Source organism: Ixodes scapularis, unplaced genomic scaffold (genome assembly GCF_016920785.2).
Source record: "Ixodes scapularis isolate PalLabHiFi unplaced genomic scaffold, ASM1692078v2 PGA_scaffold44__24_contigs__length_19508400, whole genome shotgun sequence".
In the NCBI taxonomy this organism is placed as follows: domain Eukaryota; kingdom Metazoa; phylum Arthropoda; class Arachnida; order Ixodida; family Ixodidae; genus Ixodes; species Ixodes scapularis.
In genome coordinates, this window is record NW_024609873.1 from 15628986 (window position 1) to 15701074 (window position 72089).

The following is a 72089-nucleotide window of genomic DNA, read 5'->3' on the forward strand; positions in this document are numbered from 1 at the left end:
ACCACTGTCCGATTCGTCGTTGTCGGTGAGTTTTACAGCGATGGTTGCTATGGGCTCTCCCCACCACTGGAAATGACGTGACTTGTTGATGTGTTTGTGGATGTGGTTAGTTGATGAGGTAAGGCGTCCGTCCTCGGTGCTGCCAAATCCTTCAAAGAGATCTCCCGCCGTCCGCGAGATTTAACCCTGGGTCTGCTGCGTGCCGCGCGGAGTCGCTTCCACAAAGCTACACCACAGTATTAGTAACCCTCTTTGTACTTAGGGTTTGTGTAGTACCCAAAACTCGTGGACACGCTCTCTGAAAAAAAAAAGAAGAAAAAACCGATAACAAATTGACGTTGCAGCACTGTCAATAGAGAGTTTTAGCGAACCGTTACCGTGTTCCACATACCGCACTACCGGATTTTTGAAAGCATGCTTTTAAGCGCGCGCCCCGTGGTCATGGTGTGAATCGGGGCGCCCTCGAAAGCATGCTTCAAAGTCTCCGGTAGTGCGGTACGTAGGACGGTAGAGGGTTGCTGAAAGTTCTGAATGCCGAAGGGTCGCACCAAAAAACACGCTTTCACGCGTTCCAAAAAAAAAGAAAGAAAAGACAAAAGCTTTTAGCGTTTGGAGAGAAATGGTCAGATGTTTATTTTGTTCTGAACGCTTTTATTCAGGCATCCCTCGGTGCGTAAACGCGAGCCCGATGCCCAACGACTTTGTCGAGACGTGTGGCAGCTAACGCTGTGACTGCACTGTGGATATACACAGCTCTTCCTATTGGTTTATTTTTCTTTTTATTCCGCAACATTGCTTTGGTTTTTTGCACAGCGAAGGTTTGTGTTGTGATCGCGCTGCTGTCACTTTTCATTGCGACATCACCTCTGAGCGAACCCTTCGCATTTGCACGTCCTTGTCTCGTTTTGTTAGCAAGAAGAGTTCTGTTCAAGCGCATGCCTTCCTCACACCTCGGTCAAAGCCCGAACTATGATTCGTGTACGGAAAGCAGGCGCGCTGTCTGTCTGGTATCAAAAACAAAACAAAACTTATTTGGAATATTTTGACAAACCCGCGGAACACGGAACGTGCGAAACGCATAATACATCCGTTTGGCCCATGTATTATGGGCCCCCTATGATTTGTTATGTTTGTTTTCAAGGAAGTTTTGGGTTGATAATGATGCTTCGCACAGACAACACATTCCTGCTATCTCCGGGTTTATCAGAATAATCAGAGTTTAAATTTCTTCTACAGGGGTAGAGTGCGTTAGGAACATGTTTTAATAAGTTTTCCCCGGCTTTTGCGTCTATGGTGGCTGCGTGTTGTGGCCTTGAATGCTTCGTGCTCTTGAATTGGGTGAATTTTGGTAACTCAAGTAATCGCGAGAGAAGTTGGTTTATCGCGCCCTTTACTCAATTAATCGAGTTTTGTCCAAAGTCCTGACGTCATGCACCCCCTGTTCCCTTGGCATGTTATTTTTGATTCACCCCGTGATGCGTGAGTCCACGTGGGCAATTCTTATAAAGGGGCTTTACACGTGGGGAGTTACGCTTTGTCGGTATCCAGCTACACGCACCGACTGTCGCCTGCGGACTTTATTTCGTTTCGCTTTCAGTCCGACTTAAGCCTACGCTACGATTCGATGAGGCCAATTCAAGCTGTGCCAGAAGTGCATGGCCGTGGCACTCGTCATCTTTGCACGTCTGCTATCACCGACTAGACCAATTGCGTGCAATGAGGGTGCCGTGCTGCTTCGCTTTCTTATAACGTGATTTATGTAGCCGGCCATAGAAAACCCACTGAAAAGACGAGCGCCGTGACGATGCACTTTTTGCACTATTTGATTGGCTCTGTCAGAACCTAGCGTAGGCTGCGATCAAATTTAAGTATCATTATTTTGGACAAAGTATGACTAACGGCTGATGGTTTTCTATGGACTAAGTATGCTGTACAAAGTATGACTCGCCCCCGTCCTCGATGTTTTATCCTTTCATGTATTTGTATATTTAATGGAGCTCATTTCGCAGGCCTTTAATCTGGCCGTCTGACTCACGCAAAAGTATTGCTCGGCACCAATGGTCGACTGCGTGCTAAGTATGCTGGAGTAAGCTTCACTAGTCGCGGACATTCGCGTGCAATTGCAGGCAACCGTCGGCGGCAAGTCATATTTTGTCCAGTTGCTTGCACTCTTTGTGAATTCCTACTTGTAACGCCACTATAAAAACAATAAATATAAAATAAAAACTATTTTTGGTGCTACGCAAGGATGTCGGACTGCGGTTCGGGCAGTCTGGTTCGATTGACGCTCAGCTGCTTGAAGAATCTTTCTGGTCTCGTTTTTTTTTTTACTCTTTATTAATATTTATAAATTATTATAACTTATTATGCCTTCCATGTTCGATAGATTCTTATACATTGCATGCTCCGGGCTATGCGTACTGTATTTTGCTTTGGCCTGCGTTAAACGGTTCTTCATCACTGGCTCTCGTTACACTTTTTTATGAAACCCAACCCATAAACATACTCTGCGTTAAACCATCGTTCCAGTGTTTGATTCAAACCCGCAACACCCAGCGCCAAAACGAGACAGAAAGCCGACAAATGAGACTAGTCGGCCACGCCGGATCTTTCTTTTTTATTTCAAGGAAGAGACGAAATTCATTTTAAAAGGCTTTGCAATACTCTGAACAGCATACTAAAACTTGCACATTTCTAGTAGTGTATTTGAAATGAGAGCCCACTCCGGTTCCGTTTTCAGTTCGTCATTTACATATGTTATCAAAACTTGTTTTAGCAGACTGAACAAGAGGTATAGTGCCAAACGTCTGCCGCATCAAGTTCAGCGCGCCGGACCGCTATGCGTGACCTCCAAATGCTACAAAAAATTTAATAACATGGCCATATCGCAAGGGACTTCATTCTTATTAGAAACACATAACAAACGTATTCCGGTTGTGAAAAGGGATAAAGGCAAAATATAAATTCCGTAGTAACAATGCTCGACGGTGGCTTTACAGAGAAGGCGACGTCTACGCCGCAATGTTCCGCACTCAGCACCGTTGTTGCGTGCGCACCCCGCCCCACTTCCCTACCATTGATGCACGACGACGCCTTCGTCATGTTGGCAGATGCTGGGTCCGTCCTGGCGTGCAAAACGGTGTGCCGCCATGGAACTGGTTTTCAAACCCTCTCGTAGAACGCTGTGGACAACGTCGTTGCTGCAGCTTAGGACGCTCGTGGTCCAGTTTTACTTAATACACATGGGGTCTTTTCTACGCCGGTCGTGGGTCAAGAAAACACTCAGCGATATCCATACGTGTTTGTCAACGGGATCGGAAGTCCAGAACTGTGAACACCTGATGCAGCTTACCTGTTGCGTGGGCTCCGCTGTAGACGACATAATGGAAGATTCATTGGTGAATACTTAGGGAATGCGTTAGCAAGACCCCCAGGAACCGCCACACACGGTCCCCTTTGGGAAACGCTTAATTTGATGCGTTCCCTTTTCTGGTGTTTGTGGAGACTAACATAGAGGACGAAAACAGGACGACACGTTTCTCCAACTGGCAGCATACATTTATTTTGACGCCCGTCACCGAACGCGACAGTCACCGCGCGGAGTTGGAAGGGTTGAGGAGGACAGAGAAGGAAGGGAGGGTGGGGGTGGAGAGAGGATGGAGATGGAGGGAAAGAGAAACATGTTTTTAGCCGGCAGCGCACGCCGAAGTCAAAAAAGGGGGGGGGGGGGGTAATAAGGGAAGTGACCTTGAGGAGGGAAGGGCGACCCTACTTCAAAGGCGCCTACGTTTGTCGCAACTCCGGACGCAGAAAGGAAACGTCGGCGTCGGAGAGACAAAGCGATGGGGACCCGATGTTTTGCGGTGAATGGCGCATAGCGAAGGCTTCGATAATCTCGCGGCCGTATCTTGACCTGTGTGTGCCCACTGTCGTGGTGGCCGGAAACTCTGGTTCGCAGGAGGGGCACGAACCGACGTGCTGGGCAATTGGGTGCAGGGAATGGAGGGATGGGTTGGAAGCCGCCTGCTGTACCTCGTTGGCGTGCTCCCTTAGGCGGTCGTTTAGACATCGGCCTGTCTGGCCGATGTATTGCGCGCCGCACCCGAGCGGGATCGAGTAGACGCTGGCCTGTCTGCAAGGAACGAACTTGGTGGCGTGTTTTTTGGAGCACGGCTTTGGGGCGGTTGGGTTGTTGACCTTCCTGCAGAGCGAGGAGAGCCTGAGGCGACATGAAAAGAACACCTGCGTGTCATGTCGGAGTGCTAACGATTTGATTCTGTGGGAGACGTTGTGCACGTATGGAATGCACGCGAAGCGGGATGCGCGTGGCCTGCTCTTAGGTTGTGTGCCGGAGGCCTGGGCTATCATAATGCGTTTTAATCGGGTCTCAAGTAAGTCTTTTGGGTAGCCCGCTTTGACGAGGCGGGTGAGCTGGAAATGGAGCACGCTCGTTTCCACGAGTACTCGTGGAAATGGAGCACGCTCCATTTCCACGAGTATTCCCTTTTCTGTTTTGGCTTTCTGCTTTTGCTTTGTGTTGTGGCTTTCTCTTTTGCGTCCTTTATTTTTCGCTGCTTCTTTTTGGCTTCATTACGGGGTCAGTTTTAGCGTTTTCAAAAGAGGACGTGTGTGGCGTTTCCCAAGGGGCATGCTAACACATTTCCTGAGGATCCACCATAAAATCTTCCCGTATTTTTTTATTTTTTTTATTGGCGAAGCTTGTTTTCCGAGCCCGTTTCTCCCCAGTCTTTGTCACACGCAGACCCGTTTCGGCTTGCCGCATCTTGAGCCGCATATCGGCCGGCCTAGCTAGGAGCTGCTTCCGCTCCTCTGTCTCGTTCTCTCGCCTTGCGCCATAAGCAGCGGCATCCAATGCCTGGCGCTGCTTCTGCTGTTCACTGGTTTCCCGCGCGCGCATTGGCGTCCGCCCCGTGACGTCGCCTCCCACTCGCCTTTGTCTCTCACTACTCTCCTCGCTTCTACCCGCGCACTTCCCTTTTCACTGTTTTGTCCACACACGGACGCCATCAGTTTTTCCCTCTCATGTAGGTACTAATGACAACTCCTTAAAATGTATTGCAAGCCCGAAAGCAGTGAGGAAGATGCCATGGAGCTTTTAGGGGAGCTGAGTATGACACACCGCTGTTAAGTCACTGCGTTATATATGTCCGGCTACACGACAACCCCGGTTTTGATTCAGCTACCGAAAGGAGCGCCAATATAGACTGGTGAAAGAGATAAAAAAAAACGTTCTACCGAAACCAGTTTGCATATCCACCCACGGCAGGTCAATTCCTGAGGTTCAGTGTGGTGTAAACCGACCACTACGAGCACAGCGACTTGAAATCGCTCCCCGCCCCTTCACAGCAAATCGTTCCACTACCCGTCGAACTCTCAATTTCTTTATTGTATATCCCGGCCTTTTTTTATTCTCTCGCTGTTGTGGGAGGTTGAAAAACAAAAGAACCCACAATCCTCGACGGGCTTCCGCAACTACTCGTTTCTACTTCCCCCCAGTGTTTGGTAGGGACGGGTTTCGCAGATTGGCGCGCATTTAATTGTACAGTTATTTTACGAAAAACAGGACAAGTTCCTGTCACAAAGCCCTCCACTTTTTCCACTTATAGAATTGAACGCTGGAGAGGAGAATAGTTGCGAGGAGGCCGATCATATGATTAGTCGGACGACTGGTTTCAGCGAATGTGTTTAATATTAGAGGGACGCTTTAGTAATTTTTCTTTTTTTCTTTTTTGCTTTTTTGGGACAGACTCGCGGATGGCGCTCCAAAGTTCGTCTGAAAGCGCCACCGAAAACACAAATATCTTTTTCGCCTAGCCGTTCAGACGGTTGCCATTGGTTGAAATAATGTAATAATTTGATAGATTATACAAGTAGCGCATGCATGTCCTCTTGTATTCTGCGCACTTCACATCACACGCGGATAATACTATCTTTAATGCAAACAACAACAAACAAAATTATTTCTAAACAGCTCCTCAAAGTAATCAAGTAGCTAATATTCGCCAGCCTAAACATTTCGATCATTCGCACAGACTCGGTTAATAAATTTTTCTTCCCGCATTACCCTGTTCGGATAAAACGCGTGCCCCATCTTGTAGGATTCCTATATTCATCGTCGAATTTCACACTTTAGTCAAAAAGACGTGTCTACACCAACGCACTCAAACGCACTTAAACACAGATATGCACTCTAAATAATTATCCCGGCAGGTCTGTGTGGCCTCCACGCGGGAAGGCTAATTGATAATGCGGAGTTGCAATGGTCCAGGTTAGTAAGAAAATTTTATCGGAAAACGATGCGCTCTTCCCTATGGAACTAGATGTGAACCAAGCCTTTTCTAGCATCGTGTCGGCATGTATACGCTCATTGAATTCCCATTGTAGATGGTACAATGCGCGTCTATAGTATACCACAATGGTCTGGAGGGTCCAATATGAGCTGTAAAAGTTTTACATAGATAATGCAGTCTTCGAAAGTTGGTATATATTGGCAGGATTCGTTCTGCGTGTTAGCGTAACCGCTCCAAGGGAGTTTCCCGGGTTCGTCGCCTTGTATTGTGCGGAGTGTACAGGGAACGCATTACAGTGGTAGCGATTCGTGCCCCATCCAGCCTAATCTTGTGATGTCCGAACGCAAAAACCCATGTGATCGTGATAAGAAAGTACTCTCTTTTTCTTTGCCGTCGTTCCTCGAACAATCACGTGCACTCTCACGAAACGCCCTCTCGCCTCCGACGGGCGGGGTTTTGGAATGTTCTCCGCGCGTCTGCAAGAAAGCTGGTCTGCGTACTCTCGTTTATTAGAAAAGAGAAGCAAGCCCGGAAAACGCTCGTTCAGTACCGTACACAACTGGATAAATCATGGTAGAATCGACTTCTGTCATAGAGGAGGGAATGGTAAGAGCGCCGCGCTGAACACAGTAAATGGTCGTCCGCAGCAGCACGAGAAGGACGAAGAGCACAGGACCCTTAATATCATGCACGAGAGGCAGCGCGTAGACGGAAAAAGCGTCAAGATCCCCATGTTGGCGAGGGAGAGGCGAGGAAATACGACAACGGCCGGCCGCAAACGACGATCCACGGTTGCAGGCGGCGGGCGCTAAGCGGTGCAGACGGCGGAACCTGCACGAGGTACGCCATTCCCCTCGCAGAGGTGACCACCGAATTTCAGAAAGCATTGACTTCGGGTACTCGTGCGACGTCTGCGATCGGTGGTGATTTCTGAAAAGTGCTGACGCCTGCATGATCCTTGCACGTTGCCGTTTTTACTCAAGAGTTCTCTGTCCAATTCGTGTGCATTTCCCAGTGTTGTGCCAACTGCTCAACAAACGTTTTTAAGGCAACATACTAAATACCCATTGAAAAATGTATTTCGAGTAGTATTCAAGTTACTTTAGTACAAAGAATCTTAGAAAATTGCTTTAAAAGTAATTGAATTACATTTGAGGATAGTTGGCAAGTTTCGCAAGCCGGTAATGAATAAAACGTGAGAATGGAGTGCTTTTGTTTTTATGACATCTTTGAAAAGCAAATTTTGTTCCAATATTTATGACCTTCAAGTGGCGTCTTAGCTGCTGCAAGTGGAGTTTACTCTGGAATAATTCCAAGTATGCAACATACTGTGTGCCGAAATATTTTAGGAACAAATCAAACTCGTGTGTCGTAAACATGACACTTGCCGTGCTTCGGTTTGACGGCAGGCTCCTCACTTGACGCATTCCGCAATAAGTTCGTAATATACCGTCCCATGATTCGGGGGACTTGGCGTGTTGTTCGGCATTGCATATCCATAAGAGACGAACTAGAGGTTGATCAGGCAGCCAGACTTGTTGATGAGTACGCGGGTGAACGACACGCATGCACGCTCTGGAGAAACATTGAATTTGAGGACGGCAACCTCTGTCGCTGATAAACAACCAAGAAAGAGTACTTTTTCGCCTAGTCAAAAACGAGAAAAAGCACCTGTACCTTGAAACTTAGAAGAAGAAAAATAAGCCGGAAGGTTAAGAGCGAAACAAAGGAGAGTTTACAAAACGCAGCTTCTGAACCCCTTCCGCTGCACCATTCGGCACCACTGCAAATTCATTCTTGTCGCACTGTGGTCAATATGGTAAATATCCCAGAACCACGATCCACTAGATTATATACGTGTCCATCGGGCTGAAAACTGGTTTCGAATATTTTTTGTATGAAACAATTCGCGCATTGGAAAGAAGATGAAAGAAGCGCTTTTGAACGAGCTTCGGAGCAAAAGTTAAGCCACACTAGGCACACACGAAGATTCGCGGAAGGCCAATCTAGGTCACTAATGCTCAACATAGCCAGCGTGATCTAGCTTCTTTGGCTGAGCGAGTGCCTGTGCTCGCATCAAAACGTGTTCGCGCATTTTCATTCTCGAGCCCCTTGCACCGGCGATTCCCGAAAAAGGTTCGTTGTAATCGAACCGAGCGTTGGCGTCACAGTCATCCGGTGACGGAAACACTCTAGTTCTAGAAAAAGGTGATGTTTGAGTGTAAAATCTGAATGACGTCACCAATACTTTGCGAGTTCCAAGATTGGCGTGCCACGAAGACAAATTGAAAAAAAAAAAGGGGAATGGAGGACAGAGACAGGCGGGCGTATTTTCTAGGGGCTGTCCATTTAGTCTTTTGTTTGCTTTCGAAGACTGAATTATGCTCATGCCTTCTTTCTTGTTTTCTGCTTGGGCGCTTGTCTCCAAGTTTGCAATAGGTTCAGCTTTAGCCTGGAGACTGATGGTCACTAGTTCTAAAGAATGTTGAGGAAAAATGGTTTTCCAGGGTTGTAAATCGTATTTGATATACTCAGCACAATATAGTGATAAGTATAATTAAGATAAAGTTGAAGAATAATTTAGACTTAATGTATTTGCAAAATACAAAAATATTACAAATATATTTGAAATGCCGTATCTTGAGTAGTGTACTTGGGATAAACACAAATCTTGTATTTTCAAAGTCTGCTCGACAGGCTAGTCATATTTGTAAAAGGGCAAACTTCCTAACCTGTCTACTAAAAGCAAATCATTTGAAGCTCAGTGTTTCAACAAAGCAAGGGCTACCACTTTCAATGGCAAAAAAACTATAAATTGGCGTTTGAATTATTTCTTGCTCCATTACTCTGAGTGACTTGAAAACAAATAACAACAACAAAAAGAGAAACATGAAACATTAATTGTTGCGGTTATTCTTCAACATTTAAATCTTGAGCGGAAATTTAACCATAACGAACTTCCTTCCATTTAAGCAGATGTCTTTTCCAGAGGAAGAGAAACAATTTGTTTTATTGATTCTGGTCTAATCACTGAATATTGCGGGTCGAACGTATGTGACATTTCTCCTCCGTTATCGGCTGACTCGTTGTGCCAGACAAATATAGAAGGAGGCACACACACAGGAGATGTAGAGCTCAATTATAGGTGCCGTGAGTTCTTACACCTCAAGCCCTCGGTCCCGTAAGATCCGATCCTTGTTGACCGAAGGATTCGTGCATGGCGGGATGTCGACAGAGCGGTGTTATACTTTCACACTTGAGTAGAAATTCAATCACAGCAATTGAATTACGGTAATTTAATTACTCTTTAATGATTTCTAATTGCTATTCATTACTTTCGGCTAAAAGGAATTGTAACTGCGATTCAATTCCTATCTAGCGTCAGTAATTATACAATTTAAGGACCAATTACAATTATTTATGCAAGACTTTGCGGCGACGACGGAACCTCTCTGAAAGCCTCAGCGCTCGCACAAGCGGCCTAGCATTCGGTGACATACTCGCACACATAGACACGCACGCACACGCACGCACAACAAAAATAGTGTCGCGTTGTTTTTTTTTTTTCCCTTACAATGCGTGTTGAGGGACAATCCCTTTTGGAGCCGACCTCAACGGCGCTGTGTAGCGCCGTCTGCTGTGCGATCAGAAACCAATAGCGTAAACATGCCAAAATATTAAAAGCAAAATTTACCTTCGGTTCTCACTCGAGGTTGGAAACTATAATTGTCTACGATGTTTTTTTTTTAGAGCGCAGCTCTTAAGGGCCCGTTCCCGGCTTGAGCGGCGTCGCCGTCGGCGTAACCAAGGTCATCCCAAGGTCACTTGACCCCCAAGGTCATCCCAAGGTCACGTGACCCCAAGGTCACCCCGAGGTCACGTGACCCCTCCCCAAGGTCATGTGACACCCAAGGTCACGTGACTCCCCAAGGTCACGTGACTCCTCCCCCAGGGTCACGTGACCCCCAAGGTCACGTGACACCCAAAGTCACGTGGCTCCCCGTCACGTGACCCCCGGGGTCATGTGACCCCCGATGACGTCATCAGTGACGTCACTGATGACGTCACAGGCATCTGCATCATCAGCGTCATCATCACTGATGACGTCATCAGTGACGTCACTGATGACGTCACCGGCATCCGCATCGTCATTGTCATCATCACTGATGACGTCACCGGCATCCGCATCGTCATCGTCATCATCACTGATGACCTCACCGGCATCCGCATCGACATTGTCATCATCACTGATGACGTCACCGACATCCGCATCGTCATCGTCATCATCACTGATGATGTCACCGGAATCCGCATCGTCATCGTCATCATCGCTGATGACGTCATCAGTGACGTCACTGATGACGTCACCGGCATCCGTATCGTCATCATCATCATCACTGATGACGTCACCGGCATCCGCATCGTCATCATCACTGATAACGTCATCAGTGACGTCATTGATGAAGTCATCGGTATCCGCATCGTCATCGTTACTGATGACGTCATCGGCATCGTCACGTGACCCCCCTAGGTCACGTGACCCCCACTCAAGGTCACTTGACCCCCCCCCCCAGTCCCTTCCCTCCCCCTCCTCAAGAGCTGCGCTCTAATTCGGCGTTACAGAAAGTTGTTAACGGCTTTCACTTTTTAGAGCGCAGCTCTTAGGGGCCCGTTTCCAGCCTGAGTGGCGTCGGCGTCGCCGTTGGCGTCGCCGTCGGCGTCGCCGTCGGCGTCGGCGTAACCGCGCCCCTCCCTCTCCTCCTCCTCCCCCTCCTCCTCGGGGGAGGGGGTCACATGACCCGTTTCCAGCCTGTGCGGCGTCGGCGTTGGCGTCGGCGTCGCCCCTCCCCCTCCTCCTCCTCCCCCTCCGCTCCTCCTCCTCCCCCCTCCTCCCCCGCCCGGTAAAGGTGGTAAAGGAGAGGGAGGGGGAGCAGGAGGGGAGGAGGACTAGCAGGCATGATCACGAGGGAGGAGGAGGAATATACCCTCCACTCCTCCTCCTCAAGAGCTGCGCTCCAATTCGGCGTTACAGGAAGTTGTAAACGGCTTTCACTTTTTATGTTTCATTTTTACTTTTTTTGCCAGTTGTTTACGTCGTTCTTACAGTACTGTCGCGTATTTCCATCTCTGTATTGTTTTTAAGCTTATTTCCTGTTGGTTTTATTTCGGATATTATTTGTATAAGCATTTTGGAAACTGACATCGCACCTGTGAATATTGTCACCAATGATTCGGGAGCCCCGATTCCGTTCGTAAGTATTTCTTAGGCAATATAATTTCAAATCGATAGATATAAGCTTCCATAGCATGATTTTTGTATGTGAATATGGACGTATTAGCGCGTATGAATATTAGTTTTATAGTAACACGTGTAAAATAATCATATATGTCAACGGTAGTTGTCGCGTTTTTATTTGCCTGGCTAACAGTGGTCGTCTTAACCCAATGTTTTTTTGTTTTTTTTTGCAATCTGGTGTCTCTCAAACTAATTCATTGTTATTTATTAAAAATATAAGAACGTAGTACTTCATTGTCCCAGAGTGTCAAGTCCTATCATGAATTTAGCAAAATTCATAAATTTCATAGTGATGCTTAAGCCTCCTCAAACATTGGGGAAGGGAATGAACAAATCTGTTGCATTCTATACAACTCGTTTCAAGTTATATGGCCCAAGTCGGGTGTCGGGTCACTGTCAGAAATCAGTAATGGTAAAGCTCTTGCATTGCTTTCCAAAGTAGTTTTAATTTTCATGTAGTAGTAATTGTATTTGTAGTTAAACTACTCCTGGAGCAAAGTAATTGTGATTATAATTAAATTACACTTTGGAAGTAATTTACCAATGTGTGTATAGTTCATTTTGCCATATGTCCGAGCGGAGCAAACGCTGCGAGCCCAAACTTCCATGATACTTTTTTTACAAGTAACGACAACCAATACAAATGGCAAAGCACATTCCGCTGGAACAAAATGGCGGCATTCAGTTCCAACCTCTGCTTTGCACCGCCATTCGCTTTCTAAAACCTGCACCGCCACGCAGTCGGCGCTTGAAAGGACATCGGTGCTTGTAGGAAGCCCTTATCTAGGGACTTCATGCGAGCCGATAAGACTAATCAATCAGCGCCGAACGAGCAACGTCACTGCGTTCGTTCGTAACCATGCTTTGCGTGCGTCTTTGCCGGCCCATCTTATGAACGCAACGATTGCACCATGACTTAGCACTTTCTGCTCTGTTTGTATTTGTTTGTGTATACTTGGGGAGGGGGGGGGGGGAGACTTTGACTGTGTTCGGACTTTTTGAGAAAGGGAGTACAGGCAGATAATGCAATCTGTCGTTTCAGCTTCCGCGCTAGTCACTGATGCCATTCGCGTGTTCGGAGCTCGCTCGTTTGTGATATTTAATTTTATATTTAGGATGCTACCACCTCGAAGGACATGGGGCCCGTGCGTGTATCTATGTTTTCTGCATTGGACACGTTTTTTACCCCTAATTTGTACGTGTTTATTGCTATAAAATTTCGCAACATTTTTCCTCATAATGGCGAATGATGAGTGCAGGATGACTGACTGACTTCAAGTCAAGCTGCGGCATAGGTTGTCATTGACAGAAGGTTTGTTTATGAAGCGAACGCGGAATGAATGGCGTACCCTGATCGACGAAAAGAGCTTTTTTTCCCTACCAAAAAGCACTCTTGTGTTTCAGCCTAATGCATTTGCCTGGTTCTTCTTTGCTCTCTAATGACAGAGCGTGACAAGCGTTCTACAGAACGACCTAGAACAACAAGGTCCTAATTTTTTATGATATCCTAAATATAAACTACTGATAAAGTACAAAGATAAAGACGATACAAAAGTTAATAGAGAAGGATAAACGACGTGTTTTGAGAGCGTAGTTAGATTCTTCGTGGGTGTACTGAAATATATTATATTGGTTACTGTGATCAGTAAATAAACTTGTTGATGCAAAACAAAAAGCGGCAGTTGTTATGAACAAGAGGTTAAGTAACGCTTTTTTAGTCACATAATTTGGTCTTATTTGATTTAAATCAGATTTACATAATTTAAATTAGAGTGATTTGATTCAAATTACTGTAGCTAAAATAGTAATTACTTACCACTAGGTGTTTATTTTTTAACATGGCCAATTCAGTGGTCAAGGTTTTGTATCACTGATAACATTGTGGGAGAAATAATTAGTGCAAATTTGAAGCCCTGTTTATTTAACAATATTTTATATCTGTAATTCTTTCGACACTAGAAACCAGAACAACTAGATTTCTTAGTTAAAAACTTTATTTAGTCTTGCTTTCGAGTTCTGACACAATCGAAGAAAATTTTTTTTTATAGTTATCATTTCTATATTTTACGTTCGGATTTTGTTCAATAGGATTGTAGCCGAAGAACAAAGTTGAGAAATCCAGCTCAGCTTTCCTATTTGCTGAAAAGAGCTCTTTTTTGCTCATATTCAGACTTACATGAATCTTTCTTGCTTAATGATTCTTTCATCTAGATATAAATAAAATGCACAAAGACACTATAAAATGACATACATACCGTAACTAAATATTTTCGGGATTATCTGAGTGGTAAATATTTGATTTAAATCATCATAGTAAAACTAGCCTGATTTAAATTTAAATTTTAAATTATGAATAAAATCGCGATATAAATCTGATTGATTCTTATTCTCCACCCTGGTTACAAACATGAACGTCGCCTCTCATGTGTCTCCACTTTCTAAATGTTTAAAAAGCACCAACGCGCTCAAATAGTAAAAGTTCATGAAAGAGTTTTTAAAGATCTAATGAATATTGGGGGAGTACGGCTACCACTACATGACCGTTACAGCTTGATCGTGGATAATTCTACTTGATGCAGTCAGATGGAAGTTGGCGACAAAACCACATTTCCCGCACCTTTGCATTAGTTTCTCGCATATTAGAAGCACAACGAACGCCGCACAGTGCAAGGCATACTTTGAGAGGCCAGCCGCCCAGGCGCACCAGGCCCGAGAAACATTCCAAGAAATTTCCGATTCAAACGGTTCATTTCTGTCGCGACAGTGCGGTGGAAGAGGCATCTTTCAACGAATCAACAGTTTTTTTTATAACATCATTACACTTTTAGCTAACATTAGCGCGCAGATGCTCATGAAAGGCGGGCATTTGAATGGCTCAACTAGCACATAGTTTACAACGCCCTCTCAGCTTTGCGCTAGGTACGCGCTAACATCTGCAGCACGATCTTGGTCGAGGGGAAGGCGAGAATGCATTCAGCTGCTGATTGAGCGTGGCGCAACCGCTTGCACGCGGTAAAACAACAAGACATGTTTTACTTCTTCACGAGTTCAAAAAATGGGCCATATTTTTGGTGTGAACGTCTCCCCAAACATACAAATAGCGAGAGAGGTCCGGCGGCATTCGATGTGCTTGTCTTTAGTACTCCTTCATCCACCGGTCGAATTAAGTTTGTGTATTCTTAAAGGAAGAGATGGTTGTCAGTGGCTTTCAACGTTAAATAGCAGACGATCACACTTTCAGCCTGCGTCCAGTCTATATTTTCCGCGGCGCTCAGCTCGTTGCAAACATGAATATTGTTTTTTTACCCGAGAACGTACGGTGTTACATCATTTGATTTCCGCCTGCGAATGACACTTAAGGCTCTGTTATACTCCGACGTAACGCGCGCGCAGGCGAACGCTGGCCGAAGTCGGCTACGTCACGTCAGTCACGCCGCGCGCGTCAAAGATTCGCCCTCTTTATACTCCGGCGGCCCTGGCGACTCCCGCGGCGCGCGTCGGTGAGCCGTCGGCGCGGCGCATGCGCAGAGTCTGACTGCGAGGGCACGTTTCCTGCGAGAGGGCGTCACTTCCGGTTCCTTTTCGTTTCAAATAGCCCAAATAGCAGACGAAAATTCTTGGGCTTCTTGAGCGCCAAGCTCGAGCGTTGGCGTGGACGTAGCTTGCACGACGAAAACTCGCGCACTGTTGGTGTACCGCCTGCGCCACAAGCGTAGGCGGTCAATGTACATACGGTACATCTCTGACAAGCGCACGGTCTGCGGTACTCAAGCTTCCTCGAGTCGTAGACACACGGCTGAGGACGAATTCCCTCGATCAGCTTCTTAGCGACCGAGTCCGACTCTTGAAACATGACGCACCACGGAGTGACGCAACTGGTGCTCCCATCGTCTGCTTCCCGCGCGAGGGCTGCCGGAGCCAGCGCGTGATGCATCCTGGTCCGGCGCGGCCGGCGCGGCCGGCGCGAAATACGGCATGCTCCATTTTGGCGTCGAGGCGGCCAGGCGGCGTCGAACGCCGCCGGTCGCGTCGGTTACGACACGACGCCGGAGTATAGAGCGTCGGGTTTTCGCCGACGTGACGTCGCTGTGACGCGCTCGCACGCGTGCGCGCGTTACATCGGAGTATAACAGAGCCTTCAGTAACATACAAACGGCGTTCTCTTTTCGTGTTAAGCCTGAACTCCATGGAGCGAATATGCCGCGAAGAACCAATGAACTTCGCCAGGCGGCGCGTTCGCTTTGTGCGCCACGGAAAAGTCACTCTTTTTGACGCCACGCGCAGAGCGAACGGCGCCGTGCTAGACTATTTTCTGCTAAATCTAGCAAAACGTTGACTTCACGTGACCTATGCACCAATTCAGGTTTCCCGCTAAATTTAAGGGAGCATTGACTTGACGTAACCTATGCACCAATTCAGGTTCTCCGACAAATTTAGTGGAAAATGGACTTCACGCGACCTATGCAGCAATACAGGTCCCCCGCTAAATGTAGCAAAATCAGGTTTCCCGCTAAATTTAGCGAAATCAGGTTTCCCGCCAAATTTAATCGAAACTTGACTTCGCGTGACCTATGCACCAATTCAGGTTCCCCGCTCAATCTAACGAAAACTTGACTTCACGAGACCTACGCAACTATTCAGGTTCCCCGCAAATTTAGCGGAATCAGGTTTCCCACTAAATTTAGCATAAAATTGTCTTCACGTGACCTTTGCACTAATTCAGGTTCCCCGCAAAATTTACCGGAATGAAGTGCTCCGCCCACCTCCAGCTTCTCCTTGACGCGATCAACGGTATTTGGACGACGGGCAACTTCCCGAGCTCCTGGGGCGAGTCCCTGGTGATACCGATCCCAAAGCCGGGCAAGACACCGAATGAGCTCCCTAACCTCCGGCCAATTTCCCTTACCAGCAACCTGTGTAAACTCACTGAATGTGTGGTCCTCGAGTGGCTCATGTGTCATCTCGAGAGGAACTCTTCGCTCCACCCACATCAAATCAGGTTCCGCCACGGGATGAGCACGCAACTGTAGAAGCGTATGCACTTGGGCTAGTTGGTGATTCATGTATGTGAGGTTAAAAGCGCTAAAAACAACGGACAAGTAAAAGAAACGTACAACACAGAGCGCTCTGTGTTGTACGTTTCTTTTACTTGTCCGTTGTTTTTAGCGATTTTAACCTCATGAGCACGCAAGACGTTCTCCTTCTGCACCACCAAGTTCTTCACGCCTACTCCAAAGTGCAAATGAGGACGATGATGGCGCTGGACGTTCGAAAGGTCTTCGACACCGTCCCTTCTGAGTTATTCATCGACAACGCGGAGGTTGCCGGAGCGTGCGGCCACCTCAATTTCGTTGAGAGTTACTTTATAGACCGAACGTACAATATTAAAGTGTGGTGTGGCGATAGTAACCTGTACTAATATACTCACCTAGATGGCGCCACGTGTTGTTAAGCTTGATGTGTAAATAAAGGAATGAACTCAGTCTTTTGATTTCACCATAGGCGTGCGCACAGTGGGGGCAGGGGGGCGGCCGCCCCCTCTAATCATCTAGGGGGGGGGGGGGGGGGGGGGGAGCGCAAAGTTGCCCCGACTCGAGGCGCGACGGCACCGGCGGCATAAAACACCGACGCCAAAGTTCCCTCCTTCTAGTGCGCGCAACGAAAAAAACAACCATAAAAACACGCCGCGACGCAGTCAGTCATCGAACAGTTCGCGACAAAATCGCGTAATATTTTGCTTCAGACTTTTCACGATAGGTGGAAAGTACTATCTCTTCCACGTGCCACACATTTTTAGTATTCTAGTCATAAACTATTTTTACCACCACATAACATATTCATTAGTCTGTATAATGTTTGTTGAGCATGACATAATGCGCGCGTTTTATCTTGTTTCTATTACATGTTTCTATCAAGCCCCAGAAAGTAAGATTATCAACTGTACATTTGAGAAGATAAAAAATGGCATGTCATAGCGTTTATCTTCAATAATTACTAAATATTGTAACCTGCTGTTTCTCGTATTTTTAATCTGCGGTATATTCTAGTGCTTTTCAGCGTTGCTATTACGTTGTGTATTGGGAGGCGTTTTTCGTCCTCTGCATGCACATTCTTTGTATGCGCGTTGCTTCACTAACGCCTCAGCTGCGCAGGGACTGCCTTTCTTTGCGGACGTTTCACAGGAAAGTGAAACCTACTGCTTAATAATATTTTGTGTATGTTACAATTCAATATTGTTGAATTAAACGTTTCATAACCATATCTCGTCTCAGCACTACAATATGAGCGTAAGTACACATCGCGACACTGTTAGCACGAACACGACATCGGCGCATTTTCGCATTTTACTTCTAAATAGAATTAGCGAGCACGAAATGTTATCGTTTACATTATAGAACTAATTGAGCTCTTTCCGTAGCAATAATAACTTGAATGACATCCCTCGGTTTCAAAGAGATAACTGGAAAAAACCGGCGATCGCTCGTTCGCGCTAACAGTGTCGCGCTCTGTACATCAGTGGGAGTGCGTTGATAGAAAGGGGGGGGGGGGGGGGGCGGCGGGGGCGCCCTGGGGAAACCTCGCCCCCCTAATGAAAAATCCTACGCACGCCTATGTATTTCACTACCGGCTGCCTGCCTTGAAGTTCATTTCCTCTTCATGGTGTCAGGAGTGGCGGCAGCCCGCAGAACCACCCGCCTACTCCGACTCCGTCCAGGGGGTCTCGACAGTGGCAGCTCTGGAATTTGCGCAACGCAATGGCCGGCAGCAGCGAGGCGAGGCAACCGATGGCGGCCGCACCCCCCAGCTTCATCGTGCAGCCATCGTAGCAGTTCTACTTCAAGAATGCGGGTCAGTGGCCGCAATGGGTACAACGCTTCGAGGACTATTCATTTGAATCGGGTCTTTACGCGGCAAAAGACGAAGGGAGCAAACGAACTTGCTCTACTGCATGGGACCTCAAGCACGAACCATTTTGACTTCACTCGCACTCGGGGATGACGAGCTCGGCTACTACGCCAAGGTAAGGAAAAGTTCGACGACTAGTTTGTACTTCCCGTGAATGGGCTGTATGAAAGTGCGCGGTTCCTCAGACGCGCTCAGCAGCTCGGTGAGTCAGCGGACGCATTTTAAACGGCTCTTTGTAACATGGCGAATCGGTGCAACTACCGCCCACCCAAAGTTGAGGACCGTCTGAAGATTCCGAAGCGGAACGAAAACTTCGTGACTCAGCGGAATCCGGGACCACTGCGTTAAACATCTATGGGGACAAGGTGAAAAAGCACCACCCACCGAGACAAGCGCAAGCACAGGCGACGGGCGGGCCGGGGACCTTACTATGCATCTACTCTGGACGGACTTCCCATTCGCGTTCGGAGTGTCCCGCTTTCAGAGCAGCTTGCAATCTGTGTCACAGGAAAGGGCACTTTGCTGCGCAGTCTGCCGGGCGAGAAAAGGGAAGTTGTTGTCGGTAGAACGCACAGCTGTCAGCGCAAGGGACGGTGCCAGAAGCCAGTTCGCCGAGGTCAAGGTCAACGGACTTTCCCTGAACTTTAAAGTGGACAGCGGTGCCGAGGTGTCCGTCGTACCGAGCACGTTTTCGGGCATCCCACCGCATCTTCACCGACCGGGCGGAGAGCTGACTGGACCGGACGGGCATCCACTGGAGGTTTTGGGGACCTTCACAGCCAGGTTGTCGTGGAAGGACAAGTGTGTGACGCAGGAGTTGTACGTCGTCCGTTCCCAGACTGTGCCTCTTTTGGGCTTCCCTGCAACTGAAGCCCTGGGAGTCATGAAGTTCGTGGACCACATCCCAGAAGTTTTTCTGCAACAAGCCGGGTGGTCGTTCCGTCCAAGCTGTTTTGAGGCCTTGGTGAGCTTCCTGGCGAATACACAATTCGTCTGCAACCGGAAGCCGTTCTATTTTCGTCGCCTGTTGCAAGGCGAATCCCGATTTTACTGCGGGACGTGGTCAAGTCTGCGATGGACAAGATGGAAAGCAAGGGCGTCATTTGCCGGGTCGTCAACCCGACGCCATGGTGTGCAGAACTTGTGGTAGTGCCGAAATCAGCTAGAGGGTATCGACTGTGCGTTGACCTTACAAAGTTGAAGAAGGTCGTCCTCCGGGAACGCCACATCGTGCCCAGGGTTGACTAAGGTTTGGGTCTTGTCGGGGACGCACGAGTGTTCTCGGAGCTTGAAGCGACGCCGAGCTTTCACCAAGTCAAGTTGACGGAGGGTTGTCGGGAGATGACGACCTTCATAACTATCTTCAGGCGTTACTGCTTTCGTCGTCTGCCTTTTGGCATCACCTCAGCGCCCGAATATTTCCAGCGTGTGATGGCCAACATTTTAAAGGCCAGACTGGCACCGTCAACATGATTGACGATATCGTAGTATTTGTTCAAGACCGTGCGGAGCATGACCATCGCCTGGCAGAGGTCTTGCAGCGCTAGAGCAAGGTGGGCCTGACGCTCAACAGGAAACAGTGCAAGTTTTGCATGACAACTGTCGACTTCCTTGGGGTTGTCATCAACGGGCACGGCATTTGGCCAGACTCTAGGAAGTGTGAGGCAGTTCAAGAAATGGAACCACCGGTGGAAGTTGGTGGGATCCGGAGGCTTCTCGGGATGGTGAACCACGTGGGCAGGTTTTTACCACACCTGTTGGACGCGACTGCTCTTCTTCGTGCCTTGCTGAGCAATAATAGTGCTTGGACCTGAGGCCCGGATCAACAGGCTGCCTTTCTGAACCGGAAGAACATGCTGTCTTCGGAGGTCTGCATGGCCAGGTACCACCCAGCGCTACGTACTACCGTGTCGGCGGACGCCAGCTCGTTCGGACTCGGTGCGGGAGTTTTACAAGACCAGTCTTCGGAAGAGCGTCGGGCGCTGGCTTTTGCTTTTTGCTCCTTAACACCCACCGAACAAATGTACAACCAGACGGAGAAGGAGGCTTTGCCGATCACCTGGGCCGTTCAGCGATTGGATGAATACGTCCGAGGTCTACAGTTCGTTGTGGAGACCGACCACCTGCCCTTGACGTCTTCATTCGGGTGCAAGGACGTAGATATGCTCCCACCAAGGGTTCAACGCCTCCACCTTAAATTGATGAGGTACCATTTCAAGGTTCTTCACGTTCCCGGCAAGTTGTTGGCGACCGCTAACACTCTGTCCAGGGCGCCGTTGCTGCAGGCATCACCAGCGGTCGGTGCCGTGGAGCTGTTCGTCGAGAGCGCGGTCCAGGGCAAACTCGACAAGTCACCAGTGAGACTCCACAGGTTGCTATAAGAGCAAGCTTCAGACGGCGAGTGCGTATTCTCTTGAAGTACTGCAAGCAAGGCTGGCCTGTGAATCCCAAGGTGGCGATGAATCTCCTCAAGTACTGGAAACATAGGGGCGAATTAACGGTTTGCGACGGGTTGCAACTCAAGGGGAGTCGTCTAGTCGTCCCAGCATCACTTCAGGGTGAGTTTCTTGGGTTTATCCACGAGGATAACCAAGGCGTGAATCGTTGTCGCGCTCGAACACGTTACTCGGTGTGGTGGCCTGGTGTGAGTAAGCAGATCAAGTCCTTGGTGGAGGACTGCAAGCGATGTGCTACTACAAGGATTCAGCGTGCTGAGCCTCTCATCTCATCACCTTCCCCTGAACTCCCCTGGCATCAGCTGGGAATAGATTTGTTTCATTTCAACAGGCAAGACTCTTTGTTGATTGTTGAGTACTTTTCGGGGTACCCTGAAGTTGTCCCACTCAAGAGCACTGCATGTTACTTGGTGATCACTGCTGTGAAGAGCGTGTTGGCGCGTTTTGGCATTCCAGAGGCCGTTCGCAGCGACAACGGCCCGTAGTTTGCAGCTGCTGAGTTTGCCGACTTCGCGCAGGACTACGGTTTCGTGCACAAAACAAGCAGCCCGCACAACCCGCAATCCAACGGGGAAGTCGAACGTGCGATCCGGGCCGTCAAGGACCTACTGCGAAACGGCGACGATGCGTTTCTGACACTCCTAGTCTTCACAGATACGCCAGCGCGATCTGGATTCAACCCGGCGCAACTTCTGACAGGACGGCGACTGCGGACCAGGATGCTGAAACCACCAGAGAAGTTTAAACCCGAGTGGCCATCGACGGAGGTGTTCGTCGAGAGGGACAGGCAGGACAAGCGTCGACAGACGGCGGATTACAATCGTCGGCATGCGGCGAAAGAGCTGCGTGGGCTCACTGGGGGTGACAAGGTGTGGGTAAAAGACGCTCGGTGCAGTGCGACGGTGCTGAGTAGAGCACAGCGCTCATGGTCATACATAGTGGAGACGCCACAAGCACCTGGTTCCGCACCGTCCAGAGAAGCCAGCCCATTCACCTGGCCCGGAACCTCCCGAACATGAGCAACATGGCTCCGGCAGTCCGGCGGTCCCTGAGCTAGCGAGCCCAAGACAGCCGGTGCCCCAAGAGCCCGGGGGAGTCCAAAGGACCCGGCGTGGCCGGGCATTCATCCCTCCTCGACGTTTGAATTTGTAAATATGATTTATAATCGAAGGGGAGATGTGGTATGGCGCTAGTAACCTGTACTAATATACTCTCCTAGATGACGCCACGTGTTGTTAAGTTTGATGTGTAAATGAAGGAGTGAAGCCAGTCGCTTGAGTTCAGTACCGGCTGCCTGCCTTGGAGTACGTCTCTTCTACACAAAGCAGGTGACTACAACGGGCCTGCTAAACCGAACAGGACCGGGGTACTTCAGGGCGCGGTCCTCTCGCGCACCCACTTCAACCTGGTCATGGCAAGACTTCCTTCACTCCTTGATGTGGTTCCGTCACTGCACTTTGCCGTATACGCCGGTGATGTCACCATCTAGGAAACGATGGGATCGGGGGGCGAACAGGAGAACACGCTTCAGCTTGGCCTCGGCGTCATTGAGGGCTTTATTCAGAATGTCGGCATGAGCCCCTCGGCCGAGATGACCGAATAGATTGTGGTCCTCAACGGGCCCCACAGAAAGACCGAGCGGTCCGCGACCAAATCGCTCTCAGCATGGCCGGCTAAAGTATACGGCGGAAACCCTCCATTCGCATCCTGGAAGCCTACATAAATCAAGATTGGAAACGCACCACGCGGGTCACGAAAGTCACCGTGCAGTGCAGATTCCTTTTCCGCCTCATTCGTATAATTACACACCTCTAGTGAAGCACTCGGGAGAGAGAAACGCGTCATCTCGTCACGGCTCAGCTTGAATCTCGTATCCTCTTCGACTATAACTATCACGTCCTAACGCCCAGGCAGGCGGAGCAACTTGAGAAACTCAATCGCGAAGCCATTCGCATCGGTACCAGACTGCATAAGTACACACCCCACTGGGAGCTGTACGCACACGACGGCATGAACCTCCTGTCGGAACTCTGCCAAACCGGTGCTTCTCGCCCAGAGAGACCGCCTCAATAGCTCGACAACTGGACTCTCCATATTAAAAGAGCTCTGCGTGTCTCCCAGTCTGAACGTCCGCCCGGCAGACGCGCACTCGCCTCCACCGTGGGCTGCCCCGGTCACGATTACCGACAGAAACCCCTCCCACGAAATATAGGACCTGGACCAAGCAACTCGGAGCGATGCAAACGCTTTGCCAGAGCGCGCACACGTACCGTCGCAGAAAAATCACCACCTACGCCCACCATCATCTAAACTGACATCCAGAGACCTTGCTGTCGACTGCCGGAACGACGGCAAAGGAGAGGACAGAACCGCCAAGCCCGTCAAGAGGTCGCGTGGGTCAACACCACCCATAGCATCCCGAACACGGCAGCACTTTCAATCATATAAGATGTCGACACTACGCAAGCGGAACTCACGGCACTCCTCCGAGCACCCCAGTAGGTTTTTCAAACTTTCGCACAAACAGACATCTTACACACGCTCCTATTGTTTACCTACTTGACCCGCTTGTACGAAACTTGCAGACGAGCAAGCGGGAGGCGAACAAAGTACAGGGGGATAGTCGACGAGTTGCTCGCCGCGTTCCTAGAACTTTGAGACAAGCTCAACATCCAAGCTACTATTTGCTGGGTGTCGACCCAGGCATGGGGGCATCGACGGCAGCAAGTGAGCCAACAGCGTGGCGCGAGCAGCCGTTCGCCAGATCGCATCTGCGCCAAACGTATTCCACAACTCAGCCGGCGAGGCAGCTGGCCCGGCCAACCCGTCTGCCGTCAAGGAAAGTGCTAAACAGCGAAGGCGAAGAACCCTACGATACATCCGTGAAGAACGGGAGGAACGCCTGGACGAGCAGTTACGTCCCCCATTCCCGTGATACCGAATAACATACCGAGGAGCACTCAGAACCTCGTCCGTCGCCTCGCGACCAACAGTGTCCTTTCCCCGGAGCTGCGCTATATGTTGTTCAGCGACGTCCCTGGCGATGGGGGAGAGGGGGGGGGGGGGGGGGGAAGGTGTGTCGCCGGTGCCGCAGGACCGCAACGGCTCGTCGTGTTGTCTGGGGGTGGGAGCGAAGAGCTCACCTTCGCAAAACGAAGCTGGAGGAAGTGCCAGACGGTAGCCGTCCGGCGCCCTATGTCGATTGCATGGGCGTACCAACCGGGGGAAGGGGGGGGGGGGGGCAGTTTTCAAAGTGGGGGAGGGCAAGACATGTGCTTTGCCCCCCCCCCCCCCCTCCCTAAAACAGCCACCTCTGGGCAGGGCAAACACTGACCGGGGGCGCCCAAAGAATACCCAGGGCACCGCCCCCCGACCCGCGGGAGCATATTTTTAACGCACAGGCAATACAACCCCTAGCAACGGTGCTCACGCCGGATCGGCTGGTTCGTGGAGATTTTTATTTTTATTTATTTATTTATTTATTTAACAATACTATCATTCCTTGGTAGGAATACAATAGGAGTGGCACAAATCAACACAGAATGAACAATAATAAGGCAACGCGGTCACGTTCCAATACAACATTACGATAGGAAATACAGATTAGAATCGACATCAGACAAGGCAAGGGTCAAGCAAGTTAAAAAAGAAAGGCGCTGCCGCCGTCAACATAGGCAACGGTTACAATGCGAGTTTCCGAAGCGGAAGCATAACTTAGTGGTAAGATGCCTGCCTCATACGTATCAGACCCGGGTTATATCTATGGTGTGGGCTTACTTCTTTTATTTTTTTTTTCCTCGAACATTTTGTTTTGTCGAGACATTTAGCGATATTTACGACATTTCTTTTTTTATAATTAACACTGAAAAAAAAAACGAAAGTTATTGACGAAACATTGCTGAACTAAATCGTATGGGACTGTATTTACGGAGATGCATGGGTGACAGCGGGGCTTGGGTTGCCGGCTGGACGCCGCAAAGCGGCCTGTACGGGGAAGGGGGGGGGGGGGGGGGGTCGGTTAATCGTTTCGTGACTAGCAGCCACACACTGTGGCTGCAAAGCGGCGAGAACGCAGGTGGGCCAATGCGGCGTAAGCGTCGTTGCTAAGGGGTCTCTCGCCTGCGCCATAAAAGGAGCCAGTGACCAAAGCGCCCGGTGCGCATACACAGTGGGCCTTTCCTCCCCCCCTTTTTTACAACGCCTACACACACACACGCCGTAAACGTTAGTGATCGACCGAATCTACCGAACTTCAGATTCAGCAAAATTCCGCAAATGTCGAAATTTAAAAAAAAAAAAGTTCGGCAAAGATTCGTTAAAAATTTAGCAAATGCCAGCGCACGCGCACGAACACGACGCGGGCCATGAATCGCAAATGGACGCCGCGCAGTCGGGCGGTTACCATCACACAGTTTAGTACAGCCAGCGGTTACGGCGAGGTGTGGAGTAGGCGACAGGGCAACAGTGCGCTTGTGAGCTTTTGCGTGTGAGGTTCTCTTCAATATTTTCTGCCTGAAGAACAGAAGATCGAGCAGTAATTTACGCAGTGCACTGCGCAAGTGGCAAATGATGCGTTGCATTTTGTATAGTGTGATTTTCATTTGACCCCTCCATTTATTCGACGAGGGAGTTGAAACATTGATTGACAACTCACAATTACGCTCAGCGTGCGCAGCCCACTGTCGTCAAACGGGGCAGAGTCACGAGAGCTTGCCAGAATGTATGAAATGCTGCTGGCATCCTCATCATAATGTGACACATGTTTTCTCCCTTCTTTTCTTACCTTTTTACGTTCTTTCCGTAGCGTGTATATTCTGTACATTTATTTCTCTGTTTTGCTTTTCATATGTGGTGGCGGGCTGGCAGCAGACATGTACAAGCTACTCAAAAAAATATATTAAGTTAAGTTACCGAGTATTAGACTCAAAAGTAATTTGAGTAGAGTAGAAATTACTCAAATAGAAAGTAATCGAGTAAATTACTAATTACCGTAAAAAAGCAGCAAATTGCTTTTGAGGTTACTTTAATTTTTTCTATGCTAACAAGGAAGTACTTACAAAGTTTTTGATGCGTCAGTGAAACTCTGCTAGCCGAGTATGCCGAATATATTGCGGCTTGTGTTTTCACATAAATACTTCATAGCTGGTTCTGCTTCTGCATGCCTAATTGTTGTATACTTCTTTTTAGTCAAGGATGAACTGCGGATGTATGATTTCACCTTGGAGGTTTGGCACTGTTAAAGTTAGTTAAAGCTTGATTTTGCTGACAGTGTTTGATTGCTTACAGTGTTGCGTAAAGTACGTCTAAAACTTACCTGGAAGTGCGAGACACAGGAACACAGAAGGGGACGAACACAACAACGTCCCCTTCTGTGTTCCTGAGTCTCGAGTTTTATTACCATGAATCGTCACCAGCTCGCTTGTTTTTTAAGTATTATTGCAGTACCTGGAAGTACAACATAAATGAGAGGTTAGGTACTTCAATTAAAGCAGTAAGTACACCGAATGCAATGTACTTGATGTTAAGTGCTATAAATACAATGTACTTCCAAAGTAGAGCTGAAGTATTTTTTAACACTCTTTCAGAATGCCCTTTCATTTCCTAAACAACGTTTTTTTTTTCTTTTTTTTTTGTTTAATTGGTCGGTATGCATTGTTTTAGGGAAAATCGGATGTGCATCAGTTTTTTCGGAAAGAACGGCCTATTCAGAAATGCATCAGTTCTTTTTTTTTCTTTTTTTTTTGAAATGGCGGCAACTAGTAGGTCGTAGAGTAAGTGCTTTATTTTCACTGCCGAACCATTTAACGCAATCAACTTATAAAACACTTATTTGTAATGGTTTTATAGCCGCCACTACTTCATTCAGAGAAATGCCAAAATGCCATCTCGAAAGACAGCACTAGCTATACAGGAGTACCAGATGAACTTCAGAGCGGGTGCTACACTTTGTTGCCTTTTTTGAGTGAGGATGTAGTGTGTGTACCTCCTGTAGTGAGCAAGAAATCCTACATTGGAGAGAGGCGGGGATCAGCCCTTTCTTCAAATGCACGACGCCTCCTTGAGCTTCGGGACACAGAGAAATGCCAGTCTTCGGCGCTAATCGCACTGTTACTCGGCGTCTCTTGTGTCGTATCTGTTCGCTCCCCACGCCTCGTAGCAGTGTTGCTGCAATGGGGGGCTCGTCAAAATATTTGGGGTTTTTGAACTATCCAAATTATTTTCTTCCTCCCCCCCCTTTTCTAAGCCACATGCTCCCCCTCTGCAAATATCAGCTGACCTTCTAACATCTTATTTCTGTTGATAGGCAAAACAGCCACAAAAATTCGAACGTAATTTGTAATTTGAGTAGAAGTCACTCAGAAAAGTAGTTAACTTATAACTAAAATCGAAATGTAATTGAAAGTTATTAAACTACCCAGAAAATAAGTTAAGCTACAGTAACTTAAGTAATCTCCGCACACCACCACATGGTGGTGTGCGGAGTATGTGCAAATAAAATTATTATGATTATTGTTTTTGTTTTTATTATTATTATTAAAATCTTGTTTTCAGGTCACAAGTAGTTTGTGCCAAAACAAATTAATATTGCTTTTTAGTTCGCGTTATTTCGCGATTTCCATGTATCTGCGTAAAACTAAACACAGAACTATCATGCCCTCGACGATGCACATCTGACATTCCTAACTCTCCCCAACTTCCTAAACGTCCGTGTGTGTCCTAACACCAGAAACTGGAATTTAAATATTAAAAACGTAACGGTGCCAATATGGGACGCCAATTTTCATGCTAAGCTGACGTCAAGTGACTCAAATCGAAAAACATGCATATTTACAATATTGTTATCTCTTCTAGTGAATACAACGCAACCATTGCATTCGTTTTCGCGCTCGAAACGGTGACTCCCTGAGAAAGTAAAAAAGCAGGAATTAATTTGCCTTTATTTTAACAACGCAATCAAACTTGCAGGCGTGCGCTGATGAAGCCTCAAAATCAAAACTCTTGTAGCGTGATTCGTGACTGCGCCGGCTACTACCCAACCTCGTTGTCACTCCACTTTCTGCAAGCGAACACTAAAATTGCCAGTAAACACACAAAAGCGACATCGATACTATCTTGTAGAATAACACCTTATTTAGTCATAACTTTGTCAATAGACACTATATGTTGTATTAAAGTTAAGAAAAAAAAAGTGAAAACCGTTTACCACTCCCTGTAACGCCGAATTGGAGCGCAGCTCTTGAGGAGGAGGAGGGGAGGGTACTGAGGGCCACGTGATCTTGGGGGGGGGGGGTCACGTGTTCTCGGGGGGGGGGGGTGTCACGTGACCCCCCCCCGAGAACACGTGACCTTGGTGGGGTCACGTGGGGGCAAACACGTGCCCCCTCTCAGAGGTCACGTGACCTTGGGAGGGGGTCACGTGACCTCGGGGTGTCACGTGACTCCCCAGGTCGCGTGACCCCCGGGTCACGTGACCAAAATTTTTCCGCTAGATTTAGCGGGGAAATTTTTTCCGCGAGATTTAGCGGGGAAAATTCTCCGCTAGATTTAGCGGGGAAATTTTTTCCGCTAGATTTAGCGGGGAAATTTTTCTGCTAGATTTAGCGGGGAAATTTTTTCCGCTAGATTTAGCGGGGAAACTTTTTCCGCTAGATTTAGTGGGGAAATTTTTCCGCTAGATTTAGCGGGAAATTTTTCCGCTAGATCTAGCGGGGAAGTTTTTCCTCTAGATTTAGCGGGGAAATTTTTCCGTTAGATTTAGCGGGGAAAATTTTCCGCTAGATTTAGTGGGAAATTTTTCCGCTAGATTTAGCGGGGAAATTTTTTCCGCTAGATTTAGCGGGGAAAATTTTCCGCTAGATCTAGCGGGGAAGTTTTCCCGCTAGATTTAGCGGGGGAAATTTTCCGCTAGATTTAGCGGGGAAATTTACCCATAATGCACCGCGCGGTTACGCCGACGGCGACGCCAACGGCGACGGCGACGCCGCTCAAGCCGGGAACGGGCGCCTAAGAGCTGCGCTCTAAAAAAAACATTAACCTTTTTTCGTCAGAAAAAATCTAAATATCAATGTTAAGTTTGGTAACAGTGCATTTTTGCCGCATCTTGCCGAATCTTTAGAAAAGTTCGGCAAAAGTTGCGCCGAATTTTCGATTAGGAAAAAGTTTGGCCCATCACTAATAAAAATATGCGACCCGGGGGAGGGGGGGGGTCGTGTTTGCCCCCCCCCCCCCCCCCGCCCCCCTCCCCCCTCAAAAACAAGTTGGTACGCCACTGGTCGATTGGATTCTGCCCACTAGTCGTGGCAAGGCGATCGTCTCCGTGCTGTCGACAAAGCTGGCGGAGTTCGTCTACGACTACGACGGCCCTTGCGGACAACTTCGCAGCAGCCGAAGGAGCTCTGTCCAACACTCACCCAGACCGCCGTGACGTCAAAGGCGGATCCTTAGGCCCAAACTGATGAAGACGACAGTGGCGCACTATATGTGTGTATAGTAGATATGTACATATAGGACTGGCCCATGAAGGACGTTCTAATAACAGCTCCGCAGCCCGCTACGATGTCCAAAACTCTACAGTCAAGGCCATCGGTGCGCAGGTACAGTAGCGGCTTCTTCCTTGCGAAGGCCTTAGCGGAGGGCGCCAACAAACTCTCTATTGACTTCATTTGACACATGCACCAATTCAGAAACCCTATAAAATTACCGGAATCAGGTTCCCCACTAAATTTAGCGCAAAATTGACTTCACGTGACCCGTGCACCAATTGAGGTTCCCCACAAAATTTATCGGAAAATCGACCTCACATGAACTATGCTCGTATTCAGATTTCCCGCTAAATGTAGCGGGTACACCTGCTTGTGTCGCCAACAATAAATCATATCGCATTAATAGATTATCATCCCTCTCGTTTCTACAATTTTTTCGCTCCCTGGAGTCCGGAACTTAGCACGCTAACTGCCTAGAAGCGCTATCTTCGCTCCCTTTGAAAGAAGGGATTTAGATCTGACTCGCGCTCTTGCGTTGACCGAAATCATGCCGCAGGGGCTCTACGTTAGACATTCGGCGAGCAAGTTGGCAACATCAACACCTGCTGCGATTTGTCAGCGCCGCGCCGCGAATGGCCAGTGCCGAGGCGAAGCGCGGCCCTGGCCAATCTCTGCTGTCGGCGATCTCGCCAACTTTCTCCCGGAATGTCTCAGGACGGGAGTCCCTTTTCACCCCATGAAAATGCCTAACCTCCATCAACCTTGAGCTGCTCAGACAGATCCGAGGAGGAACTAAATCGATCGCACAAATCATATGGGATTCTGTGACATTTGTATTTCCGGAGAGAAAAGCATCTCTGGTGACAAAGACCGCTGAGGCTCTCAGATTGAATTGTCCCGAAAAAGACCCCGGCTTAGGGCCCAGAGCTCGTATATGCAAGCAAGGTTCCATTGCCAATATCGGTCCGGTCCCTTTTCGCGTCGCCTCAGGTACACGTGAAAAATCTCGTTATCGGCTGTTTGCAGACGGATAAATTGTTCCGCGAGGATTTATGGTCGCGGTTGTCTTTGCCACTTTGGAATGGTTCTCTGGGCGTCTGGTCTTAATTGGACGTAACCCCGCTTATGTTGTTTGTGTGGATGAAAACGATTATTAAAGGGAAGGGTAGTATTCTATGGTCTCCATTGTTTATCGCTTTCTCCTGGTCGTTCGCTAGGAGAACCGTTTGTGAAGAATTACACGTGCGTTTTTTTTATACCCGTTTTAACTTAAAATGGTCCTTTCGGTTGAAAGGATCGATAAATGAAATGACAGAAAAGCCTTTCGGTTCTTTGAACACGTAAAGAATATAGTTTTGGAGTGTTCAGACAAAACAACACATTGATGTAAAAATATTTTCGATCGAAATTTTATGAACACTGAAACAAAATTCTATGAACACTGAAATATAATTAGTGAACAATAATGCAAGTTGTATGCGTGACATCGCGCTTAAGCCAATTTTGGTGTAGGCGCCAACATACACTGCAAGACTTTGTTATTCGTATCCCACCAGCTTCTAATAGCAGATAGGACTTTTTTTTCAGTTTACAATTTTAGTCATTCTTGGGGGAAAAAGTTGAGAAGCGATCGGGGAAGCATCAAACAAGCAAGATGCAATCTGAGTCAGTGTACACTGCGCACATTTTCAACGAATACAAAAAAATAAAATTAATTACCCTGTAAAATATTCAACCGTAACGCTAAACTAAAAGTTTTGAAAATGTTATATTTTCTCTTCCTTTCATTCGTCACTAATCGTTTTACTGAAATTTAAATGTATGTACTAACTTTGGGTGTTAATTTATAATTGGGTTTGCAAAGGTTTGAGACATACATTATCTTAATAGCGATGTTTTGGTGAAGCGTTAATTTAGCAAAGGAAGCTACTACAGCTTTCAAGTTATACTGATCTGAAGATCTAAGTGCGTATGGTTGCAACAGTTCCGGAAAATTTACACCTCTCGACCGTGCGATCGAAATGCGAGCATGTGAGTTCACATCCTGGAACTTGCGTCCTATACCGCGTACATCCAAAAATAATATCCGGGTGTGCGGTTGTAAAGCCATGTTTAGTGGAATTGTTTATGTAACATCCTCGTTCAGACTTGAAAGTAGTGTTCAGCCTAATGAACGGTCCTAGATTGCTGATTTTAATAACAAATAGGTCAATGGCAAAAGTGCCAGAGTACAGTCGGCAGCACAACAAGAGAGAACGCCGGTTCGCGTTGCCGTGCATCTCTCCTTTCCTTGCAGTTTCGGCTCTCAGAAAAAGAAATACGCACGGAAGCTAGACAAAACTGGACCGGTAACAACCATCACAAGCTTGGAATAACGTCACCAATAGTAAAACCAAGTCATGGCACAAGTTTTAAAAAGCGGAACAAGCTGACATATGCACCAGTGGGAGAAAGAGACTGGGACTGAGAAGGAGCTCCGCAGCAACGCTATTATTGCAGAATTGCATTCTTACTGAAGCGCATTCTGATTTATCTGTGGCGGCTCACCCAAACGCTGCCGCGGCACCCGCGTACAATCGGTGCCCCACGCTGACCTCTGGAGGAACGTCCGCGCCTGGAAGGACGCTCCAGACGCGGACGTTCCTCCAACGTATATAGACTGCACGAGCGATCTGTTGCCGTGAGGGTGAGACTAGACACCTCGCACTCCGGAGAGGAAGAATTCGGTGCTCGAGCGTCAAGATGTCGCCGGCTCAGGAGCCTGGCATTATTATGGCTCCATGACAAAGCAAGGCAAGGTCGATGTGAGTTGGCTGGCTATCAAACACCTGCGCCGCAAGCTCTGCTTGTCACGCCACTTATAAAGAAAAATAAACTGATGAGCCAAGAGGCAGGACACTAAGACGCTTTGAAGACTTTGCCAGCTGCGAAAGCTTCGAAAACAACAAGAATAAAAAAATCGGTACAAAAAGAAATTGCTCCTAAGGCTCACACAAGAGTTAGCTTCCACTGCGTTCCGTATAAATCCCAATTCAGGATCTAACGATTTGTTCTATATATAAATAAACAGCCGCAAATGTTATTTCACGAATCCTTAACAAACTTACGCTTTGAGCCCATCATTGGATTGTTCTCTTTCCCTTTATCGGGTACATAAATTGGTACCAAGGTGATGTTTCTTTTTATGTTCTTCCATTTGCTTCTCTTTCAATAAATGCAAATCAATATTTATTCTGTGTTGTGTGGTATGAACCATTACGAAGACGATTTGCTTTATTCTATTCCCAGTGCGCTTGCGCCTGACACGTGTTTGCAACGAACAAACAGGTGATCACCGAGGAAGTCGAAGCCATAAAACTAAGTAGTCACCGTCTAGTAAATTTCTGTAAGACTTCGCGAGACGCTTTCATCAGCGTGATGTGTTACATTGCATAGAAACGCGCTAGCTGATATACGTTTGATAAAGTAGATTTTTGATTGCCTCGCACAAACTTCTGTGCTGATACGACAACTTTTATAGCAGCTCATACAATTAACAAACACGAGCTCTTTGGTCGTTACAGCTTCGTGGTCTGATAAAAAATAATGTAGGCTAGAAAAAACAAATTCTCTAGGAAGCGTCATCTTTATAAAATCTCCTCGACAGTTCTTTTGTTGTTCTTCACAATCCTTCATTCTAACACAACTTTCGTACTTCCGCAGAATTCCTCTTACGTGTCTTGACCAGTGTAATAAACCCTATGATGTCGTATATTCAGCGAACCACGCTATCAAAGCGCGCCAAACGCAGCGTTAGGACACCCGAACATTCCCCCCGCGGTTCTCACTCGTAGAGAGAGTGACTGCAAGGGAGTCGTAAATAGGAGCCGAGTTTTTGCCCTCGACGGCATACTTGTTTGTTTTATTACCCATGTAATGGCGTAAAACAGGAGCTCTGAAAATCAGGTAATGGCCGCCTGAAAGCTCATCGTCGCCGTCGTTCGGTCTTGGCAATCTCTTTTATCTATCTGCTCCTTCTGACGACAATAAAAAGAAGAAAACCACTACAAAACAACCGCAAGTTAATATTAACAAAAGCGCTCATTTTTGAGTGGCTCTCGAGGCTAGGTTTCACCACAGTATTTTGATCACTGTATTTCTTTATAAACTGGCCTTTATAAGTAAGTTTTCAATTGTTTTTATGATACTTATTTCTTTTCAATTTATGAAGTCTGCAATGCTAAAAACTCGGAGAAATATTGAGACACTTTATTTTTTATTCTTTGACCTGCCTCATCTGCATTGGATCGACTGCTCAGGATACTCCCTCTAAAAAGACAACGTGAGAACCCGGTCGACAGAAAACCTTGATTTTTTATGTGGGTCTGAATTTCGAGTTCATAACGGTAAATCACATTCAATTCTATGGTGTATTTTGATACCAGGCTTTATTACAGCCTGTGGTTGTGCTGTAGAAATCTTCGATTGACTGCTGATTGATACACTTTTATAATAATAATAATAGTCTTTTCTTCCTTTGAAAAACACTTACAATAACTGGCCCACAAAAGCAAGGAAGATTGCTTGTTCGTGGGACCAGGCAGACCAAAATATTTACAAAATAAAAGAAATAGAACTCAGTATTGCAAGTAGCACTATAAATAAAGAAATTAAACAGAATTGTAAAACACAGCAATATTTGCGCCATGTAAATGAAACTACTCTCCATATGAAAATCAAACAAATCGCCGAACACTGAAATACTAACAAATTCTAAACACCGTACGACTCATGTAAAACATACCAAAATAGACAACAATTGAACATCAACATCGCATAACACAGAAATGACTCAGGAAAAAATCACACTAAACAACAGGGAAATCAGAAATGGTTCAGGAATGACTCAGGAAAAAACACAGAAATGACTCAGGAAAAAACACACTAAGCAACAGGGAAATCAGGTTTTACACTCTAGACACCACTTTTTAAGAGCTTTCTTAGCCGTTCGCATGGATGATATACGAATCAAATTATCGGGTAATTTATTAAAAAGGGAAGGAATATAATGCCTTTTTATTCTCTTTCAGTAGTTCGTAAATATTCTGGGCATTACGTCCCTTTCAGTGCACCTCAGATTTCTCTTTCTGACCTCAATTTACGAGCTCTTACCGTAGTAATGCCGTGTTAATGTTACATATTCATACAGTTTAGAGAAAGACATTATATTTAGTTCATTCATTTTCATTTCTATAACTAGGTCATTATATCTGGTTCCGTACGCAACGTTACTCGCAATTTGTTTAAGTAGTATATCTATTCCTAGTTTTTTATTTCCTGCACATTGTCCGAAAAGAGTAATACCATATCGTAAGATCGACTCTCCTAAGGCCATAAAAACAGTTTTACGAACTTTTACACCACAAACACTCTTTAACCGGTAAAGATACGCTGATACTACGCGAAGCCTTTTTTAATAAATTCTATGTGATGGTTCAATAAAATATATTCGATACATAAAGATACATAAAGAAGTTTTTTTTATGTATCATTTGCATACCTCGGCAAACATCAGTCATGAGGCCCTTCACTAACCCTCACTCACCCTCATCTTCACAGTTGACGTCAGAGTGAGTGAGTTTCTGAGCCAGGAAAATTCATGAGTGTGAGGGTGAGTGAGGGCCATGAGGGCTGTGAGGACGGTGAGTGTCTGAGGGCACTGAATAGGTAAGGGCGTGAGTGGTTGAGCGCCATGAGTGCGTGAGGGGCGTGAGGGCGGTGAATGCGTGAGTGGCGTGAGGGCCATGATTGCGTGAGGGGCGTGAGGGGTATGGGTGCGTGAGGGCCATGAGGGCGGTGGGTGCGTGAGGGCCATGAGTGCGTGAGGGGCGTGAGGGGTATGAGTGCGTGAGGGCCGTAAGTGTGTGAGGAGCGTGAGGGCCATGAGTGCGCGAGGGGCGTGAGGGGTATGGGTGCTTGAGGGCCGTGAGGGCGGTGAGTGCATGAGGGCCATGAGTGCGTGAGGGCCGTGAGTGTGTGAGAAGAATGAGGGCCGTGGAGGTTCAGTGAGGTTGAGTGAAGGGTTGAAGGTGAGTGGGACTGTGAGGAGGAGGGTGAGTGAAGGGGCTGAAGTTGAGCATAGCTGTGAGGGTGAGGGTGAGTGAGGACGACCTAAAATGCCGACCTCTGATCGTTTGTAACAGCATGTTCTTTCAAATTCCTTACTCCCGTCGCACGATATGTTTGTTCTTGTTTCTTGGGTACAGTTTTGTGCAAGACGTTAGGGGCTTTATAAAGCCAGTTAAATCGATCTGCTTTTTAGAATCTCCTAAAACAACTATAAATATATTGCAGATGCATTCAAAAACTTGATCGCTTGTATTTGTCTTCTCCAAGACTTATGATATGTAAAAAGTACATTGTATATTATAAAGAAAAAAAATCAAACTCGTTCAGTCTACCGTGGTTAATATCAAGTCAACTCATAACTTAACAGGTTCGCTCGAATTAAGGTAACTGGATCGTGGGAAAGTAGCTCCCAGCTCTCCGTGGGAACGCCATTTCGGTTTATGGAATGAGCAGCTTCTATTTGATCTCTTGTATTCTTAGGGAGCCTATGTAACTTCGCCAATGACGGTTAGCTTTATACAGACGTCTCTTCTATTAGCGCCGAGGTGGTTCGGTGGTGCACTCCTGCGGTTTCATTTCCCAAAGTCGCGACCAGGATTTGCATTGCCGCGATTGGCGGGACTTGCATCCGCCTCGCCGTGATTGGAAGGACTTGCCTTGCTGTGAACCAAAACCGATCGTCTTGGCCAATAGCTAACTTCGACCAAAAGCGACGCTCTTGTTTCGCGCACGTCACTAATACCGATATTTTTTTTTTTAATCCAAATGCCGGAGAAACAAGCGCACATCTTCGCACCGCCAACAAATCCGGCTTCGGTGCATGACGACCTTAGAAACAACTTTCCTGTCTTAAAACACGCAAGAACAACAATGCCGTTGTGAGACGTTTGTGGAGATGGGCATAAGAAAGAACAACGATGCCAATGTGAGAGATCTGTGGAGCTAAGCATGATCGATAAATTTTTTAATGCCCACTGCACTAGACGCTTATTTTGACGAGGAACGCTTTCAGTACTACGATCCTCGATAGCGATCTTGGTGCGACTGGTTCAGGACGACCCTTTCAAGGCTTGGAATATTTGAATGGACCGAAATTGCGATTGGCATGGCAACTGAGATCAATTAACCGATCACAATGCGAGCTTTTGCAGTCTGCGTACTTGTATTTGCTTTTGTCCGGCTAGTAGGCAGGGAAGGCAACGGGGCTAATTTCCCAGGATTCAGTGACTTTAGTTCACATAGCACCGTTACTGTTTGCGTTACGAAGCTGACCTACGCTTACGCCAAGGTACGACCAGAATTCACCGGCACACCCGTGCTTCGTTTGAAGCTTTTACGAATTAAATCAGTAGCTTGGCACGCAGTATAGCAAGCACGCATGTACATGTGACTTTCGGCCGTGTCTTGAAGTGAGCATACATAAGCTTCGTAAAGTGGAAAAACAGGGCTGTGCAAACTATCCTTAACGTAAGAAGGCATTGCTTTCTGAACCAGACTTCATTCTTAACTTTGGCTGTGATCCAACTCGGACTCGTAGGTTCTCGGTTTCTAGGAGCGTTAGCGTTTAGAATCAATTCGATCGAGTTCCGTCGCTGCTTGAAGGTCTCGTTCTTCGAACTCAATAGAAAGTTTAGTAGATTGTACGCTACGAAAAGCTGATCCGGCGGGCGCGTGCTCAGTACATGCTTTAAAGTGACGGCACGAGCTCTATCTAGCAAAGCGAAGCTCTAGCGTGGGGTTTACTAAAAGTTCCTATAGGAGGTATTCACTGGACGCCATATTTGAGGGCGATGTTTAGAGCGCATGCTCAGAACGAGCTCACATTAATAGCCTGCTAAGACCGGTAACCTGGATGGTGCTAAATGCACGCTCTAAAATTACTGCGGAAGCTCGCCGTCAGCACGCGCTCAGCTGCAGCGCACACGGATATGACCGCCAGTGAATACTCCCTATTAGATAATTTTAATTGACCGCATTCTGGAGCTACGCTCTGCTAGCGGGAGCTCGTGCCGTCGCTTAAAAAGAAAGATTCAGCACGCGTCCGTTGGGCCCGCTCTCAGTAGCGTACAGTCTAAAATGAAATTATTAGAGAGTTTTAGTAGACCGTTTTCATCTTCCGCTCCGCTCTGAGGGTGCCAAACTGCGCATGCGCGGCCCGCTTCGCCGGAATAGAAAGCGGAGGTCAAAAAACGCGTTTTAGTAGAGCGTTTTTCTTTAGCGTAAGAGCGTTTTGAGCGGGTTCGAAAAATTTGCTTGCGTAGCCCCACAAGTGGATGTTTATAGTACTAGTAAGACAAAAAAACCTAAGCGTTAACACCAAGAGAGTAAAAGGGAGCGTGATTGTAGAGGTAGTAAAAACGAAGGCGACATTAATAAACACAAAAGAGTAGGCACACACCCGAAAATATATTAAGCTATAAAATATAAATGCAATCGTTCCACCTTGTGTGCAAGTGAAGCCGAAGGTATAAGCATGAGCATGTTGCTTTAAACGGTACCTGCACTGCACGAGCACGCGTGCTGGTCAAGGACGCTGAAAGGCCGGCAGTCGCTCTTGTAGCTTCTGCTCCACTCGAATTAAAAATGAAACAGAGTTACTTATTCGAAGTAGAAAAATGAAAGAAAAGGACGAAGTTTGCGCATTGCGAGTACATTCTTTTGCGAAGTACCAGTACAGTGTTGCTCAAGGCTAGCAAGGCATCAGCACGATGAATCCCCGCTGTTCTCAAGGAAGGAGACTTCTACTAACTGAATTAAGCTGGCGAGACATCGCATCTATGATTCGTATCCCTCGTGCCATCAAGCGCCGAAGCTTCCTTTCCGAACGCGGTTTGCTGGATCTTTCCAAAGTAGAAGAGGAACCCTTTAGGAGGCTATCTCGCTTAAAGAATGACCTGGCTGCTCTGCAAGCGGGCCTCCAAATACCAGCACCCGACAGCGAGACGCTTTCCATGGTTCTTCCTCGACTGGCCTATCCCAACCGTCTGTTCGTACTTGGATGAGCGTTTGGACGGAACTTGTCGGTGTTCTGCATATTTGTGAACGTCATCGTCGGTCACATCAACGAGAGGTTCGGCCACCTGCTCGCTGACATAAACAAACATAGGTGGTTGACCCTGGCAAAACTGGAGCTGTGCTCACAGGTAAGACCCTGCATGGTTTGTGTAAATTTCGCATATCCATTGTTTCTAGCACGGCTGCTCTGTCTGGTGAAGAGTTACTTTTTTCTATATACCAAAGGTGTACATGGGCAGTGTCAGGACAAGTCACGACAAGTCACGACGTGCGCGTTCGTAATCTGTGAGTATTAGTAAGCCACCTTTATGAGCCCTCTTTGCTCTATTTTACGCTCTGCGAGAAGCATCGTCCCCACCGCGCATGCGTGGCCCGCTCTCAGTTGGAGCGTATAGTTAGCGGAGTGAGCGTGCGCTCCGCTTCACAAGTTGTAGAGCGGAATGCGCTCAGCGTCCTTAGCGTGATCGCTTAGATCTCAAGATGGCTGCACTTTCTCAATAAGCGTCGATGTTTTTCACCGTGACCCCAGCTTGAAAGAGGTCGAATCAAGAAGTAAAGCGTACGCCCCGTGCGTGAAAAGTAAATCATTCGATTTGAGTTCTATGTAACACAAAACAGCATAATCAAACAAAGTGAACGAGTATCACTTTGCAACCAGCACGGCGTCGGTAAAGTCGTCGCGTTTTTGTGGACGTTCTATGGCTATGCAGTCAGATGTACGGGTGCGCGTGCTTGAACGCCTATTATACCTGTGCACGCGCCCTCCTGTCGAAAATGCCACTGAAAGCTGACCACGAGTACAGCGCTCGCAAGCTGCACCAAAGAAACCATTCCCTCTCAGCTTTATTTATTCACACTCGCTCGCAACTTTTTAATTGTTTAACTTTCCTAAGGAAATGTTCGCCTTGGATTTCCTTGGTAGATTTAGAAAATAATAGAAACTTGAATGCAGCCTTTTTAAAAGTGCAACCCATGGTGCCGCTAGTCTGCGAGGCCGCCTTATTTTGGCCAAGTGTCTAGGGAGCAAGAGGGCTACGTCATTGTTTGTCGCGGATGCGAGTCTAAATGTATTAGACACGAATGCTGCGTCAATACTGAATATGAGATCGGTTCTAGTCACAAGTCTCGCACTAAAAGCGATGCCCAAAGTATGGCGGCCGAATGCTACCTGGTGGTGTTTTGAAAAGAGTTACCAATAACGGTCGAAACAATATTCCACGTCAATTTATTGCTTGGTGAAAACCAGACAGGCATAAACAATGCAAAATTTAGCAAACACAACCCTGGACTTCTAAGCAATAGTGGTAGATTAGAACAGTTTTCCGAAGTTTCGTTTTGAATTCCGGCGTAGCGGGCCTCGCATGCACAGTTTGACGGCCTCAAAGCTTAGCAGAATTTAGGAACAACGATATATATATATTAATTTACGATACCAAGTTTTTTACAACCCTACAATGGAAATACGCTTTATCTTAGAGGAGTAACAAGTCCCATATCACATGTTTTGGTAGTGTTTGCTAAATTTCTTACAACACGGCAGCTCAATGCTGCCGTATTGTAAGAGTCTTTTTCTCTGTCTTTTTTATTAGGCCGTCAAGGACAAGGGGACACCCCTGAACAACTGTTGGGGTTTTGTTGACCGCACAGCATGCCCATATGCCGTCCATCAAAAAAAATCAGAAGACGACCACACGAGGGTGCTCGTCGTGAAGCACCAGGCAGTGATGTGCGCAGACGGCATAATTTGACGGCTGGACGAAACCTACAAAGACCATGGGCATTTTTTTGGTTGTTTAATATTAGAATGCCTAAAATTATCACAGTAAATCATATTCAAGCGTTTGTACTGAGCGAAATACCTGTCCAACTGGGCTGAAAGGCATCTACAAATATTTTAATAAAAAACGTTTACTAACGACTCCCATTTTACTTCTCAGATGTGCGTGTGAATATTGCATCTAACCAAATTACAGTGTTACTGTTGAATTCAGCATTGTAAGAGTAGCCTATGGTGCGTGGCCTTCTATTGCAAGAAAAGACCGTAGCACAAGTGAGGCAGAAACTAGGCAGGAGCTCAAGCTGAAAAACGCACTTTCATAAACACACAAAAGAAATAAAAAGAAGTGTATAGTCAAGCAAAATGGTTTCTTGTCACCCCCCAAAGCAGATACATACACTGCGCTCCACTGTTAATACGAACACGAAAAAAATCGCTTTTATTTGCAGTTCATTTCTTTGACAGCTATTGAAAAAGCTGGAAATTTGTCGCTCAGATTAGTGCCCCAAACGAGCGCTTTATTCCACACCAATAGGCAAGTGTCAGCCCCTCGAATTTAAGGTGAAAAATGAAAACAGGATATTGAATGCTCCCGCCAACAGTGTCGCGCAGTGTACATAAACACCAAGGCACCATATCACAGACCGAAGCATACGAAGAAGAAAAGAATCATTTCATTGGGAAAAAAAAGTACAGATATAAATGGAGCACTCGCTTTCGCTAATTTTCACTGTCTTGCTGCCTAAAGTAACCAAACAAAATATCTGTCCGTTTTCCGACTGCTTTAGTCTTTGGTCTTTAACCTTTAATTTTTGGCTCTGGAGAGCCGCGGCACAGCGGAAAGCAGCAGCCCGTACCACCGAGGCCCGCGGTGCCGCGTCTAGGGAACATGGTAATGTGATGAGTATATACGTGCAAGATGACGACGACATGGGTTGTTGGTATTGGGGAGGGTGGCAGTCCGATTCGCAGAAGTCCATACTTCGTGGAGGCGGGTTGGGCGGGTGAGCAGCGAGCTATGAGGATCTTGCACGCCGTTCGATCAGTGCATGAAGGAGCACCAGGAGCATAATGGCGCTATTGCTCACTGGGGTCCACTGGGGTCAAAGAATCATGCTCCAAGGAGGTAGTCCAGCCGAAGTAGAAGCTGCCGCCTCCGAGGAACCAAGGCCTAGGGCTCAGATTGAGACACCGCCGTCGCCCGGTGTGTCATCCTCTCAACGTCGTCGTCGTCATCTCGCGTAGAAAAATCGAGCCCGCCGGCTTAGACAAGGCAGCAGCAGTTCCCACCGTTCAGGGGCCGTGAAAGGATTGCGGCCAGCGATTTCTCGAAGCAGCCAGAGGTTCTTGACCACCGTGAAACGTTTTCTGGGGGACGCCTTTTCAAACAAAGTCTGCGCAGCTTCTAAGTGCAGCGAGGTTCATAACGGTCAAGGGCGCTCCCAAGCATGATTTCAAATAGCGAGCACCCACCTTTCCAGAAAAGCACCATCTACTGAACCTTTACTGAGAGTGGAACGTGATTCTCAAAATGGCGACGATAGCGGAGCTGACGCTACACGCTCAAATCCCAGAGCGGGTCGCGCATGCGCGATGGCGACTCCGCTTTCCATAGAGCGGAGCGGGAAACCGAAAACGGTCTACTAAAACTCTCTAATAAAGGCTGAACTCCATGGAGCGAATATTCAGCGAAAAACCGACGAGCTTCTCTCCCGGACGCACGTTCCGTTTGAGCGGGGCGCAACAGCCGCTCTTTTGACGCCACGTGCAGAGCGAACTTCGCGAGAGGAAATTCGTTTTTTTCTTCTTTTCGCTCAATGGAGTACGGCTTTAAGTCTTTCTACTGTTTGATTATGTCCGCTCGCTAGAGCTTTATCTTTCGATTGTTTGAAACAAATAACATTAGGAAAACATCGAATTAACAGGGTTTATGCAACAGCGATGACTGGGAGAAAAGTTTATTGCAGCGAGCGTTGACGTCTAAGATAACTCGCGTGCTATTTCCTTGACCAGTTCGGAATGTTCTTGCGATCATTACGTGTGGTGTTGGCGTTCCGACAATATTTTCTTATCAGTTTGTTCTACATTCCTGAATATGGACACCCGAGGTTCCCGTACCAACTTAAATATTTCTATCGTTTCAATGTCCTCATTCTATTTGTTTTTGTATAAAAGGACTTACCATTACTAGTTCATCATTTGAAAAACAAACATTGAAACTTCGGTTATATTAAAAACCTTATTAAAAAAAACTTTAAACTAGAATGTTATGACCTTTTCTTCAACACAAAGTAGTCAACGAACATAAAAAAGCAAAAAAGTTGGGAACAGAAAAGAAAAAAAAAATCGTTAAAGCATGTGGAGACGAAAGTGATAAAAAATATCTTTATCTCCTTTCATTTCTAACTTTTTTTTCTATAAGACAGGGACCTGTGTACATTTGTTTTTATTTACACTAAAGAAATCTTGAAGTTGATTTCGCTTCTTTGTTCTTGACCCTGGTTTGAGCCACTCGCCACAAGTACCGCGGTGAAATGACACCTGCGTTTTGTGTGTCCGCCGGTTTGTTTGTTTTATCAAAATGTTATTGTTTTGTTGGTTTTGCTTTGCGCCCCACACCTCGTTATACGCAAGGTATTTTTTATGTATAAATATTTATACGGAGATAAATCTTGATGACTAGAAACGGCATATTGTTTATTAAATGTTAAAATCTTTAATAGAGTGGTTCAGCGTGCAAATTAACGACCTAAGTCTTGCTAAAGCGACTATGGAAGCGCACTCCTACACAAATCCCGTGAAATTTTTGAGGCTCAGTGTAAATCAATGGCCGATATTCGAACTTGAAGAAAGACCTTTTTTTTTTCTAAATGCTGTGTTGGTGCGTTAATAAAGTCGAAAATATATGCTACACACTTGTGACACACTAAAAAGGAGCGGCAAAATTATAGCTTTCTAGATTTAATTCGGACTTCGTCATTCAACACTACAGATTGCCTTGCGTATTTAATGTGCCTCATAGTTTCATGATATGGAAAATAACTGAACAGACCTCATATTTTCTAAGTGACATGAACAAATTACTGCTTATTCTGTTCGCAAAAGCCGTGAGCATTCTCTGTGGTTAGGCGCCATACAGGTGTTGTCAGATTATCTGAGACTGTCTAATGCTCGTTCCTTTCTGCAAATGCAAGCACAGAAGCAGCGACTTTAAAATAATATCTCACGGAGCGGTGGAGAACGCGTATCATTTTTGGTTCCCCTATGTCTGCGCGACAATACCGTTCTAAAAGTATAGTGCCAGGGTCCGGTTCTTAATTTCTCGTTCGAAGAACTGCGCGTTAATAGAAGAATATACAAAGAGAAGGAAAGGAGGAGATGAAAGAGCGCGGGGTTATCGTAGCGCTGGGCTTTGATTGAAAGGATTAGTGGGTAAACGCAAAGGCAAGCTGCCTTTGCTCTTGCCAACTCTCTCCTTCCAATTGAGCGAACAAGGACGTCTTCTGCTTCTGGCACCGAGTATCGCGTTCGAAACCCTTCGAACAGTGAGGAGAAACCAGACATCTACACTTTACAACAAAAAAAGTAACTAAATACCATTACTCGTTTCTTGCTCAAAATGTAACTAAATTAATTACTCCTTACCAATTTTCAAAAGGAACGCGCGAGTTACCTCAAAAGTAACGAGTTACTTTTCACGTTACTTTGACGACCAAATGCACAGCTGTTTTTGTTTCATGATTTATTGTTTTATTTTTAGCAGTCGCTGCACTTAAGCAGTGGCTGCCTCTCGAAGTTTTCATCAGTTATGTTTCCACGGTTCCTTGAAAATACATCCCCGGCGACGCTGAAGAGTCGTTCTACCGACGCACTCGAAGGAACGGCAGTGCTGTGCTTCAGGAAGAGCTGGGAAATTATTGGGAACTGCGCCTTCATTGGGGACAGCGGGTAATAGGTTATCTGTCTTCCAGACTTTGCAAACTCCGGCTTTACATTCGGTCTGTACCCGGTTTTAGATGGGTCAACCAACAAACCTTATTGTGTTCGCTGGGTGAAGGACATTCCCAGCTGTAAACTTCAGTACAGCAACGTTTATCACTGGGCACTTCAGTCGAACTGTTCGACTGACGTGTTCAGCGATATACGTTGGTGGGCTATCATACTGTTTAGTTGTTCTCCGGGTTGCCCACCTACCGTTTTCGCAATAGACGCATACTCAGGCTACAATAAAAGAAAATTCGGGGGGATCGGTGGCCGAGTGGGCTAAAGCGCACACCCAGCTCGACGCGCGTTAAGCGAAAGCTCGCGCTGCAGAACCCAGGGATCCTGGGTTCGAGACCCACCCCTGCCCGTTTCGATCTGGGTGAGCATCGTATCGGCGTGCGCTCGCGTATCGCTACAGCGTGGTGCACGTTAAAGACTCCAGGCTAGCGGCTGTACTGCACTGGCTAAATTGCTCATCTACAGCGTATGACTCGTCGCAACTTTAATGGCAGGCCAACTACAAGCTGTATAAATATCCCCACAACCCCAATTATTATTAAAGAAAAGGCCGTTTCAGCGGTATTCTACATTTTACTCCTCAAAAGTAACGATATACTGTTCGTGACTCCTTAGTTTGCCTGAAAGGTAATTAAGTACGTTACTCGTTCCTTTTCTAAAAAAAAGTAACTAAATACGGTACTCGTTACCGAAAATAGTAACTAAGAAGTAACCCGTTACTTGTACCGCGTTACGTACATTCATGGGGGAAACAAAGTGTGATATCCTTTCGTCTACCCACTATCCTTCTAATCAGAGTTTTGTGTTCTGTCATCCTCAGTGTCACTGACGGGACAAAAACGGCAGTGAGGAATCTCAGTTGACCCGCCTCCAGCCCGAACTAATCATCTTCGATAACACTCCGGCGTCTTTGTGAGCTTCGCGCGGGCACGCGCACTCAAAGCACGACGGAAGGCGATGAGCGCCTGGCGGAGCCTCAGCGTCGGAAAGAGACGCCATGGGCTGCTTGTCCTGTTGGTTACTACATAACATTTCAATGCACGCTGGAAGGCGCGCCTTTCTGAAAAAAAAAAAAAGAAACTCCAAATGATTTTGCCGATCGCCGATACAATTCAGATCCAGTGAAGGGGGTGTTTAAAACCCAAAGCAAACTACAACAACAACAAAAACCAATTTACTACAAGATTAAAGAAGCCCACGTCATTGGTTTCGTTCCTCAGTTTATGCGTATTACTTTTAATCTCGAAAAGAACTTTAATATTAACACAAATAAAATCAACATTATTACGTTATCGTATTTTTGTCCTCCTGTCTGGCCTATGACATGCCTGCTGCAGTGCTTTGTTTCCATTTAGCTCGGTTTGAAATTGTGTACCACAAAGTATGGTTAAAAAAAAAAAAAAAACTCGAATTGCATGGATTGAACATTTGCCCTACTGAACCCAGAGCCCTGAGCTTACGCCCCCCCCCCCCCCCCCCCTTTCTGTATCCTTGTTGTTGGGTATTGCACCAGGTGTAGACAGTGATCGCTTCTGCTTGCTGCCCATCAAAAACACAAAATTTATGATTGTATTTCACTGGAAAATAATCTCGATTATAAGGCGTCAATTGAGGTCAAACATGTTTAAAGGACAGACCGATGTCCCGCTCCATAGGAATTTGAAGCATACGAAATAGCTCATGGGGCGGAACCTACCAGAATGATTCGGTATTCTGAAAATAACCAGCAGATTTATTAACAAAACAGTATGGCGCATTTGTATTAGTAGTCAAACCAAAGCATGCTCGTCGTAAGGGGTAGTTTCTTCGAAACAGTCAAGCAATATGTTCATGTTTATGTTAATTTAAAGAGGCTTACCAGCAGCAATATATATTTCCGAACAAGACGAATAAGAAACACACACGAACATAAAACACTCTAACAATATAAAAACAGTATGATTTTGTAATGTGTACCAAACATGCTTCAGTAGTGTACGCACCTGAACAATTTTGTGTCACGGTAATAGATGAAAGACACGGAAAAAATTAAGATGACGCGGACAAACTTTCGACGAAGTTCATGACCGCTGAACACCAGGAACATAAGCCCAGATGCAGATTTCGTGACAGTTTGCAAACTTGAACAACGATGCGACTCTACGTCATCTCGATCATTAACTCTGCGCGCCTCTTTTCCTTTTTCTACCTCAATCGTTTATTTGTGCATACGGGGCACGCCAAACGATGTCGTGACTCACCGCACTTCAAATTCACGCTCCAGTTCTAAAAAAAAAAAATGAATGAATAAAAAAAATGTCTGTACACTCCCTCTAAAAACATTTCCACCCAAAGCCATTCTCCCCCAAAAAAAAAGCAAAGCGCCACAAAAAAGAAAGAAACGGTCCATTTTTTTTTTTTGTATGTTTCGAAGTCGGAATCTAATTTGCAGAAAGCTCATAAGGATTTTGCCTCGTAAACATCCTTCATCTTAGGTACTCTCCGGGTTTAAGATTGCACTTCCTTTCTTGAGCTTCGTTTGCGCTGTAATTCCCCGTCGACGCGTGGCACGCGCTTGGCACGCGGGCTGGGCAGGGCCGCCAAAGTATACCACTCTCACTTTTAAACGCTGTTTATGACCACGCATTTGGCCTTCTTCCTACTTGACGGTGGGGAGCGGGGACAAACTATTCCACGGGTCGCTTCCTTATTTCCATTCCACCGTGCTGATCTAGTTACTTATCTCAGCATGCATTTTCTCTGTTCTTATATTTTTTTTCGCTCTCTCGTTGGTTAGATCCCCCAAAAGGCTCACAAAAGCCTCCAATCGAACCCACCAACACATCCCCAAGCCGATACGAGTGTCCTGTCCTTGGAACAGGAAGAAGGGGGGGGGGGGGGGGGCGTTAAGGGTTTTGAGTCAGGGGGGAGATGGCCTCCCAGACATTACAAAATTTTAAAGCAAACTAATACGGGAGAAAGGGGGAAAAGTTCCCCGGCCCCATGCCCCCACCACTACAGCCGTCGCCGCGCCCCCTTCCCCTCCCTCCCCCATCTTCCAAATAGTTCCGACGCCTCTTCATCTGATCGGGGTTCGCACCCACCCATTATTTTTTTTTTTTATCTTTTAGATTATTTATTTAGTTCCTTGTTTGGTCTGCGCCCCTTAAAGCCGCATAGGGTTCACGCCGCGCTTCTTTTTTTAACGACGCTCCAAGCTATCCGGCGACTCGCTGAATATTACTGCGTGGAGCTGGAGCAGGAATGGGACAGCGTGTGGGCTTCGGATTTAGTGGGTGGCTGCCTGTTTATTCGTCCCCAACGTTGTTAGGTGTTTTTGTTTTCTCGCTATCCCCACATGTTTATCCTCACACAGTCATCGGCCCTGAGCGTGCACGAGTGGAAACCAGCCCCAACTCTACCTGAAGCGAGACATATACTGAGCAGGGCGAAAGAGCTGTTTTTTATTTCTGTTTGTACATACATGCCAGTGCACAATCATTTTTCCAACGACTCCATTGTACGTCCCTTATGTTTATTCTGCACGTGCCTGCCCCATTTTTTCTCGCGATAAAATACCTACCCAGTCAGTTGACACGCGAGGGTTTACTAGGCTGGTAGCAGGTGTAGAGTCGTCAAAATATGGCACGCTGTGGGCATGTATTAATGATCAGAGACTAAGGCGAAGGGAGGGGGTTCCGCTTCTTTCAGATGTTCCATTTTGCTCGATCTTTTCGTTATTTTTATGGCATTTCTTTATTTCGTCTCTTTTTAATTGCAATTTTACATATTTACTTGGAGATCCTTTTTAGGGGCGATTGTAGCAATGTGTATGCTGCTGTGTTCTTATTGGAAGGAAAACAAAGCTGAACTGTTACACTTCTTTTGCCAGGCCAGTCCGAGACATACTCCTGAATTCAGTCGCTTCGGAAACGTCTCCACATGCTTTAAAATCGTTTTGAAATGAAAAAAAAAAGACACCCCAAACTCATGTTCACGTTACTAGAGTCGCGCAATCTACAATGTGCAACAATATGAGACACCCATTCTGCAATGCAGACAAAGACGGCTGTGTCGCGTCTGCTTTCGCCGTGCTCACAACGTTTAAAGTGAAGAAAACAACACACCTTTGTTCTATTAGCGTCCTGCAAATAAACTTCTAAGATTAACGTGAGCTTCACCCCCCCCCCCCCCTCCCACCCCAAAGTTAGGTAGATAATTAAGATATATGTAGGAGAACTTTAGATTATACATATGTTATGTAATCATGGAGTACACGTTTCAAACTCCGAATTCCTCTCTTCTTCTTTTGACGACCAAATCTTGTGAGAACTACATGGCGCGGCGTATGAAGGATGCTCAAAACTTCATTTTTTCTTGAGGAGGAAACAAGTATAGGCAACTGGGTTCTTCATCTTGTTGTGGACTGTAGAAATACAAGCTCCGTAAAGCACAGAATCTGCTGTCGTGTTTGTAGGGGTTTGTCGGAGTAGGCTGAGTCTCAGCTAACGCGGCGGTATGAGACTGAGTGGATAGCGTGCTTCGAAGATTTGCAGAAGTTTAGCGTATCGTAAGAAATTATTTCCTTGTTACGCGCGACTTCCTTCTACAGGGTCATTCTGAGCAACATTCGGGTGCACATTTTTATATCAATAAAGCAGTGAACAAAGTTTATTGAAACTTTTTTCATAGTTTGTCTTCAGGTAGTGCAACCATCACACTCCCATTTCATGGGAGATTCAAGAACAAAAATTAAGCTTAAAAGCCTCGTTTATTCTCATGCATACTTAGGAAAACGGTAAAAAAAGGCGCCTGGTTAACTCTGCTACACTCAGATGATGCAACCAACACTAGAATCTGCTAGATCCGCTTCCGAATCTTTATCTAAAAAAAAAAAAAAAAAAAAAAAAAAAAAAAGATTCACGTTTTTTCTTTATGTTGTGACATTCTTGAAGAGCTGCGTGAACCAGGCGTTTTTGTTTACCGTTTTCGTTCCTGTGCGTAGAAAAAAAAAACATTTTCAGACTAAATTTAAACTATTTAAAATCGCGGCGGGCATATTTACAATAAATTCACATCATGATGACGCGCTTGAGTCTTCGGATCGCCTGAATGACCCACCTAAGGACCGTGACGTGTTTTCTCTTCTCGTTCTTTTTCCCCTAGAGGAAGCAAAATAGTCGAATGGACCATATTCGGAAATCGCCTGCCCAGGGGGTTTGGTGTATAAATACCTAAACACATGCTCAACTGAGCGCGGGCACTTCCACGATCAAGGATGCTAGATGCTGCCGGCTCCGTTGGACTGCTGTCACCCAGATTGAGCTCCCTCTAAGTCCCTTTCGTATCTATTGTGGCTCATCGTTTGCCCCAACCTTCCTTCTAAGACGATCCTTAAGTGTGAACCCTCGCACCTCGTTTTCCTCTAGTTGTCGCAACTTACTTCTAAAATGCAGGATTGACGGAGAAAGATATTCCTACTCGACACTCACGTTAAACCTCAAAAGGCTTTCCGAAGAACTGCGGTCGACGCAAGTAGTTCGGCGAAAGTCGGTCAGCGTAAGTCCAGTTTCCTGCTGTCCTAAGACAGTTAACACACTGGCTGTGATTTCAAGAGTTCGCGGTGTTCCGTTCCTAGTCCTCGCTTTCAAGTTCAGCCTAGCGAGATGAGTGCTCCTCGTGATAAACTCATTACTTCATCCCCCTCCCCACCCCCTTCCGTCCCCCTCCCGTCCCTCGTCTCCCATCCCTTCACCCGCCAAACCCACCCACTTAGTTCTCGAACAGGCGGGAGATGTACCCTGCATCAGACTGCCAGGCTCGTCACCGGCCGGCCGGCAGTTAGGCTCGTCATTAGAGCCGCTCGGGCCCGAACTCAATCTCGTGCACAGACTGCCTCGTGTCCCAGATACTTGGCAGCTCGCCCTGGTCCCAGAAAAACAAAATGGGATGGCGATGTAGATACGAATGGGTCGACTCCAACTCGGGGTCAGTGACCAACCAGTACCTAATTGTTTCGGTTCTGGTCCTCTACTGTAGTTTTGAATTTCGAAGAACGGACAGAGGACATTGGACAATCACACTTTGTTAGTTGGATAGGTCATGTAGAGCGGAGTAATTCATATTGGTCCTTGGGTACCTAATCTATCTTGCATTTTGTTTGTTGAAAGTGCACTCTCCGCGATCCCCCGCGTTATAGATGAGAGTGGTGCGTTTAGGAAGTCGGTTATTAAGTACTCATCTGATGTACAAGAAACAAACAGGTCTATGCTGAACTACAAGTGAATTGTCAAAGCAATACAATCTAGCGCGATGGGTTGGTGCCGGGAAGCCAAACGGGATTTAGAAAACAGCAAATATTGAATTGTAGGGAGAAAGTGAGGTTGGTTACTTGCTTTTCATAAGGAATAAGTACATACGTGATGCCACTACATCGGACGGGGCGTCCCAACAATAGAGAGCTTCCGTACATTGTTTATGCCATCCCCTCCTTTCTTAGCAACACGCTACAAGATCCAGGACATTGCATATAATGCTGAGCAGCAAACAATCCGCAATCGCAGCATCTCCAATGCGTAGAAAGGACTAGAGAAAACCAAATGGTCTACGAAAACTCCTCAAACATTTGGCGCAGAGGCAGAACCAACAGTGCGATCGAGTGCAATGGTTTGGTCCCGATCGAAGGAGAAGTGAAAGGAGCACCGACAACGCCCCTCCTGCTTTTAATTTTTGCCGCTAGTATTCTAATGCATGAGGAATCACCTAATCTATATTCAGCCCGGCTTTCCAATTTCTGCTTTTCGTGAGCTTTTTATATTGACTGTCCTACTGACGCGCTTGAAATACTGTTTAATGCGCATGCTGACACAGAGTCGCATGACTCGATTACCGGCAACCACATCGTGAAGAGTCCGCTGCGACCAGAGATAGGCTGCCTTGGCGTTTTCGAACTTGTTCGCCGCTGCACCTTCCACGTCGGGGCATCCTTTGTTCGAGGCTAAGAGTGTACACTATCTCTCCTCCCTTTTCAATCAGATAGGGGAGAGAGACATCTCCTAAAAATTTCACCGTGAAAATGAAACCCCTATAACGCCAAGTTAGAGCGCAGCTCTTGGGGGGGGGGGGGGGGGGGGCACGTGACATGGGGGTGTGGTCACGTGACGCAGTGCTCCCCCCTCCCCCGAGGTCACGTGACTTTGGGGATGGGATCACGTGACCTGGGGTCACGTGACCCCCCCAGAGAATTTTTCAGCTAGACTTAGTGGGGAAATTTTTCTGCTATTTAGCGGGGAAACGTTTCCGCTAGATTTAGCGGGTAAATTTTCCCACTAGATTTAGCGGGTAAATTTTTCCACTAGATTTAGCGGGGAAATTTTTTCCGCTAGATATAGCGGGGAAATTTTTCCGCTAGATTTAACAGGGAAATTTTTCCGTTAAATATAGCGGGGAAGATTTTCCGCTGGATTTGGCTGGAAAATTTCTCCGCCAGATTTAGCGGAGAAATTTTTCCGATAAATTTAGTGCGGAAATTTTTTCGCGAGATTTAGCGGATTTAGCGGATTTAGTGGGGAAAAGTTTCCGCTAGATTTTGTTGATTTAGCGGTGAAATGTTTCTGCTAGATTTAGCGGGAACATTTTTCCGCTAAGTTTAGAGGGAACATTTTTCGGCTAGATTTAGCGGGAAAGTTTTCCCGCTAGATTTAGCGGGGAAATTTTTCCGCTAGATACAGCGGGGAAATTTTTCCGCTAGATTTAGTGGGGAAATTCTGGAGGATTTTTGCGCTAGATTTAGCGGAGAAATTTTCCCGCATTTTTCCGCTAGATTTATCGGGGAAATTTTTCCGCTAGATTTAGTGGGGAATTTAGCCATAACGCACCGCGCGGTTACGCCGACGGCGACGGCGACGGCGACGCCGACGGCGACGCCGCTGAGGCCGGAAACGGGCCCCTAAGAGCTGCGCTCTAAAAATAAAAGCCGTTTAGAACTCCCTGTAACGCCGAATTAGAGCGCAGTTTTTGAGGAGGAGAAGGGAAGGGTACTGAGGTGAGGGTATCCCCCTCCTCCCTCCTCCTCACCGACTCATCTTACCTGCTACTCCTCCCTCTGAGCGGCGTCGGCGCCGCCGTCGCCGTCGGCGTAACCGAGAGTTCACGTGACCTTCGTGACCTCAAGGAGTCACGTGACCCCCCTCCGGACTCCGCTCAGGGGATCACATGACCCCCGTGACGTCACGCGACCCCGCGAGGACGTTTTGGGCACGGGGCTGAAACGTCGCCGCGGTTACGCCGATGGCGACAGCGACGGAGACGCCGCTCGAGCCGGAAACGGCGCCTAAGAGCTGCGGTCTAAAATGAATATGGGGGTTAGAACTTAGCAGTGAGTGTCTCGCATTGTATATTAGGGCGACGCAAATGAAATTTGAATGACATATGGATGCCATTGAAAGACCGTTTGTAGTAAATAGGTTGCGCGAAACTCCGCATATAAAGACCACACCAATTTTAAATATTTCGTAGAAATACTTGCATCACAAATATAGCAGTAATAAATTTGCGTGGAAGGAGGGGACTTTGGAACGAAATGTAACATCATAAACTGATTTAACGTCACGAACCGGTACGTCAAATCCAAAGGTAATGCCATTATGCTAAAAAAGATACCTTTCTTTTATAAAAAAAAAAAGAAGAAATATATGCCTTTCTTCACAAACAAAAGTCATACCTGAAATGGGGAGAAGGACGGGTGGCTCCTAGCCGCCTATTAAATTTTTTAGATTCACCACTACATTGAGTTTCAATGGCAATGAGCACATTGCCGGTCTGGGGTCAACGTGGGTGAAGACAAATGGACAACAGTCGGGCCACACTGGCCAAATAGCATCTCTAGTTCGGAGACAGCAGGTCTCACTCATATTAGCAAACTTCCTCTTTTTGGACCATTCGTGCAACAAGTTATTGTGTTAGCAGAAATTTATTTTTAATTGGTGGAGTTAAATAATGTGAAAACAAACTCGACCGCTAGCCTGGAAAAAATTCAACTGGCGTCCCGGGTACACAATGTTTTTTGGTCACATTTTTTGTTTGTTTGGCAATTCAGAAGTCGGAAAGGCCAAAAAGGTCATGGTATAGCCAAACTTGGCATTGGATTGCTAGATTTTAAGAATTTAAGACGTAAATCGCCAAACAAGTGCATGATGCAGGCTTCACCGCTGAGTTGCTCGGTTGTCACCTTGATTTTTTGCGCACTGGTTCCCAATTAAAAGTCAGAATTAGGCTTTACTATTGGTTGTTCGGTTTTAACCTGCCAAGTTTCGGCCTAAATTGCTAAACGAGTGCCAAAATTAAGCTCTGCCTCTGGTGTTTAGGTTAATACGTGGCACCTGTGGCCCATGTGTGACCCTTTAGAATGTATATGGCGACCCAAAGCAAAAAAAAAAAAGCAAAAAAAAAAAAAAGAACACACTGTGGCATTGATTAACGCCTTGGAGCAAAAATTTATCGTTCGGTAAAGGATTTCCACTACCATCAATTGTCTGCTGGGTCTTAAATTGCACAGGGCACTGCCACATGCTACTGCCCGGGGAAAGTTTCTTCCGTTGACAGAACACAGGCTACGCCTGGGAGAGGTAGGCTTCGTTCAGTTTGCGAAGAAATTTTGAGCCAGAGTACATTCGCCTTTCAATTTACAGAGTGTATGTTTTCTTCGTGAGAATTCCAGGTGCTGCGGAGTTCTCAACGGTCTTGCATCTCAGAGCAGCTCCTATCCAGATTTATGCCGGTCACTGGAAAAAATGCAGTGGATTACAGTTACAAATTACCGAGCTTCAAATATAATGGATTGCAGTTACAAATTACTTTCGCTGAAAAGTAACAGATTACTTTACTCGTCACGTTACAGATTATTTTTACATTACTTTTCCAGTGCACTAATCAAGGAGACACTAAAAACAACTGGGATGTTTTCGAAAAAATGTTCTGCAACACTACTTTTCACTTTTCACACTCCCGCGTTATATCTTATACAATCTTGTGCGCAACAAAGACGAGGACAAAAGGAGAGAAGAGGACACAACAAGGCGCACCTTGTTGTGTCCTCTTCTCTCCTTTTGTCCTCGTCTTTGTTGCGCACAAGATTGTATAAGATGTCAAACCAACTCGCCCAAACAACCACTCTTCCCGCGTTATAGTAGATCTTGGTAAAATGAAACAGTACATTAAAGAGAAAGTGTGTAGGTGCACTCCGTTCAGCTGTAAGCTGAGAAGGCAGCGAAAGCTTGAACCGCACCCGCCATCCCGCTAGCTTACGGTTACGTGAAATGATCCCTGGAGTTATGCAGACAAAGGTAGTGCTACACGCGCTCAGTAGCAGCGTCTAGCTCATGTAGGGTCTTCGCGGGTAAGGAACCGATCTACGAAAGCTTCCTCATAAAACGAGCCTTTCAAGCGTGAGCGCAAAGTCTCATAGCTCCGGTCTCGTGCATGAAACTTTGACGCACTGTGAACTTATACATGAACTAAGCCTAGCTGCATGCAGTACAGAAACATGCACGGGTGAAAGCTCTCGTTTTTTAGCTTCGGTAGCACGAGTAGTCGCACACTAATAATGCTCCTGTTTCTGTATTATGTTCATATTTCGTAAATTCAAATGAGTAATTAAAGTAATTTGTTGCCCATATTTTGTATCGAAATTACATTACAAATTACTGCCGCAAGAAGTGACCTCGCAATTACAAAATTACTCAAAATAGTAAGGGATTGCAACTAATCCCTTACTTGTATCGAATTACTTCCCATGTCTGCTCTTATCTAGAAGCTGCCGATGAGGTCAACGCGTACATGTGTCGCGAAAGATGACGTGTATCATCTCTCTAGGAACAACGAAAAAACAACAATGGTGACAGGGATTTCGTCGATGCGACTTTAGAGATCTCGGCAGCATTCTTGTGCGTGTTTAGTGAAATGTTCGAACAAATATAAAAGGGGCACAACGAAAACAAATATTCAGATCTATGTAGAATTTTGTTTGACTCAAGCGCTTGCTTCTGAAGCGAAGTGAGCTTAAATGCTGAGAAATATATCTCAATGTCAGGCCACCTTTAAATCTATATGTTTTCTTTTAGTTGACAGGTAATTGAGTTCATTCTTGACATATCCTAGAGCTCCTTTTGTTCGCATATTGAATGAATAGTACATATGGTTATTTTTTGTTTCTAAAATTGTTGTCAACAAAGCTGTACACTAAAAAAGTCTCAGTCTTGTTACATAGGTGGTCTAGCGAGTACGTTAAAACAATCACTCAAAAAATTAAAGTTGAGACTGTTTAGAATCCAATCCGATGTTTTTATTTTTTTTATAAAATAGTATAAATAAAAAAAATCAAACACTAGCACTAACAATATGTCCAGTAAAGCTCTCTGTGCTTAATCTGTACATAACACACTGAACACTCTTGACTTTGTGAATGTATTCGTGCTTTATGACTATAACACTTACAGTTGTAGCAGGTGATTCAATGAGCCAGCGTACGTTTAATATTAGTAAAGTTTAAACGTTCAAGGGTGCTTGTTGTTATGAATACTCTAGTGACTCTTAGATGAAGTTTTGTTTCAGTTCCGGGATAACTGCCCCATACGTATCTTATCTAATTGTAATGGGTAGGAGCACAAAATGAGTAACGTTTTGTAATAGCCTGAGTTCAACCATATTGTTTTATAGGATGAGAGTTTTCAGATGTCACCCGCTTTCAACGACGTTCTTGTGTTACCTACAAAGGCGTTGTTGCATCCACTATGTAACCTATCATTCATACATATTGATGACATCGATATGGCTTTTTTGTTTTTACAAATGGAATTTAGCACTCTGAATTTTTATTCGTTTGCACGCAGCATGCTTCCCTTCAATACTGCGCATCTCCTTAAGTTTGAGCAGAGCCATTAAGCTAGTCGTAATAGGAACACAAGCGAGCAGACTACATACGCGATGTCAACGACGCATTTTGTGGGCTCGAAGGAATGAATCGTCGGTAGCACATGTATAGACACACACACAATTTCGTAACTTAAATCGTGCTCCGAGATGCTCGGTTGACACCATTCGCTCGTAGCGTTGGTTGCCCTTGGAGCTTAGCTAAAACGGAGTATCGTAAACGCTACGCTCGCTCAGTGGAGACGGGTCTTACTGAGCTTTTCGGTTGCAGTAAGTGACAGAAGGAAACCGTCAAGGCATGTCTTTTCATCTGCCATACCCCAGCACGCTTTTCATGTCTTTGGCCGTACTTTGGCCCTGCGTGCGTGCTCTTTCTGCACACGACGCCAAAAATTTGTGCAATTAAGAATTTAAAAACCTGCTACTGAAAACGGGGCAACTGAAGCACCTCAGCGCCGTTTTCACCTTGCCAGTGACCATCACACGTTAATGCCCCTCTACTTCCGAGACGCAGATGGTTCAAGTTACCTATATAGATATATTTATTTTGGGCAGGTGCACAAGTGTCAACCGATTAAACATTAATATATATATATATATATAAATACTCTGGTACAGAAATAGAGTTTCTAGATATTAAGGTAAGACTTACTGAAAATGGTTTGAAAACAACCTTATATCGAAAACCTACAGATAGACGTCAATTTCTACATTATAAAAGCTGTCATCCAATACAAAACAAAAAAGGTATACCATACAGTCAAATGCTACGCTTAAGACGCTTATGTTCAGAAGATAATGATTTTGATATAAAAGCTAGAGCACTAGGAGAGGATTTCATTAACCGTGGATACCCCTTACCGCTAATAAATAATTCGATATCAAAAAGTCGAGCGATCTCTCGGAACGCGTGTTTGGTAGAGCGGCCGAAAAGGAATAATCATGAATTACGACTAATCTTACCTTACCAATCAAAACTTCCAAACATAAACACTATTCTTAGACGACACATGAATATTTTACACATGGACACAGCTTTGAAGGCAGTTATCCCTCGACCCCCTGGTATAGCGTTCAAGAGACCACGTAATTTATTAGATTTATTTAAACAGTCCCGAAACTCCATCGGACGTAGCCTGGTCCCGATTGGTTGCACCAAGTGCAATCATAACCAATGCAGTTTATGTGGGGACATAATTATAGCTAACTCTATTCGTAGCACAGCGAATAACTTTAATTGGAAAATAAATGGTACCTTTGACTGTAATTCGGAAAATGTTATTTATTTAATTCAATGTAGAAAATGCCAAATTCAATACATAGGAGAAACTAAAACAAGCATAAGAAAACGCATGAATCTACATAAAAGTCATATACGTAAACACGTTGCCGGACCGGTTTCCCGTAACTTAAACTCCGCAGGACATAACGGACTTTCTGATTTTAATTTTATTATACTCCAGGGAGGCTTTCGAACCACCAGAGATCAAAAAAATAAAGAATCTGAATTTATCTATAGATTTAATACTTTAGAACCGAAGGGCCTTAACAGTTCGAAAGGATCATTGCCGTCTTTTTTTATGGACATTTAATTGATATCTTCTAATCGGTACCGCACTGTTGCTTTTTTTTTCTTCTCGCTTCATCGTTTAATGGGACACGAGCAAACGCGTAACATTGGGCCTCTCATTGGCTTCACATGACACCAGGTATAGTTGGGTTATACCCAACCACATGTCCCAAAAACTGGTTTTATGATAAGAATGGCAGTAATAATATAATATTTAATTATTTCCATAGTATTTATTGTATTGGCATCGGGATATATTAAACTTTTAAGAGAGAATTTAGTTGAGTAGGCACCCGCTAAACGGTAAGCATTTTTCCAATTAACTTCTTTTTTCCGGCCGTTTTTTCTTTGATTGAAAGAAAAGGAGAACGAAGTCTTCTCACTTGACTGACGAAGAGCCTACCAGGCCCGAAACGTTTCATTGATCTCTTTTTTGGCAACCTCCTCGGCTAACTCCTTTAAGGGCTAATATTGTGTTGAGCATATTTCTCTCGAGTGCCGTCTTTTGTTCCCAGGTGCTGTTCCGTTGATCATGGCCTCAAGACGTGCCCCTGCCCTCCTAGGCCTGGGGTGCTATGTTGCGCTTTTTGGACTCCCAGGAGACTTGGAAGAGGGAAGTGACGTCAACGACTAGAGCAAACGCAGATTGAATGTTGACAGAAGAAAACGAAATCAACACCCAATCTGCGCTTGCTGTGTCGTTGACGTCACTTCCCTCTCCCTAGTCTCCTGGGAGTCCAAAAAGCGCAACATAGCCCCCCTGGAGACCGTTGCCATCGTGGGAATCTCCATCATTAAGTATTTGCACACTCTTGTTATTTTTAACGGTAGTGGCCCGACGGTTGTTTCGAAATCTGGTGGTGTAATTTCGGATTTTTTTTCTATCGTAGACAGTCTCCCCCGTCACGTCAATTCCATTTTTTTACAAATCGGGTCAAACGATATTTGCCGTTTACCGCCTTTCCAGTGCGCCATTTTATTTAATAATCTTATTTTACACATTCGGCAAAAACGACCGGACGTGACTATAATTATCTCTAGCGTTCCTCCCCGGTTGGAGGATAATTTTAGGCCCCGTGGACCAGGCTACATACAATGGATTAACGAAAAAATCTTTGAATTAAACTTTTTTCTGAGGGAGTTCTCTTTTATTTACGAAAATGTAGTATTCTTAAATCACCGTTCTTTTTTTGAGACCCCTCATCGTTTTTTGTCTTTCGATGGGTTACACCTGAGTAGGGAGGGTATAGCTGAATTGGCCAACCATTTCAAAGATTTTTTAGTTACTCACTTGCTGTGCAAGTGTCCCTTTACACCTAGGTCCCCTGAATTTGAAGATGTTGCCCGAGGGAGGAGGGTACATAGTGGGCAGGTTTCAGGGGTTGTTCCTCCTTCTTTTGGCACGCCTTCAGATTCTATTCTATAATCGTTGCCGGAGTCATTCCCGTAGCTTTCACGGCAAAGTGTGAGGGATGGCTTCGCACGTAATAGAAATCCCTTAGCGGGTCGTTTTCGACGCGCTCCACAATGCAAACGCCGACGTTCGTCGGATTCACATTGACTCCCACAGGCTTTTCTCCAACCCTTTTTTAATCTTCGCGTTGGTTTCGATAAATTAATTCGATTTGAATTCCATAAACTTTTTTTGCAAAACTGCCGCACACAAAAAAAGATTCCGTTCGGTTTTTATAACACATATACAGCTCTAACCATACAGTTATCCGATGTAAATGTACAGACATGGGATAGCGCTATTTTTAATTTTAGAATGTCTTTACTGGACATTACAATACAGCAGTCAATGGAAAATATTCGTGCTTTAGAGTCTCAGATCGATATTATTTTAAAAACTTCCCCTGGTTTACCTTTAATAATATTAAAAGAATTGCAGCATTACATACATAAAAAGGAGCGAGAAGTAATTAATACTAAACGACGTAAGGCACTTAGAGATAATATACTCTTGGATTTTTTCTCGCCCCTAATAGAAAAATGGAAAAACTTCTTTTCATGCCTAATTAATCGAACACAGCATACTAATCCATGTAACTCAGAACATTCTACAGATTTGGGTGGAGAAAAGTCCAAAATATTCAATTATTCTTCCTATGTAATTTCTAAACACGAAGAGATAGTTCTCAAGAAAGGATTAAAGTTTTGCCCCACTCCTCGCAACAATAGTGATGATTTGGACATGCACAAAGGTTTAAATGAATTTGCACGGCAATCGCACTGTAAAGTTTTTTTCAAAAGAGCTCCTTATCAAGAGCCTTTATATAAACACAAATCCTATTGGATTCCGCCGTTGAATAAACAAAATGTTAATGTCATAAAATACATAGAGGCGGTCCAGAAAGATGTTTTATCAGCGTATAAAGAAGACAGACCACTTAATAATAATTTAACTTATAAGGATAGGCAATGCTTAAAAAACCTGACGGATAACAGAGATATCATAATAGCCCAGGCTGACAAAGGGGGAGGTATATGCATAGTTAACACAGCCGACTATGTATCGGAAGCAATTAAACAACTGAACGACACTAAGTTTTATAAAAAAAACTAGATTATGATCCAACACTTAAGTTTCGAGAGACAATAAAAACACAATTAAAATACCTAGTAGATAATATGAAAATAGAGAAAAAATTTCTACGTATCTCATTCAGGAAAATCCGAGACCAGGACAGTTCTATATGCTAATGAAAGTACATAAGCAAAATCACCCAGGTAGACCAATTATTTCGGGAATAGGTACTAATACAGAGAATATTTCCGCCTTTATTGACGAACCAATTAAAAGTACTGCAGCCGGTGCCCCGTCCTACGTAAAAGACTCCTCTCATTTTCTCAATTTGATTAATGATATCCAAATAGATTTTAGGACTAATAGTACGTTGCTTGTCACAATGAATGTAGTGTCTCTTTACACTAATATACCACATGATGAAGGTATTCAAGCAGTTCTTAATATTGTTAATGAGAACGACCTCACTGTTAGTAAAAGCGTCTTAAATATTTTTATGCACTAAGCTTTAGAGCTTAATAACTTCACATTTATGAATTAGAATTATTTACAAATACATGGCGCAGCAATGGGATCTCGCTTCTCTCCCTCCTATGCAAATATATATATGATGTCTTTAGAGGAGCGGCTACTTAACTCCTTCCCGCATAAACCCCTTTTTTATAAACGTTTCCTAGACGACATATTTATAATTTGGAATAATGGGGAAGATAAGCTCTTTGAGTTTATTAATTTTGCCAACAATTTTAATCCACATATTAAATTTACGTATAAATACTCTGATAGAGAAATATAGTTTCTAGATATTAAGGTAAGACTTACTGAAAATGGTTTGAAAACAACCTTATATCGAAAACCTACAGATAGACGTCAATTTCTACATTATAAAAGCTGTCATCCAATACAAAACAAAAAAGGTATACCATACAGTCAAATCCTACGCTTAAGACGCTTATGTTCAGAAGATAATGATTTTGATATAAAAGCTACAGCACTAGGAGAGGATTTCATTAACCGTGGATACCCCTTACCGCTAATAAATAATTCGATATCAAAAAGTCGAGCGATCTCTCGGAACGCGTGTTTAGTAGAGCGGCCGAAAAGAAATAATCATGAATTGCGACTAATCTTACCTTACCAATCAAAACTTCCAAACATAAACACTATTCTTAGACGACACATGAATAATTTACACATGAACACAGCTTTAAAGGCAGTTATCCCTCGACCCCCTGGTATAGCGTTCAAGAGACCACGTAATTTATTAGATTAATTTAAACAGTCCCGAAACTCCATCGGACGTAGCCTGGTCCCGATTGGTTGCACCACGTACAATCATAACCAATGCAGTTTATGTGGGGACATAATTATAGCTAACTCTATTCGTAGCACAGCGAATAACTTTAATTGGAAAATAAATGGTACCTTTGACTGTAATTCGGAAAATGTTATTTATTTAATTCAATGTAGAAAATGCCACATTCAATACATAGGAGAAACTAAAACAAGCATAAGAAAACGCATGAATCTACATAAATGTCATATACGTAAACACGTTGCCAGACCGGTTTCCCGTCACTTAAACTCCGCAGGACATAACGGACCTTCTGATTTTAATTTTATTATACTCCTGGGGGGCTTTCGAACCACCAGAAATCGAAAAAATAAAGAATCTGAATTTATCTATAGATTTAATACTTTAGAACCGAAGGGCCTTAACAGTTCGAAAGGATCATTGCCGTCTTTTTTTATGGACATTTAATTGAGATCTTCTAATCGGTACCGCACTGTTGCTTTTTTTTTTTTTTTCTTCTCGCTTCATCGTTTAATGTGACACGAGCAAACGCGTAACATTGGGCCTCTCATTGGCTTCACATGACACCAGGTATAGTTGGGTTATACCCAACCACATGTCCCAAAAACTGGTTTTATGATAAGAATGGCAGTAATAATATAATATTTAATTATTTCCATAGTATTTATTGTATTGGTATCGGGATATATTAAACTTTTAAGCGACAATTTAGTTGAGTAGGCACCCGCTAAACGGTAAGCAGTTTTCCAATTAACTTCTTTTTTCCGGCCGTTTTTTCTTTGATTGAAAGAAAAGGAGAACGAAGTCTTCTCACTTGACTGACGAAGAGCCTACCAGGCCCGAAACGTTTCATTGATCTCTTTTTTGGCAACCTCCTCGGCTAACTCCTTTAAGGGCTAATATTGTGTTGAGTATATATATATATATATATATATATATATATATATATATATATATATATTATGGGCGAGAGACATCGAGGCGTACAGACTATTTATTGCGACGTCGTCGTAGTTACGCTCGCCGCTTCGGTGGCCATGAGGTAAAGTTCTTGCCAACGTATCCCACGTTGGTGCGTTCGATTGCCCCCCCCCCCCCCCCCCCCCCCGATCTTTAAATAGGATGCAGAGGAAGTGCCGGTAGCCGATATAACTTCAATTGCTTTAAAAAAAATTCTGAGCCGTGTAATATATAACTAAGTTTTTTGCTGTGGCCTGTCAGGCGTCCTTCGTTTGTCTGGCACGCAAATCGCTCACATTTGGCGTTGCCATTGGTACGCAAAAAAATATTCCCGCATTTGCGGCACAATTGATTTTACAAGACAAAGCATTCCATCTTTTAAGGGTGTTGATTAAACAAAAATTTTTAGCCGTTTTTTTTTTGGTCAAGACGACCAAAAAAAAACGGCTAAAAATTTATAATTGGGAGGCAAAATATAAGTAAAGCTATTTATGCCCGTAGTTTTGTAATACGTACTCTATAAATCACTTAAAATTTATTTTGTTTTCACTGGAGTGCCAGGGACTGTTTTACCTTAAATCGTTTTACCTTAAATCGGGACGCAGACGAAGTTATGAACTGATGGCATCAATCAAACAATACCAAAAGCGAAATTAATTGGGCCTACCAATTGACTTATCTGTTTTGCAATTAAATAACACGTAAAGAAACATGACCAACATCATGATTTGTTCGCCATTGCTGAGTGTCTCTAGCAATGGGGAGGTGGAGGGAGGGAGGCAGTCAAGCTGCTTTGACAACATTTTCCAGCCCTCACCATGCTTGTTGAATAAATTAAGCGCGAGTTAAAAATAATGAACATCTGCATTTTATTTTTTTTTAATTCAATCCGCTTTTTTATTTATATATGAGGACTCTAAAAATTGCTTTCGTTCGTGGGTATTGTGTATTCAGCGACACTCGTAGCGCAATCAAGCCATCTCTGGTTTTCTTCGTTTTTTATTATAGTATTGAAGGAAAGTCATCAGACCGCTATAGTGGTACAAAGTCCTTAGTTGCGGTGCTAACCTAAGACGAAAGTATTGATGCCCGCCAGTACCTATTGGAAGTCAGTTGCAAAAAAGCGCCTAAATCGTGTTCGCGTTAATAGTGTCGCGCAGTGTACACATAGAGGTTGTGGTCATTAACGAAATTATGTTTACTTTCACACACGTGAAAACATATCAATGTGTCACTAATCAAATCATATACGTATATGTTCAGCCAGCCGACAGCTGAACTAACAAACGACATTTAATGCTCTATTCGACGCGCACGCCGACACCACGATTACCGGGTTAAAGCGCCCTGAATACGTTCGTTCTTCACCCAGACCGTTTGAATCAAGACAGGTTAACCGAGTTTGTACACGCACCTAGGTCCTCATTGCATCTAGTAAGCGTAGAGTGTTTCTGGTAAAAATTACATTGCCTCCTCTGTGCTTCAAGAGCACTTTAACTAAACTGAATTTTGAACTAAACGAAACTAATCTAAACTAATTTTCCTGCTCACGCACTGCCCACAACCGGTAAGGGAAAACGACGGCTTGTTTGTAAACACCATGTTGGTGTATATAAACAGGCAAAACATCCTCGTCCACGTTTCCCCACTGCCCCAACATAAAAGAGCCACTGTTGTACAAGGCCCCACTTTTTGCTCCCTTGCTTTACTCAAAATGCTCAGTTTCACTTCCGCCAACTACTTTACCACTAAAACACATTCTACTCCTCTGATTCACGCTGTAGCGGCGCGCCTATAGTGCCATATCCTCCCGAGGAGGAGGAACCCCACGTCTGAAAGAACGCGTGAGCAACGCGGGGCCTGCTCCGTGGGGTTTTCGCGCCGCCCCGAGGGAGAGGGCCGCCTCCGGCGCACCGAGATACCGAATTCACAAAGAGAGCCGAGGCAACCGTCTCCGCGACCTCAACGGGTTTCCATGACAATAGTTGGCGGCAGCCACGCCTCCCAGTTCCAAGGGGGAAACCCCGAGGATGAGCGAGTAACGCCGTTCCAACTACGCGAAAACTTTTGGTGTCAAGGACATTTGATTATCTCGGAGTAAAATGTATTCCTAAAAACTGTTTGATCTTACTTCCGCAATTCCGACGGTCTCGTATGTCTCTTCAGTATTCTAAATAGCGGGCCATATATACAGTTACACCTCGAGCTCCCGCAGAGCTCAAAAGTTCTAACAGGAGAAGTTGGCTGCATGCCTTAGTTCAATGGTAGCGACACAACCTAACACAGGATTCCTACGTGAAAAAACACCACTTATCTCACAGTAAGCGACACGTAGAATGACGCGAAATTCGCGCCTGTGTGGAGACCGAGCGATGCCGGCGCATTATAGATTTACCCTCACATAGGCAGCTAGCACGAAATATGGGTAATTGGATATGCTTTTCGTCTTTCGGCATAAATGTCCGAGTTCTGTATGCATAGTTTTCAACACTATAAAATTTCAACTCACATGGTAGCTTCAGGCGGCCGTGCAGGATTCGATTTAGCCGGAAGAAAAGTAAATGGGATGAGGAAAGAAATGACTTTTCGTCCTCTTCCCCTTCTAAAAACAAAATGCCTTTTGCATGAGAGTGCTTAGCACCCCCCCCCCCCCCCTCCCCCACCCCGAGAATTGACTCGGTGATTGAGTGTTTCATATTATGGCATACTGTATGCGCGTGGTTTCGTACGGTACTGCGGATTCGCGTTTGCGTATACGAGTTGTGCCTGTGTGTCCTTACAGCTCAGAACGTGCAGGCTTTAAGGTGTTTGTGTGCACAGACGTGCTTTCGTGTGGTGCACACCCCGTCGGGTTCTAGTGGCCGAGTGCGTGGCTGATTGTGTGCCTATGCGTACTTGTGCGTACCTGTGTGCGTGTATGTGCATGTGTATTTCCCGATTCATGGTGATCAATAGTAATTTAGAGTGTCGATTGCGGATGGAGCGTGCGCGACACGTGCTTACGTGTGGCGCACGCTCCATCCGGGTTCTTGTGTGCGTTTGCGTGCCTGTGCGTACCTGCGTGCGTGTATGTGCATGTATGTTTCACAATTTATGGTGATCAGTAGTAATTTAGAGTGTTGATTGAAGTTTTCCCCCAAAATATGTTTAATCAAAGCTTTCCAATTTTCAGAAGCTGTCCGCACTATTTCATTGAGCAGCACAACACAAAACGCGGCTGAATCCCAAAGTCATATGACAAGGCCGCACAAATCCCAGTGCATAAATAGACGCTTAAAATGCTGACACACATTCATTGCTTTAGTTAAAAACCTCGAACGCCACAACACCAAGCTTAATCTTCGCCCGTGTGAGCGTTTGCTTGCTCCTCTGAAGCAAGAGTTGACATTGGGTTGTCAAGAATAAACTAATGATATGCGTAAGGAGAGTTTTCTTTTTGTTGTGCAGATAAATGTCAGCTTTAAATGTCAACAACAACATAATTATGATCATTCAATACTGTACCAGCCGAAAGGTCAGCTTGAAATATATCGGACAAAGCAATCTATCACGGGTTCAACTGCATTTTTGACAACATATATATTTGATAATGTAGTGATTGCGCAGGCGAGCTGGTGGATGTTAACCATTTTTTTCTTAGCCCGAGACTGAGGCAGGAAAAGAGGAAAGTTTAAAAGTAGAAGAAAAATGAACAGTCGAGGACACGTCTCTAACACAGCTAAAGACAAGTTTATATGGTAACCTTCTTATATACTCTCCACGAACTTCACCACAGAACCTTCCCGATCTCGAAAGCCAAAAGATAACAAAGGTCTCACATCTTTCCACCACAATTGTCAAACGACCTTGAGGTTTTCCACAATGCAACAACAATAGCTCTCCTCACCCGAAAGACACTTGAATGAATCCTTCGCGTACAGAGTACACTCTCCCCCTCTACTCTCCGACCCACATTCACAAAGCATCCTGGTAACAGAAGATATCAATCCACGTGATACACAAAGGAGGAAACCACTTATACCTTCACATTCAACAAGCACTTTACAAAACTTTCAAATCCGCAAGAATTGCACGGAAATACAAAGAATTCATTTCAATTCCCAGGGATAAACATAAATATTATTATTATTATTTTTTTTTTAATATGGTTTTTAGGAAAACTTACTCGGTGATGCATTGACACTGTTTGGAGAGAAAAATCTATAGACTTGATTGCGGGTGCTTTCGGGTTCCCTATAGAAGTCACGACAATGAAAGCTTAAAGGGGCACTGACACCCCAAAGGTCGTATCCTTTTCAATTGTCTAAAACGATGCAAGTTGTAGTCATAGACACGCAAAAAAAAAGAAAAACGCATCGCCGAAAAAATTTTTCCCGCACGCGCGCGCGCCTTTTTATTTTCGGCGTTTGTATCTCCCGCGCTCACCTCGCTTCTTTTGATCGGTGACGTCAAAAATCTGGAAATTTAGAAGCGTTGTAGGCGATATTTCGATAACATTTAATAACGACAATCGTAAAACATGTTTTTAATGCAATTGCGAACGCAATTGCTTTTTCTTTTTGAAATACCAAAGATCATATGTTTGTGTCATGTCGCTTCCTGGATTTGTATCCTCCCTCGGAACGCTTGGCGGCGCTCCAGCAGAAGGTTATTGGCGAGTCGGGGAAGAAACCGTTTTTTTCCCGCACCGGCGGCTGCCTGCTCAGCTCCTCCTCGCTTCGGGGGAGGTCCGAAAGAAAGTCGAGTCGCAGGAGACCGTAAAATTTGACTCACTGCACTGGCGCGGATCGCGGGGGAACTTCAAACTCGGTATTTGAAATTTTTTTTTCTTTTTTTTTTGGTTTAAAAATACTGAATTTTTAAGTTTGGAATTTTGAGGTTAATGTTCCGGCATCGCTTTCAATCGTTATGGATAATAAAAAAATATGATTTTGATGTCTTAGTGCCCCTTTAAAGGATACAGCAAACGAAGGTATGCAAACAGCTTACTGCGTGGAGAACACCATTCAATGTTCGGTTAATATTAAGAAATAAAAGTAAAAGCCGTTTACAACTCCCTGTAACGCCGAATTAGAGCGCAGCTCTTGAGGAGGAGGAGGGAAGGGTGCCGGGGGGGGGGGGGTTACGTGACCTTGGGGGGTCACGTGACCTGGGGGTCACGTGACGATGACAATGCCGATGATGTCATCAGTGACGTCACTGATGACGTCATCAGTGACGATGACGATGCGAATACCGATGCCGTCATTAGTGACGTCACTGATGACGTCATAATTGATGATGTCAGTGATGATGCGGGTGTCGGTGACGTTATCAGTGATGCCACTGATGACGTCATCAGTGATGGTGACGATGACGATTGGATGCCGGTGACGTCACTGATGACGTCATCAGTGATGGTGACGATGCGGATGCCGGTGACGTCATCAGGGACGTCATCAGTGACAGCACTGATGACGTTATCAGTGATGATGACTATGACGATGCGGATGCCGGTGACGTCATAAGTGACGTCACTGATGACGTTATCTGTGATTTTGACGATGGGGATGACATCACCTGTGTGTGATTATGACGATGACGTCACCAATGACGTCATCGTCATCGGGGGGTCACGTGACCTTGGGGTGTCACTTGACCTCGGCGAGGGGGTCATGTGACCTCAGGGGAGTCACGTGCCTTCGGGAGGTCACGTGACCTCGGGGAGGGGGAGTCACGTGACCTCGGGGTTCACGTGCCCCCACCCCCTAGAGGTCACGTGACCCCGGGCGGGGGGGGGCTCGCTCGGTGCATTATGGGACATTACCCATAATGCACCGCGCGGTTATGCCGACGCCGACGCCGAAGCCGCTCAAGCTCGAAACGGGCGCCTGAGAGATGCGCTCTAAAAATGGAGGTTTCTGAATTGATTGTAGTCTGCACCAACCAGAAGTTCATGTCCAGATCGCACTGCACTATACAGCAGGAAATAACTTGGCGAGCTCCGACGTATCCATTTTTTCTTGAGCGTGAATCTTGGACAAAACCGCGCAACTTGAAGCCACCGACAGCTCGAAGCCACCATCACGCTGCTAATGCATCTTAAACAACAGAGAGTCGGCAGACGCCAGGGAGTTTAAGGGAACCGTTTTTGCACATACGATACGGTACGATGGGATCTCCGGCACGAACTGCGTAGGCAGTTCGTGCCGGAGATCCGCATTAGCTTCGCTCACGCGCTGTTTGTACCGGAGAACCCATCGTACCGTATCGGATGCCCAAAAACTGTTCTCTTAAACTTCTTACTGGCTGAGGGCATGTTTCTTCTCCGTAGGACGCTCCTGTCTTATTGGTCATACAAACACTGATTGCACGCATGTTCCAAGCAAGACCCACCCGAAGGAAAAATCCATCAATGTAACCCTCTTTGGCAGTCAATGTTTTTTACTGGACCGCTGATTGTGCCTGACTGTACGTCAAGCATGTCTGATTGGAAAACAAGTTGCTCTGACCGACAGTCAAACTCCAGTCAGACTCCACTTGTCGGCTTTCTGATGGTTTCCTGGTGGCAGTCGGCCGCCGCGAAATGCCATCAAGATGTCTTGATGGCGATTCTGATTGTACATCGATTGGCTCTGACTGTACGTCAAAAATCTTTGACGTGCAGACAGACGTACGGTCAAAGGACGTAAAGTTCGTTCGGATACCACTATTTCGTCAAATCTATGAATACGAAAAATAACCTATGCACGAGAAAACGATTCGGAACGTGAGCCCATAAAACCGCTGATGTTAGAGATATGACACGCAGCTGACCGACAACCTTGACAGAAGCCCGCCGAGCACGCCACTTCACTGACTTCGCTTCGCCCATAGAGGCTTCGCCGAGCTTTCATGAACGATCGCTCTCGACTCGTTTTGTTTGCCCGTTTGCTCCAACCTGTCGATCCTGCCCGGGCTCTACAATGTCTTATGTTTCAGTAGATTTTCTACTCGACAAGGCCCAGCCTGTTGTGAGTTCCGACGATGTAAGGGACTTTAGCGGTGTAGTTGAAGACGACAAGTGGTACCAGCCCTATTGAAAATTCCATCAAGCTACGTAATTTGGGACACTGACTGCCAGTCAGCAGCCTTGGTGGAACGTGATGGACCATCAAACGTCATCTGATGGTCCATCAGATGACGTCTGACTGCCACTGCCAAGGGAATTTCATCAACAAGGGCAGCATTTATATAAGAGTAAAGCTATACGCACTCATAAATATTGCCAAATGCCTCGATAAAACAAAATGTTCGAGAAAAAAAAAAACAACAAAAAAGCAGCACCACCGCGCATCGAACCCGCGACCACATGCGTACAAATAGGACACCTTAACCGCTATGCTACGCCACCGTTAGAGAAACTCGATTTGACTATTCGTTTCATACGAAATGCTTTGGCTGCAATTGGAGTTAAGCCGTCAGCATGTTATGCGAAGCACTCGTACATCACTCGCCGTACTTCAGTTCTACTCACCTGCCTTGTAGAGTACTTCCGCGTCGTAGAACGATCCTTTTGTTCGCGCATCACCGGCCCAGTAGACCCGGTACACCCTGTCGTCTTCAACTACACCGCTAAAGTCCCTTACATCGTCGGAACTCACAACAGGCTGGGTGTTGTCGAGTAGAAATTCTACTAAAACATAAGACATTGTAGAGCCCGTGCAGGATCGATAGGTTGGAGCGAGCGGGCAAACAAAACGAGTCGAGAGCGATCGTTCATGAAAGCTCGGCGAAGCATCTATGGGCGAAGCGAAGTGCGAAGTGTCGTGCTCGGCGCTTCGGCGGGCTTCTGATCAAGGTTGTCGGTCGGTTGCGTGTCATATCTCTAACGTCAGCGCTTTTATGGGCTCACGTCCCAAAATCGTTTTCTCGTGCATAGATTACTTTTCGTATTCATAGATTTGACGAAATAGTGGTATCCGAACGAACTTTACGTCCTTTGACCGTACGTCTGTCTGCACGTCAAAGCTTTCTGACGCACAGTCAGAGACAATCGATGTAGTCAGAATCACCACCAAGACATCCTGATGGCATTTCGCGGCGGCCGACTGCCACCAGGAAACCATCAGAAAGCCGACAAGCGGGGTCTGACTGGAGTTTGACTGTCGGTCAGAGTAACTTGTTGGCCAATCAGACATGATTGACGTAAAGTCAGGCACAGTCAGTGGTCCACTAGAAAACATTGACTGCCAAACAGGGTTACATTGATGGATTTTTCCTTCGGGAGGTCTACTGGGCCGAAGACACGCGAACAAAAGGATCGTTCTACGGCGCGAAAGTACTCTACATGGCAGGTGAGTAGAACTGAAGTACGGCGAGTGATGTACGAGTGCTTTCCATAACATGCTGAAAGCTTAACTGCATTTGCAACCGAAGCGTCTCGTATAAAATGAATCGTCAAATCGAGTTTCGTAAGCGACGGCATAGCATAGGGGTTAAGGTGTCTGCCAGTGGTCGCGGGTTCGATCCGCGGTGGTCCTGCTTTTTTTTTTTTTTTGCTTCTTTTTTTCTCTAACATTTTGTTTTGTCGGGGCGTTTGGCGATATTTATTAGTGCGTATAGCTTTATTCTTACATAAATGCTGCCCTTGTTGATGAAATTCCCTTGGCAGTGGCAGTCAGACGTCATCTGATGGACCATCAGATGACGTCTGATGGTCCATCACGTTCCACCAAGGCTGCTGACTGGCAGTCAGTGTCCCAAATTACGTATCTTGATGGAATTTTCAATAGGACAATGCCTCTTATTAAGGAGTTTTAGGGAACCATTTTTGGCCCATCCCGTACGGTGCGATGAGTCCTCCGGTATGCACTGCGGATGCGCTAACCACAGAAGACTCTCATGCGGGCAATTAATACCGAAGAGCCCATCGTACCGTATCAAATGTGAAAAAACGGTTCCCTAAAACTTCCCATTATCGATGCGCAGAACAAATCATGTAGGATGGAGCCTGAACGTTATGAGCCAGGGCCTTTGTTTCTGAGGCTGTCGGTGGCGTGTGCTGATTAAACATAGACCACGCAAAGACTCCGTCTCGCATGAGAGCACAACCATCAAATGGTTACCGTCAGCCTAACACGGGTGCGGCGTGGCTGATTATCTTCGAATTCTAGAATTTGCGGCCTTCTCGGCTGAAAAGCTTATCGCTCGTCTGTTTCGTCTGGCAGCTTTTCGTCCGCCCGATTTGATCAGCAAAGCATAGCACGACGGGTATCACTCCTGCATGGTTCATCTATCGTTTCACCGCCGCTCAAGTTTCGGACTTCGTCATCTTGCTTCGTGAAATCTGCTACACGGCGGCGACACCATCGAGCTTCGCTTTGGTCCGCGCTATAAAACGGGTGGTTGAGCTGCACTCCGTTGGGATTTGCGGCCTTCTCGGCTGAAAAGCTTATCGCTCGTCTGTTTCGTCTCGCAGGTAAGAACACTGCACCG